This window comes from Cupressus sempervirens, chromosome 9 (genome assembly GCF_028749045.1).
Source record: "Cupressus sempervirens isolate cs-2001-9-10 chromosome 9, ASM2874904v1, whole genome shotgun sequence".
In the NCBI taxonomy this organism is placed as follows: Eukaryota; Viridiplantae; Streptophyta; class Pinopsida; order Cupressales; family Cupressaceae; genus Cupressus; species Cupressus sempervirens.
The window spans coordinates 789,461,681-789,533,769 of record NC_143126.1 but is presented as its reverse complement, the minus strand read 5'-3'; positions in this window follow the sequence as shown (position 1 = coordinate 789,533,769).

The window sequence follows — 72,089 nt, the reverse complement described above, 5'->3', positions numbered from 1 at the left end:
TGTCATGGTAATGGCTCTGTCAAATGGGTAAGGACACACATTCTCAAACTTGAATTTCTTCGGATCATTCCCTTCTTGGATGGCTTTCTGAGCTATCTTCATTTGCTCCCATTCTGAATTGATAGGTGATGGCTGGGGTGCCCCCAATGTAGGAGTGCCTTGAGGTAGGTATGTGCTGGATGGGGCCACTGAATATTGATGGCTATGAGGGATTTGTTGATAGGGATTGTACATTGTTTGGGCAGCTGCATGGTGGATGATAGGTTGCTGAGGGGGAGGTGGCGCATATTGCTGCATGTGCTGTGAGGCTTGCTATTGATATGGGATTTGAGGTTGGGATTGAGGAACATAAGCTGGCTGTGGGATAAATGGATTGCTTTGTGGAGGTAAGGTATAAGATGGTTGAGAGGCTTGGGGAAAGGATCGGGGGGCTTGTGGGGTTTGACCAATATATGTGGGTTGTGCCCCCATTTGGGATGGTATCTGCAAGTAATTGGTGGTTGGCTGGGGTGGTGGATTACCTCCTAGAAGTGGCATTGAAAATTAGTTGGTAATTGGAGGTAATGGATTAGTTGGTGGTGGAGGTGGTGGGAATTGGAAGCTTGGGAATGGAACTGATGGGGTTTGATAGCTTTGTGGTTGGATTTGGAAGCTTGGTAGAATGGTGGCAGGGGCTGGGGTCACTTGGGAGCTTGGTAGAAAATTGGTAGTAGCTTGTGGGATTTGATAGCTTTGTGGAGTGAGGGTAGTAGCTTGTATATTTGTGGCTAATGGTATTGAGCTCCCAAGACCTAATGGAAATGATGGGATTGTGCTTTGGGCTGCAGTGAACAAGCTGGGGGTGATGAAAGGTTGATTACTTGGCCCCATGGGTGGCATCCCTATTATATATTGTTGAGGTTGGCCAAAGATGCTAGCACTGATTTGGGAGATGGGTGGATTTGGAAGGCTGGGTTGGGGAGCAGCAGCAACAATAGTGAAGGGGGTGAACAGTGAGCTGTTTTGGGTAAAGGGGGTTTGGAGCGGAGAGGTATGAACCAAGGATGGAGTGGTGGTGGCTGGGTTGGCTTGCGGCATGGAGATTTCAACTTGGGTGGATGATGGTATGTTTGGGTCTGTTGGATCATATGGATTGGTTGGAGGCTCTTCTTTTGGCATATATTGAGGATAATTTGGATCATAAGAGCCTATGGGTGGTGGTAGTTTCCCAAACAATGGGTGAGATGGATCTGATAATGGAGGGGGTCTTCCAAAGTCAAAGGTTCCTACATTTTCCCTTCGAAAATTAGCCATTATTGTCTCTTTGTTCTTGTCTATAATGGAATTTACCAATACTGCATTTCCTGGTTGGTTCATGAAAGCTTCAATGTCAGTACATGATGGCATAGCTTTCTCTGGGCTGAAGGATGGCTGAGTGCTCAAGGGGGGTGAGGCTGTTTGATCCAAATAATAGGGCTCCATTTTTTCTTTCTTCTTGGCTAAGCGAGTGATGGGTGGCATGAAAAATGCTCCTAGGGATGAGATGCAATAATGCTGATGGATACAAAAGGAGGAAGGCTTCTCTATGCAAATGATTTCCTAGGTTAAGGCAAAGCTATATGACAAAACCTAAGGAGGATTGGGTTGGAGATTCTAACTTCAAAGATATGTTGCCAAAGCACGAAAAGTCTACTTTCCTATGTGCAAGCTTGGTGGTGATTGTGTCAACTTAAGGATAGACTGATGTTCCTTTAGGAAGAACACGAGATTGACCACTTGTGGATCCCAACCTTTAGCTCAAGGTGATGAGGGATAACAAGTGAAAAAGTTGGATTACCCTAGACAAAGCTCTGTCAAAGGGATAACCTTGGTAAGATTGATGGATTTGGAAGATTTTAGGAGTGGCAAACTTTTGGCAAAAGTGACAACAATTTTGAAGGCTTGGATGTGAGGTTTTGATTGTTGGCTAGATGGTTTGATTCTAAATGAGATGGATGAACTAATAATGCTTAAGGGGATAACCTAAGATGGCTGGATTTTCTACAAAGATGACTCTAAAGTGAAGCTTATCCAAGAAGATGTGGAGAAACAAGGGTGTCTAATCATAGAAATCATGCCTAGTTGGTAAGGTATAAGCAGGATTAACTCCTGGATGTTGGCTAAATTTGATGTTGCGCTCTAACCAGGCCTCTTGAAGTGCTTCGTCAGTAGCTTTTTCCTCTACTTTGTGGAGTTTGGCAATTCGTGGGCTTGGTGTTATTTCTTTTCTCTTGGCTGAAAGTTCTTGGTATGCTAGAGATGGTTTGAGTTTAACTTTGTGGAACTTTTGTTTGGGTTTGGGTTGCTCTGACATCAATTCCTAAATTTTCTTGGCTTTGAGAGATCTTGGTTGTTTTGCTTCAACTCGTTCAACTTCTAGAATAGGTAGTGACTACGCTAAGTATACCCTAAGCTAGGATTGACCAAGTTTGGCAAACATTCATTCAACAAATAAAAGATCAAGGAATAGATAGAAACAACCAGATAGAACTTTTTGATTCTCAGAAAGTGATACTTGCGCCAAGGAGTGTGTATGTTCTACAAATGTTTCAATCAGTCACCTCAAACACATTAACATCCTAGATGGTTGTCTACAAGGATGATAGTTGGTTTAGCTAAGGAGTCCTCGATGTACCCAAGGTACGTGAGGCCCAAATCCGTAGATGAGACCAAAAAAATGTCACACAGCCGAGAGGAGCGGTAACCCACTTCTCCTCTTTCACTTCTCAAGGGTATAAAGTTCCTTGAGGCTTAGACTGAGTGACAAAATTTTGATCCCAAGAGAGGTGTCTTTCGATTCACCTCCCGATTCTTATACTTTGCCAGAACGCTGGAGTTGAGGTCATCCATGGGGTGATAAAATCCCCAAGCAGGCCTCCTAAAAAGAAATAAGGTTTTGGATCCTAATCTTATGCATCCAAGATGGCCTCAAAAGATGACAAGGGGAGAGAAGACTTGGATGACCTTGGGCTAAAAAACACGCTTGTTCTTTTACCAACTGACTCTTATGTGTGCTAATCTAGACTTTGCAAGCACTCATGTTTAAGAGACAATGTTCAATTCCAACTTGAAGTGCCAACAAAAGTAAATCGATCGAATAATGCAAACAATAAGAAGAGTTAGGGTCAACAAAAAAAAACTCGCGCGCCCAGAGGCCCTCCGCGTCAAGTATCGATTAATTTTCTTTAAGGCTTTCAAGATTGAGTGTGAGTTTGTTTTAAGCCCAAAACAAAAGTGTGTGAGATTCAATTTCAAGCGCATGCCCAGAGGCTCTCCACGTCAGTTGTTGTTCAATTTTAGTGCCCAAACTTGAAGTGTGATCGATTTAATCTAGAGTTTTGATCATTTAAGAATTTTGATAAAGTTAAAGCAAACATTCAAAGACCAAGTGAGTGAGTTAGATTGTGGAACACTTAACACCTTTTTCAAGTAGACCCATCCCCATAAATGGCATTGAGATTGCAACCAATGGTTAATATTTGATGGGTGATTAGAAAAGAGGTGAGTCCAAGGAACTACTCAAATTGATTTTTGAAAATTTGTATTTTAACTTAACAAGGTTTCTTAAATGTCCAAAAATCAAACTTTACCTAGATTGCATGTGGAAAAGAGATTTGTTTTGTTCAATTTTTAGAAGCTCCAAATGAAGTGTTTGATATTGCAATGGTTAATTGATCCTTAGAATTCAAGATTGGATTTTTTGTTTTAATCATGCATTCAAAGAAAATTTGATTTTAATCCATGGCATTCAAGAGTGATTTTAGCAACATGCATTCAAAGACAAGTGGTTAAACATTCAAGTGTTTTCTTTTGAGCATTCAAGATTGAGATTTTGTGTGTTGTTTTAAGAACTTTGAAGTGCTTTGTTTTAACCTTAGATCATTCAAGATTGTTTTGGACTCAAAAGTTAAAATGACTCTTTGGACTTTGGTTTTCATTCAAGATTTTGTGTTCTAGTTTGCATATTTTAAGCCCAAAAATGATATTCCTAGATTGTTTTGATGCATGAAAAACCTAAGAAACATTCAAGATTTTGCAATAAGACATTTGTTTGGAACAAATAACAAAGCTTTTAGGACTATTTTTGGCAACCATTTAGGACTCTTAGTTTTCATGAGATTTTTTAAAAGAACTTTGGTGTGCACTTAGTGTTGATTTTGAACCTTTTGAAATGGAAACTTGAAGTTCTTTTTAAATTCTCAAAAATGAAGTGTTCCTAATTTTTCATGAATGCATCTAAAACCTTGATGTTGCAAGGATGCAAATGATTAGATTGGTTTAGTTTCACTTGTTAAAAGATTTTTTCTTTTTTGCAAATTTTTAATTTTTCAATGGATTTAAGTATGATTTGGGGGTTCATTTCAAGCAATAAAAAAAAGTGTGTATGATTTTGCTTCCTTAAAAAAAATGGCCAAGATCTCCCACAAGAAGAAGAAGAAGAAGTAGATGGAATAAGAAGAATATAGACAAGAAGAAGAAGAAGAATTTCAAGTTCTTTGTCCACCTATAAGCTTGAAAAATCTGCAAACACTATGAGATAGATTATGAGTTCCTTTGTCTTCTTCATGCTCATGTGGACCTACAAAACCAATTTATACAATCCTACCAATCACAAAAACAAGAAAAATTAACCAAAATCAGCAAATGACATACAAAACTTGACTAAAAAAAGCTAATGAAGATGACCCATGCGGGGTCCCACCGGGCGTGCCAAAATGTATATGAGCAATGTTAGTATGCTAATAGAAACCAAATTTAAATAAAGCTTCTAAAAACTAAACAAATTTCATAAACTTCAAGATAGACTAAGATGAGCTCTCAATTGAAAATATGAGCCATTAATGGGCTCTCTCAATGAGAAGCTCTCTTGTTGAGTGGCTTTATCTAAATGGATAGGATGTATGCTCAATATGCTTCCAAAGACTTCAATGGATGATTGTGGCTTTTTGGTGTGGATAGATGGCTTTAGTATGGATTTGGCTCTCAAAATAGAATTATAAATTTACTTCATGGATTGTGTTATTTTTCAAAGGGGAAGGATCCAATTTATAGGCAAGAGGCTTGAGGGATTGAGGGCTAAGATGCAAGGATGGGAAAAAGCTCATGGAGGGCTCAGATTGCATGAGAAGAGAGCACATGGATTGTGCTTTCTTATAGCCAATCAAGGAGTGACACATGTCACATGGTGAGAGGATGGAGGAAAGGGGAAGGATGAGTCAACAAAGGAGGCTCAAGGGATAAAATCTTCATAATGACTTGTAAGAGCAATAAAAGGGCTTGTAAGAGTCATTTATGACCTAGTGGACTTCATAAAATTTTATGGTTGAGATATTTTAAGGGTGATGAGAGCAATTTCGACTTGGACTTGATTAGGAAGGTTTTAAGCTTGTTTAGGCTTGTGCAAATGATTAGAGGATGGATTAGGATGGTTTAGGATTAGCTTAGGGATAGGCAAGTGGATGGCATTTAATGAGGGTGGGTGAAGGAGGAGATATTTGTTAACTTTGGCTTGGGTTATTAATTCTTAACCCATGTTTAGGAAATGTGACAAGGTTAGGAGGGGATTAGGATTAGGTTTAAAGACATCTTCTAGAAGAGTCTAGACTTTGGATGAGGATAAAGACTTTCTAGAATAGTCTAGAATTTCCTAGGATGAAGACTTTCTAGAAGAGTCTAGAACTTTTTAGGATGAGGATAAATTAGATTTTTAGGAAATAAATAAAGTTTTATTTATTTCAAGGGTTTGGGTTGAGGAGATATTTATTAAAACTTTTTTAATAAACATGAGGATTAATATTTAATCTTAATTAAATATTTTGAGTTGGGATTAGGGGTAGGAAATGATGGGATTAGCCTTTAATCGAAATTAAAGAAGGATTAGAAGATTTTGGAAGAGGTGATTGGTCATAAGGAAATTGGCCAAGTTTTGGGCAAAAAATAAATTTTTTATTTATTTTAGAATTTTTTGTCAATTTATTAATTAAATAATTAATAAATAAGGAAATAATGTTTAAATAATATTTAAACATTTTTGGGAGGGATTCCTTAATTAAATATTTTTTAATTAAGATAAAGGGATTTAATGGCATAAAAATTAATTAATTAATTAATTAATAAATGATGATGTCATTAGGGATTTTTTTTAGAAAATAAAAATATTATTTTCTAAAGGATTTTTAGGTGTCTACAAGGGTTAGGTATGGATCTACGATCCATATTGAATCTTTAAGTTCCCACTCATTCCTTGCATTTTTCTCATTGGTTGCATGCCTTCTCCATTTTTCTAATTGGCTGCATGCAGATCATATAGGGAATGTAAAAGATTTGTCCTTGTCCTTTTTCTCCTTCAAAATCCTTCTATGTCGGCTCCAAAAATGGTTTACATCTGAGTTTGTGAAGGCACAAACTCATATATTGATTCTATGTTACTTGACACATATTGGACTACTGGTTCTTGAAACATTTAGTATCTTGGCTTGCTCAATACCTATTATAATCTGCCTCACTTGGCACATATATGATTCTAACTCACTCAACATATAAAGCATTCTAACTTGCTCGACATCAACTATGACTCGACACCTATATGTCACTCGGCACCTGTATACTGCTCGGTACCTGAAGTCACTCGGCACCTGTTGAAAATCTAACTTGGCACAGACTATGGCTCAACATACATAGTGTACTTAGCTTCAATTTAGAAAGTGATTAAGTGTGTTGACACTCAAATGTCAAAAACTATCTAAGACCAACAGGTTGATTAATTCTTCCTATAAAAAATGGAGTGCTTTAGTCATTGATCATCTAAGAAGTGAGCTTAAGGAAGTATTTTCTTATTTATGTTCCAACATACTAATCTCTGACACTAAGACAACTACCTATTAGTAGACTCTAGGATATTATTATACTGAATATAAGTTATGATACTAAGCATATCATTAATAAGCTCATTCACTTGTATGATATGTGGATGGCTCTTTGGAAAAAATATGGAGATCACACAATTCCTCCTTTTCCAAATGGAATTCTAGCTTTAGCAGCTTCAGTATTGGTTCGTTCAACTCCACTTGAGATTCAACCTCCTGATACTCCTATTGATTCTACTAATCTAGTTCTAGCCACATACATTTTTGATTTAGTGCAGTCGGACATACCATTTCTTCCTACTTCAGCTTCATGGGACAACTTCCTTCTAGTTATTGTAGGTCTATTCGTAGAGTCTCACATTGAACTTGTGGGAGACATCATCAATACCATTCATCTTCTCTTTATTGAGGAGACTATTTCTTTCATTGTGGAAATTGATTGTGACACCAGTAATAGTGTGTCAACAGATTCAAATATGTTGGGTTCTATTGATAGATACAGGGAGAGGTCAGAACATTAGCAAATTCCACATGCATATATTGCCACAGAGATAGGTCCAGCACAATAGGGTACACCTTGTCTCCAGCTTTAGCAATAGAGGATGACTACATACCAAATATTTCAAGTTTGTGTGTGGAGTCATATATAGTAGATTTGAGGGACATCATTGATGATATACATATTCTCTTTGATGGAGTAGATCCTTCTTCAATTGTTGCAAGAGCTGACTCTAGCCCTCATGTCTATTCTCTTCATGATTGATCTTCACAAGTTGATGTGATTGTGGATACTTATGTACAATAGTTGTAGGAGGTATCTTTATCATTTGAGGAGATAGTATGTTCTTTGGGATAGGTTCTACATTCATCCTTGATAGGGACAGTTAAGTAGGTTTCAAAGACACCATACATCATTAGTATTCTTTCTACACATAGGGAAAGCATCTCATAAGTACCTCTGCCATTGTTTCTTCCAAAGTGGAGGAACATTATTTAGCAGCATTGGATCAACTTCTACATTGGAGTAGCTATCACGTATCGACACTCTACATTTGGAGGGAGGGGGGGGGGGGGGGGGGGGGAATAACTTGCCTCCTTGTTCTTCTCTTTTATGGGGGGACTTTTTCCTCTTATGGGGTTTTGTCCTTCTCCTAATTCTCTATTGTATATAATTGATATGTGTTGTAATGGGGGGGTCTTGATTACTCCATCCATCCATGCATCTTGTCTTTTCATCTCTCATTTTGGGGGAGGTTTTTTCCCATGAGGTTTTTCCTCTTTCTCTAATTTATGAGATATTTCATTTCATTATGTACATGGGTACCTAACATGGCCTAGTAGCTGGGACCAATTATGCATTTCATATTAGCTTTAATAAGCTTAAGCGCATTCCCCTAAGTTGCACTTAAGGGGGGGGGGGGGGGGGTGTGGTGTAAATAAGTGTTTACATATTACACTTTACTTAAGTTTACTTAGGTTAATGCATTATTTTATTATTTCTTAGGTGAGACACTTAGGAGTTTGCATACTTTTATGAGTTTTCATGTTGACAACACAGAAGTAAGCAACTCTAATTCAGCACATGGTGTCTACAACATTGGAGTTTTCATAATTAACTAAGTTGTCATGAGACAACATAGTTATTCACACTCCTATTTTAGCACATGGTATCTACAACATTATTTTGTAGGCTTATCCTCTCATCATCGCACTTACTCCTATGCTTAATGGGGACAACCCACACCTAGTGGACATGTGCATGGTTGTATGAATTATCATGTTGCTGATTCCTATGCATTCTCGAAGCATTCTAGAGGCCTTTATATATAGGCACTCCTAGTGTACTTTCACATTTAATCAAATATATAGTTTTATTCTAATCATACCTTATTGGTCTACTATTGTGTTTGTGCTTGTGTTCCTTGATCTTGGGTGATTTTTCCCTAAGGAAAATTCTTATTTGGTATCATATCTATACCAAATTCTTACATATATATTTATGTGATATGAATATGTTGTTTCATAGTTATGATACTTTTATATTTAGATGAAATGTAGATGTTTGATGTATTTGTTGTGTAGATGAATAGATGCTTATTGTAGCAAAAGAATGTGTAGATGATGAATAGATAATGGATGAATGAAATGAAATGTCATGTAACAATATGATTTTTAAAAAAAGGATAACGGAATAGATGGTAATGTATGTAAAGGAAAAATGGTGTGATAAAATGATGAAATGAAAATAGTATAATGAATGAAATGTGTTAGTAACAATGACATGAAATGATGAAAAAATGGAAATGGATGAAGAAAACATGAATGTGATAAGATGAAATGAATGAATGATGTGATAAAAATATGTAAAATGAAGAAATGTAGATTATTAGAATAATTAAGAAGGAATGTAATGAAATATGGTAAAATAAAAATGAGATGAAATTGATTAATGAAGTTAAAATGAAATGATACAATTTGATGAAGTGAAGATGATTTGATTAAGTAAAAATGAATGTAATGAAATATGGTAAAATAGAGATGAAATTATGAAGGATATAGTGAAATGAGAATAAAATGATGTAAGAAGATGAAATGGAGTGAAATGAATTAATGGAAAAATTGAACAAAAAATGTGTTAATGTAATGAATATGAAATGATTTAGAATGGTTGTAGTTGGAGGAAGGTGAAAAATAGAAGGAAATGATAAAAAGAAAAAGGTGAAATACAATGGGTTAATGTTTGAAATGAAATGATGTAGTATGATGAAATGAAGATGAAATGAAAAGGAATTATTGAAATGAATATGGAATGATGTAATATGAATAGGAGGTGACTATTATATTATGAAAATGAAATGCTCAAAATCATGAAATGGAAATGAATTAATGGAATGAAAATGGAGATGATTACAATAGTTAAAAATGAATGTAATGAAAAATGAAAAAAAAAAATGAGAAAGAACTGAAAAATTAATATGAGAATGAGTAAAGGAAATGAATATGAGATGATGTAGTTTAATGAAAATGATGAAATACAGATGAGATGAAAAATGAGTTAATGAGATTAAATAGAATGAAGGGGTGGATAAAATGATATAAAATAATGGAATGTGTGATGAAAAAGGATTGTAATGAGATGGAAGTGCAACTCAAATGTTTGAGATTCAAAGGCCACAAAGGAATCTTTAGGAACTTAGTGATTAATGTGAAGTAAGGAAATAATGGAATATGATGGATGATGAAGTTGTAAGAGGAAATTGTGACCTGAATTTTTGACATTCAAAGGCCACGTAATGCAATTGGTGGAATGCATATTGTAAGATAATAAGGTAATGAATTGTGATCAAATATAGTGATGTGTTGATGAAAATCAAAGTCCACAATACTTAAATCATGAAAGCTTGGTGTGATGGTGATGTTGTTGTCAGTCATTTGCTACCATGTCTTAGTTTTGTTACCAATCCGTTGGATGATGTTGTGTAATATTTCTTGTTTATTCCCCACTTGTGTGCCAACCATTTGTTTTAAGGGACCCCATATGAAATGAAATCTATATGAATGCAGCTAACTATCATATTTTTTGCAAATTAACTATCTTCATTAAGAACCTAAATAAAAGAGATATAGTACAATCACCACTATCTCAACTATGGTAATATGAATACTCTATCATGTCAAGCATTGCCAAAGAAAGTGAATAATGTACATGGAAAATATGGTAACTATTAACAAAAACCTATTGCAGTAAAAGTGAACATAGAGATAAACTTAGTACACACATATATAGACACATGTCAGATAAGGAACATCACTAGAGATTTTATGAAAAATTGATTAAGGTACACATGGCCTTCTAATCAGGGGGAGGTTCTTATAAGTGGACATCAATAACATGGAAAATTAAAGTATTGTTGGATCAAAATAGTGAAAGTAGAAGGAAAATAAAATGTCATGGTTTCATCTTTATCCCTCTAGTCAAATACATCATCAAGGTACTAGAAACATGTGGTAGTGAAAAAGCCAATATTTATGAACCATTATGACATCAATTGTGTGCAATAGTGTCAAGTTTGTTCACTTATTTGTGGATGAAAGTCATTGTATGATTCTTGTAACAAGTCATGGAATGTAACAGTGGTGATTTTGCAACAGGATGTGTGGTGATTTCTTTGAAACATGTGTGTTGGTGGTGGATGAGTAGGTGTACCATGGCACAATAATGTTAGAGTGTAGGAGCAAGTGCACTTGGTACCAGTGTGGCATTTTGCATAGAATGAATGCGTGGATAGGCTAAAAAAGTATAATATGTGTTGAGTGATGATCATAAATAGATGAGCATATGCATGTTAAAATGAAGCACGATGAAGGAATAAGTATTGCAGGTGCGGGAGATTCAATTGTTGGAGAGATGAAGTGAGTGTAAGGTTGTTAGCATGGTGGGCTCACTAGATCAGTCATAATAGTAGGTAGAAGTGGGGAATGTAAGTCATGGGGGGTGGGTGAGGCAAGGGTGGAGGGTGAAGCATGCCCATCATACCTCAACTAAGCTAGTGTATCAATTAGAATGTCAGGCACTAGGTTATGAGAAGGGTACATCGATTCAAATGGTCCCAATGCAGACACAACCTAGGGGCTCAGGAGTCAAGATGGAAGAATCTCCCTTGTCAGTGTTATTAAAATTTTCAGGGAGTGTAGCATAGTAGGCATTGTAGGAGGAACTAAGTGGCGATCCTATAATGTGAGTAGAAGGTAGCCTACTAGGGGTGACAAAAAGTGTGCCAAAATTATCTACATGTGTGGGGGAGATAGAATCTCTTAGGAAGATTGCAAGAAAAGTGGAAAGGACTACTACAGATGTTAGTATGGGTGAGGTGATGAGCGCAATGAGTCAGTTAATTAGCCTCAAAATCTCAATACAAGGGTCGACGAGTGAGGAGATGGGATCATGGGGTTTTGTTGAGCCAAAGATGGAGGCTGAGGGTGTGGGTGTGGCACAAGCAACATGTGAAGTGGAGGAGCTACATAAATTATTGGCCATGGAGAGGGTCTAGGTGAAAAATGTGGAACAAGAAATTGTATTTTTGTTAGGTTTTATGGATAAAGCTCATGAGGATGGAGTGCAAACAAATGCCAAATAGCTCCAAGTGGTGTTGAATATAGAAAAGTCTTGGGTGCGATATCTAGAAGTTGAGCTACAAGTGGAAAGATCATGAGAAAAGGGAAATGAGGTAGGGATTTAGGATGAGCAAGCATAGGTGGATGAACCCACAATAAAGGCTTCCACTTTTGTGAGATGAAGGAAATTGAAAAAAAATTGCAAATTTCGCATATCATATTTACCATATGTTCGCTCGAACATACTAATTATGTTCGTTTGAACATAATTAAAATATATGTTCCGGCAAACATATTGCATATATATGAGGTATGTTTGGGCAAACGTACCTCATTAATATGTTTGCCCTAACATATTTAATGGCGATTTCGTTTTCAAAACCCCCATTTTCCCATTTTACCGTTCATTTTTACGACGAGTGAATTTGATCTGGACATTGGAGCAAACCTGCTAGATTGATAAGTGTTTTGTGTCATTTTCCATCATTCTCCTCCAGATTCTCATCGTTGCGCTATTTCAGGTATGTTTATATGTTATTATTTGAATGTTTTTTATGTTTTCAAAGCATATTTTCATGTTGATTTAATATTTCTCTTGTTTATTTATGTTAATCCTATCAATTTAACGTTTATAATTTTTTTTGTATATGTTAGTTATATATTAGGAACATATTAATTTAGCATTAGAAAAAAATTAGTGTTAAATTAGATATATATTAGAAAATATTAGAAAAACAATAGTTTAGAATATTAGAAAAACATTAGAAAATATTTTTAAAATATTAATCTAGAATATCAGAATATTAGAAAAAACATTACATAAAAAATATTAAAAAAATATTACATTTAAATATTAGTTTTATTAGAAAAAATATTACATTTAAATATTAGAAAAATATTAGTTTGAAAAATATTAGAAAAATATGAGAAAATGTAAGAAAAAAACATTAGAAAAATATTAGAAAATATTAGAAAAACATAATAAAATATTAAAAAAACAATATTGTAGAATTATTGAAAAAATATTACTAAGTGAAATATTAAAAAAATAATAGTATACTAGTAAGATTGAACATTACAAAAATAAAATTTAGAAAAATATTAACTTTATTAGAAAAACATTAGTTTAATTAGAAATAGTTTTATTATAAAAATATTAGAAAAAACAAGTTTAGAAAAGTATTAGTTTTATTATAAAAACATTAGAAAAAACACTACATTTAAATATTAGTAAAACATTAGAAAATATATTTAAAAATATTAGTTTGGAAAATATTAGAAAACTATGACAAAATATTAGAAAATATTAGAAAAAAATTATAAAATATTAGTCTTGAAAGTTAGAAAATATAAGAAAAACATTATAAAAATATTTAAAAAAACAATAGTGTAGAATTATTAGAAAAACATTACTAAGTGAAATATTAAAAAAATGTTAATCTACAATGTTAGAAAATAAATTAGTATTATAAAATTAGTAAATATTAGTATTTAACATTAAAGAAAATAAATTAGTATATAACATTAGAAAATATTAGAAAAAACATTTTATATTAGAAAAACATTATAAAATATTTGAAAAAAGCATTACAAAATATTAGAAAAAACTTTAAATTTGAAATGTTAGAAAAACATTAGAAAAACAAAAAAATTAGTGTAGAAAATTTTAAAAATATTAGAATGAGCTATCTCCAACCCTTTAACACTAACCATAACCCTAGAACCCTAACTCAAACTCTAACCCTAATTTCTAACCCTAACTCAAACTCTAACCCTAACTTGAAAACTCTTTAACCCTAATCTAAACCTAAAGTTCTGTAACTGAAATGAGCTAATGTAACCCTAGAACCATAACCCTAATCTAATCCTAACTAAAAATTGAAACCCTTAGATCTAACTCAAACCCTAATCTAGTTATGAAAACCCTAATCTAGTCATAAGTCTAGAAATCAATCCAAAACCAAAACCTAATCTAACTCAAACCCTTTAATCTTTAAATGAAACCCTATATCTAAATCAAACCCTAGAATCTAACTTAAACCCTAATCTAAGGTAACCCTAGAAATGAAACCCTAACCAAACCTTAACTCAAACTGTAATCTAATTGTAATTGAAAATTGAAACCCTTTAATCTAATCCTAAATGAAAACTCAAACCCTAATCTAATTCATACCCTAATCTAAATGAAATCCTAGAATTAAACCCTAATCTAAGACAAACCCTAGAATCTAATTGTAACCCTATAAATCAAACCCTAACCAAACCCTAATCTAAATCAAATCCTAATCACATGCATGTACCCTAATCTAAAAATCAAACCACGTAATCAAACCCTAATCTAATTTCCTAACTAAAAACTCAAACCCTAATATTTACTCAAACCTTAATTTCTTTAAATCAAACACTAGAATCATGAACCCTAATCTAATTGTAACCCTAGAAATCAAACCCTAACCAAACCCTAATCTTAAACTCAAACCCTTTAATCTAAATTGAAAACCCTTTAAATCAAACCCTAACTCAAACCAAGTAAGTAATGTACAACTGTAACCCCAACCAAACCCTTTAATCTAGAACTCAAACCCTAATCTAAATCATTTGAACCCTAATCAAACTGTAATCTTTAACTCAAATCTTAATCTTAATCACAACCCTAACCTAACCCTAACCATAATTGAAATCCTAATCTTTAAACCCTAACTCAAATCGAGAACCTAATCTAACTCAAGTTACCTTAACTCAAACCCTAATGAAATCCTAATCAAACCCGAATCTAACACAAACCCTAATCTAACCACGTAAGTTCCCTATAAATCAAACCCTAACCAAACCAGATTAGATCCATTTATCAAACCCTAGAATCATGTGTACCCTAATATTTAACTTGAAAACCCTTAAATACTAAATCATTTGAACTGTAATCAAACCCTTTATCTAATCCTAACTGAAAACTCAAACCCTAATTTATAAGTTCAAGTGAACCAGGTAATCTTTAAATCAAACCCTAATCTAGAATCATAGTTCCCTATCTAAATCAAACCCTAACCAAACTAGGTAATCTAACTCAAATCCTAATCTAAATCAAACCCTAACTCAAACCTTAAGTAATTTGTACAACCATAACCCTAACCAAACCCTTTAATCTAGAACTCAAACCCTAATCTAAATCATTTGAACCCTAATCAAACCCTAATCTTTAACTCAAATCCTAATCTAGAATCGCAACCTTATTAATTTCTAACTAGATAACCCTAACCTAACCCTAGAATCGTAACTATTCAACCCTAATCTAACCCAGGTTTAGAACTCAAATTGAAACCCTAATCTAACTCAAACCTTAATGAGAAAACCCTTTAATATTATATCCTAACTTCAAACTCAAACTCTAATCTAAGTTCTCAAACTAGATAATGTAATCCTAACTAAAAACTCAAACCCTTAGATCTAGAAACGAAACCCTTTAATCTAACTCAAACTCTAATGTAAGATTTCAAGTAACTAAAAACTCAAACCATAATCTTTAACTCAAGCTCTAATGTAATCCAGAACTGAAAACTCAAACCCTTTTAAAATCTAAATGAAACCCTAATCAAACCTAGGTAATCTAAGTCATTGAACCCTAATCTAACTATAACCCTAGAAATCAAACCCTAATCAAACCCTTTAATCTAAATGAAACCCTAATCTAACTCAATTGAACCCTTTAAGTCAAACCTCTAGGTAATCTTTAATCCTAAAGTTTTGAAAATTCAAATTCCCTAACTCTAACTCTCATGTATGATCATATGAATTTTATTAATACATGTTACAAATTATCTAGACATGTGATGTATGTGATTACATATCTTTTATTTTAAATAAAAAATTGTGTGTACTAGACTAGAGACATGTACATTATATACAATATATAAAATTTACAATATATATTAGCTCTATCATTGTATAGATATGACTTTACACGATCAGCTTGCTCATCATTGTGAGGGCACTGATAAGGCTCCTATTGTGACTCCTCCTATTGTGGCTCATGTTGCAGCTCTTGATATGATTCCTACTATGGCACTTGATGTGGTTCATGTTGTCGCTCCTTGTGCAATTCGTCATGTTGCTCATGGTGGGGCTCATGTTGTGGCTCGTCATAGGGCTTGTGGTGGGGCTCGTGTTGCAGCTCCTAGTTTGGCTCTTGGTGTGGGTCTAGGTTGCGTAGGTCCTAGCATGGCTCCTAATGTAGCTCCTATTGAAGGTCCTGCACCTATAGCTCCTGCTGCACCACCTCCACCCATCAATATCGATGCATTATTTGCATTTGCAGAGCAGGAGGTTGCTAGATTAGAGAAGTCTATATTGTCCTTTGATGATGGTCTATATAGAGACATATGTGCTACCATATGTAGGAGTTTTTAGGATCTGACTACTAGATTTAGAGCTCACCATTCATTTACCCCTGATGTATTAGATGCCATATCTGGAGAGCTTAAAGCTGAGATTTCAGGAGATGCATCTTTTGATGATGTCAAGAGGGTGGTCCCCAAAGACGGCATCAAACAAGATCTCTTTCCATCATATGAGGGTACATAGGGTAGGGTGAGAGGCTATCGAGTCACATGATGTAGAGATCTTATTATTGCTAGTATGATCTATCCTCATTTTTTACTCACACATGGTCATTATCCCAATAATGACCAGATACCTCTTTATTTTGCATAGTAATTGCACATTGAGTTCCACATGGGGCTCAACGTCAACTACTTAGACATTCCAGATTATTGTGGATAGGAACATGGTCAGATCACATATCCCAGTATCACAGTGCACAACATTTGTCACCTTTAGATGTGAGACAGTTTGTTGGACAGAGACTTCCTCTAGTGACTCCAACACTAGTACCTATTGCAAATAGAGTTGTTAATACTTCCCAAAGGGGAGAAATTGATAGTATTGGACACATTGCATCTATGGCTACTAGTATCACATCTAATTCTCTTGGTCGTTATATTCACACTCAACAAAGTTGTCCAGGTCGACCATCGTTAGAGGCATCCAGTAACACTTTAGGCACCTCACCTAATGAAGCATATAGTGATGTTGGACTACCACTACCAAGTGATGTTCGTGCTCTTTTAGGATAACACACACATATGGATTTAGCATTGTATTTTTTAGAGGATCTATTACAGAGTATCAATTATATTTTTGATACACAGGGGATGCCAGTTCACTTAGTGATGGACACCATTAGACACCATCAGAGCCCCGTAGTTCCATAGGCACAAACCACATAGTGACAGTCACCACACAACATAGCTCACAGCATTCTGCACTAGGATCATGAAACTCTACAAATTTCTTCGGCATACAAGTTGGAGATGTTAGGATCATACCTAAGGGCCTTGATGATTTTGGTGAGCAGTTATGAGGGCTATCTAAGATTGATACTAGTCTAAGCATGGGATTTTCATTGTATGTGGACATGTTATTCTAACTTGGCACTAATTCTACACCATTACCCATCCAATTACACAATCCACTTCACTTATTATTACTAGTAGTTGGAGATTGTGGTGCTGAGGGTGGTTTAGTAAGTGTCAGAGTTTCAAGAGATGATGCTAGAGTATTAGGATGCACTAATGTTTCAGACAATAGAGGTGCATCAATAGATGATACAATGAAGTCTCTTAATCATCCTCCACCTCCGAAGACCCTGGTACATATATATATTATTTATATATATATAATTTATTTTTAAATTTAAATATATGAAATTAAAAATTTTAGTTCAAATAGATATTTAATTTAAGTTATAATAAATCATGCAGGCACAAGTTGTCGAGCAATGATTACATCTAGTGTTGGGTTAGGGCATTTATGTTAGAGAGATGATTCTATTGAGGCACCCAGTAGTGCTCAGGTGCAAGTTTTAAATAGTTTGTAAAGTTATTTATGTTTTAAACTAGATATATGCACTCATATTTAATTTGAATGTACACACATGTGTGTGTGTGTGTACTTGCAGGGCTTGGTTGATGCACCTCATTCATAGGATGTACAGGAGACTCAATTAGAGGGTCATTCTATTTGTATGCATCTTGAGGGGTCCCTCTAGTAGTAGTAGATTTATATATATTTTGATGCATTTATATATTGGAGACTTTGTATATTCTGGAGACTTACATACACGTGTATTTTAGTACCTTGATGGCATGTACATGTTTCACTATTTATTTGACTATTTAGTACTTCAATAGTTGGATGGTCACATGTATATGACTTTTTATATTTTTCTACATGCATGTTTATTCGAGACTTACAGTTTGCATATTTATGCATTTCAATAGAGATATTATATGTAGATGTTTATTCTTGAGACGTACATGTATGTGTATTTTTTTTGTATTTTAGTAGAACATTCTTCATGAATTAGATTATAGATTTTATTGTGATCATTATAAAATAATCAAATTAACTTCTCTTTACCTACTTCAATAGTTAAATATTCAAAGAAGTTCCAAATTGATCTATTAACCTAATTTATAATTTTGAAAAATAATAATAATTTATAGGGTGATTAATTGAATTAATATAGGTGCTTAAAACTACTAAATTAGCCCAAATGATTTAGATTACAAATTTAAAACATTATATTTATATGTAATCATTATAAAATAAGCAATTAGTAGGACTAAAGATACATATTTGGTAAATCAATTAGTAGGAATAAAGATATAAATTTGTTAAATCAATTAGTAGAACTAGAAAGATACATATTTGTTAAATTACCAATTAGTAGGGCTAAAGATAAATATTAGTTTTATGTGGATAAAAATATGTTTACTAGGTAAGCCAATACATTATTTTTAAAAACTTTTACAAAATATAATATTCAAAAACACCTTAATAAACTAATAAACTAAGAGTATGACCCTACAATAAACTAACATTAATATATAGTTTTTTAATAAACTAATGATAACTAAGAGTATAATCGTACAATTTTAAAAACACATTTAATTCAAGATGAAATTCAATAGTTTGAAAAGAAGTTGATAAAAGAATTTAGATAACATATTAAATTATCTTTGATACATATCTATCTAGAATGATTCTGTAAGTTCCAACTAACTTACATATCAAGCCTATTTAAATCAAGTTATTATTAAACTCATCCATGGTAATTAATATTGTTAGTTTATATAGTTTTTTAATAAACTAATTTGATAACTAAGAGTATGATTGTACAATTAAAAATACATTTAATTCAAGATGAAATTCAATAGTTTCAAAAGAAGATGATATTTAAGAATTCTAACATATTAAATTATCTATGATACATATCTATCTAATGATAATGTGTAAGTTCCAACTAACTTGTATTGCGTATTTATATCAAGTTGTTATTATTAAATTCAGCCATGGTAATTAATATTATTTAAATGTATACATTTAAAAACACATTAATAAGCTAAGAGGTATGACCCTATACAGTAAACTAACAACTTTAAATTAGTTCAAATTATTATAAAATAAATCTCAAAGGTCAGTTCAACCATGATGTACACTTATAACATGTAATATCTTCTCATGATCTTCATTGTCTAGTCTCCACTTGAGACATACATGCTTAGATTTGACTAGATGTAGACAAAGCCCAATAGCAACGACCAGGTGGCTATATTGTAAAACCTTGTTTTTAGGTTGATAATAAACAAAGTGTATTCAATGTTGCACTATTTTGTCTTGCTTCAAATATGTTCCCTCTATCACAATAGAACCTGTACCACAAATTTAAATATTTTAAAATTTGATAGATATAAAGTTACCTAGATATATTTCATATATTATGTGCACACATGTATGTATAGTACCTATGGGGAACAACATCATCACTTTCTTTAGGATCATATAATTTTGTCCTCTCTACAATACATCGAAATAAATAATAACTGACACCTTCATGGTTTCTAGGCTCAACAATCACTGCAAAGATATCTCCTACATAACAAGTATACATGTTACATGTGTACATTATATATAATACAATTCAAATTGATAATTAAATAACAAGTTGAGATTAATTGACAAATTGAGATTAATTTTTATGATACTTACAGGCACTTTTACCAATCCAAAGATATGATTATAATCATTAGAAATTAATGGAATATCATCAAAAGTTTCATCATCTTTATCAAATGTATCAGTAACATTAAGTGGTACTGAAATCCATGCACCTGTATATCCACATGTTTGATTGGTGCATTCTTGATAGTTTGCATCAATGCAACTATCACAAAAACATGAGTATTTTTTTGTCTTCAATGTCCAATTGTAATTATCTATACTCATGACTAAATGTAAGGAATATGTCTTTTCTATCCTGTTGCAACCATGCATGTTTTTTTCTATTAACACCTAAAAGTGTTAGGATAAACCACAGACAGAAATAAAAACTACATGCAAATATAACCAATAATAGAAAATAATAGAACACACAAAAAAATGAACACAAGGCACCAAGATTTAACGTGGTTCACCCAATCCCTGGGCTATGTCCACCAAACAGCAAGTCTGATCTTATTACAATCCAGTGATTACAACCTGATTACAATTCGTAATCCCTTACAGCTCAATACCGCCGCAAGAACCAATTTCGCATCACAACATATATATATATATATATATATATATATATATATATATATATATATATATATATATATATATATATATATATATATATATATATATATATATATATATATATATATATATATATATATATATATATATATATATATATATATATATATATATATATATATATATATATATATATATATATATATATATATATATATATATATAATACCCAACCCTAAGCCCTTTTATACAAGTATTAAACCGCTTTAGGGTTATAACATGTTGGCCATATGTCGGCCATAATATGTCGGCTACCATGTACAGTACTATTTATGAAGTATGTACAGTACTTTCCTGATCAGTCACCACAATCTAACAATCTCCCACTTGGGGACTGATCAGGCTCCACACTAAACAACAATATCCCACTTGGAGACTGATCATGTAGCAATACCACTACCACATGGGGCTCCCACTGGATCAAACCATCTTGGACTCTATTGTTCTTTTATTCATGTTCAGTCTAAAAGACCAACCGAAATTGAAGAGGAGTTCAGCTTCTCCCTTGTTACAACCTTTGTCAACATATCTGCTTGATTTTCATTGGTATGTATCTTCTCCAGCTTTAACTGTACATCCTCCAAAACTGACCGAATGAAATGGTACCGCAACTCTATGTGTTTGGTCTTAGAATGCAGAGCTGAATTCTTAGCAAGATGAATGGAACTTTGACTATCTGTGAACAAATAATTATCCTTCTAAGGATGTCCCAATTCTTCCAAGAAGAACTAAAGCCATATCATCTCCTTGGCTACCTCTGTAGCAGCAACATACTCTGCCTCTGTAGTGGAGAGAGCATTAATCTTCTGTAACCTAGAAACCCACCTCACAGCTGCCCCACTAGCAGTAAAGACATATCCTGTAGTACTTCGCCTGGTATCAATATCCCCAGCCAAATCTGAGTCAACATAGCCCTGTAAATCAATAGTAGAGCCCCCAAAGTGTAAACACTTATTGGATGTTCCTCTCAAATATCTGAGAATCCACTTGACAGCATTCCAATGCTCAAATCCTAGATGACTCATATACCTGCTAACGACTCCCACTGCATGTGCAATATCTGGCCTAGTGCATACCATAGCATACATCAAACTTCCTACAGCTAAAGCATAGGGTACCTTGGACATCTTATCCTCCTCTTCTTGTGTCTTGGGACACATCTCCTTAGTCAATTTCAAATGACCAGGTAAAGGTGTGCTGACAGATTTAGCATTCTTCATAGAGAAACGTTGCAACACCTTCTCAACATAATTAGCTTGAGATAGCGTCAAGATTCTATTCTTCCTATCTCTGTAAATCTTCATACCAAGGATTTGTTTTGCTGCCCCCAAATCCTTCATAGCAAATGCATGTGCTAACTGGCATTTTAGCCCCTTAATATGATCCATGTTAGACCCAGCTATAAGCATATCATCAACATATAGACATAAAATAATGTAGCTATCATCATCCAACCTCTTAAAATAAATGCAAAAATCTGAATGACACCTGTTATATCCATGCTCATGCATAAAACTGTCAAATTTCAGATACCATTGTTGAGGTGCTTGCTTCAAGCCATATAAACTTTTCTTCAATTTGCACACTAAGTTCTCCTTACCTTTGACCTCAAAACCCTGTGGCTGAGCCATATATATTTCTTCATCCAAATCACCATGAAGAAAGGTTGTTTTAACATCCATCTGCTCTAAATGAAAATCTTCAGTAGCCACAAGACTTAAAATAGTACAAATAGAAGTCATTTTAACAACAGGAGAAAAGATCTCATCAAAATCAATTCCCTTTTTCTGTGCAAATCCTTTTACAACTAACCTGGCCTTAAATCTTTTCTTACCTCCTTCCTCTTCTTTCAACCTGTAAACCCACTTATTCTGTAGAGCCTTTTTACCTGTAGGCAACTTGCACAAATCCCATGTCTTATTTTTCAGCAAAGAGTCCATTTCATCTTTCATTGCAAACTCCCACTGAATCTTAGTATCCACCTGCACAGCTTCATCATAACTTTCAGGTTCACCAGCATCAGTAAGTAAAATAGAATACAAAGAGGGAGAAAACCTTTGTGGAGGTCTAATTTTCCTTTTTGACCATCTAACATTCATTGGTGTGTGTGGTATTTGTTGTTGCGGTTGTTGCACATCATGAGGAATGGCTAGAACATCAGCTTTTGGAGTATCATCCAGCACTACATAATCATCTTCTTTCTTCTCATGTTGCTGCAACAGATCTTTGTACAACACTTTTTCATTGAATATGACATCCCGACTTCTTATAATTTTATGATTTTCAAAATCCCAAAGCCTATAACCAAATTCATTAATGCCATATCCAACAAAGACACATTTCTTTGATTTAGCTTTGAGCTTGGTTCTATTTTCAGAGTCTATATGAGCAAAAGCTTCACAACCGAAGGTCTTGAGAAAAGAATAACTCACCTTCTTCCCAGTCCATGCTTCCTCTGGAATACCATAGCCTAAAGGAGTAGAGGGACCTCTATTAATCAAATATACTACAGTATTGACAGCCTCAGCCCACATGTGTAAGGGCAACCCAGCATGCAACCTCATGCTCCTTGCGCGCTCCATTATAGTCTTGTTCATGCGTTCAGCCACTCCATTTTCCTTTGGAGTCCTTGGAACAGTTTTCTGTCTATGAATACCATTAGTGGAGCAATAATCTTCAAATTCATGACTGCAATACTCACCACCATTATCAGATCTAAGACATTTTAATTTCTTACCAGTCTCATTTTCAACCAAGCATTTCCATTTCTTAAAAGTTTGAAATACATCAGATTTCTGTCTAAGGAAATAAACCCATACTTTTCTAGTTGCATCATCAATAAATTTAACATAATAATGAGAGCCACCAAGGGAAGATACCTGAGCCGGTCCCCATACATCTGTATGCACAAGCTCTAATTTCTCCTTTTTGTTTTCCTTCCCAGTCTTTACAAAACTCACTCTCTTTTGTTTTCCATACACACAACTTTCACAGAAATCCATATTCACACATTTCAGACTTGGTAAAACTTTCTTTGAATGAATTACTTTCATACCTTTCTCACTCATGTGCCCAAGTCTATTGTGCCACAGCGCTGTATCAAAATCTATAGCAGCTATTTGTTCTCCCTGCTCAACTGCAACAATTGTTCCTGAACATTCATTTTTCTCTGAAACAATCAAAGTAGAAGGAACAATATGACCTATACAAATATATAAGGTGCCTACTTTCACACCTTTTGCTACTACAAGGGAACCTTTTGAAACCTTCCAATTTTTATCATTAAAAGTAACTACACAACCCTCATCATTGAGTTGCCTTACTGAAATTAAATTCCTACTTAGTTTTGGAACATGTCTTACCTCATGTAGTAGCCAATGATTCCCATTCTGCAACTTAATCTTAATTTTTCCCTTTCCAATAATATGACAGGGTTCATTATCCCCCAAATAAACAAGCCCAAAATCCCCTTGGACATAATCAATGAAATAACCTCTATGAGGTGTAGCATGAAATGAAGCAACAGAATCTAAAACCCATGAATCATCAACACTCTCTAAAGATAGAAGCAAAGCATCCTCATCGGTTTTGTTACTTACCACATTTGCCTCCTTGTCTCCATCTGATTTATCTCCTTCATTTTTCTTTCGATTCCAACAATCTTTCTTTTTGTGCCCTGGTTTCCAACAGTACCAGCAATCATTTGGTCCTCTCGATTGATACCTCTTCCCCTTTGACTTTCCTCTTGATTTCCCACGATTTCCAGAGTTACTTCCTCTTTCAGTCATTCTACCCCTACTTTGTGCATTTAAAGCACTTTCTGATGTAGATCCACCTGAGGATTTCCTACGAGTTTCCTCACTTAAAATAACACCAATCACATCATCATATTTTAGGGTACTAGATCCAAGAACAGAATTACTCACAAGCATTACCAAGCCATTCCAGCTTTCAGGTAAAGAACACAAAATCAAGAGAGCCCTAATTTATTCATCAAAATTGATACCCACAGAAGATAATTGACTAGTAATAGTATTAAACTCATTTAAATGATCTACAACAGATCCACCTTCTGCCATTTTCATATTAAATAAACGCTTCATGAGAAATACCTTGTTTGAAGCGGAGGGCTTTTCATACAGTGTCGCTAGGGTTTTCATCAAATCTTCTGTCGTCTTTTCTTTTGTAATATTAAATGCCACCGATGGTGCCAAGCATAATCGAATGCTTTTGAGTGCCTTTCTATCCAAGAGATCCCATTCAGCCTTTGACATAGTTCCCTGATTCTTGGATTTGCCTTCCAACGGCTTCCGTAAATCCTTCTGATATAGATAGTCTTCCATTTGCATCTTCCATAATTGGAAGTTTTGCCCATTAAACCTATCAACCCTCAGCTTACCCTCATCTTCCATCGCTCCCACTCAACTGTGAGACTCCCACTTAACCGTGAGACTTTCCTGCAGAGGATAACTGAAAGACAACCTTGCTCTGATACCACTTGTTAGGATAAACCACAGACAAAAATAAAAACTACATGCAAATATAACCAATAATAGAAAATAATAGAACACACAAAAAAAATGAACACAAGGCACCAAGATTTAATGTGGTTCACCCAATCCCTGGGCTACGTCCACCAAACAACAAGTCTGATCTTATTACAATCCAGTGATTAAAACCTGATTACAATCCGTAATCCCTTATAGCTCAATACCGCCGCAAGAACCAATTTCGCATCACAACATATATATATATATATAATACCCAACCCTAAGCCCTTTTATACAAGTATTGAACCACTTTAGGGTTATAACATGTCGGCCATATGTCGGCCATAATCTAACATGAAGTATGTACAGTACTTTCCTGATCAGTCACCACAATCTAACAAAAAGTTCATTAAATTGAAAATATGGACAAATTAAATTTAAACTTCAACAAATTGAAAGATAAAATTTAACAATAAAATTTTATAACTTAATTGCAAAAAATATAAACAAATGTACACATCCATACTTGTTATCTCCCAAAAGACTCTATATGGTATCTGTCGACTCATTGTTTATGATGTCTCGACCTCGTCTATGCAAAATTTGTCTTACACCATTCAAAAACATCATGTGCATCATTTATATGAAATCCCTGATAATTCATTTGATACTTTTGCAGAGCATGTTTGATGCAAGCTCCAACACCATCATGTTCACCTTTTCCATGGCCATTCTTGAAAAAATTCCATATGCGTTTTATACTCTCATTGTGATGATATCTACATAATGCATAAAATGGTCTAGCTGATTTGAACTATGCGGCACATCCATCAAACCAAACACAATGTTTATCAACATTTATGTCTCTTTCTTTCAAATAAGAAAAGAACATATTGAAGCAATGTTCTACATAGTGAATGTCATGTTCTTTATCATCACTTATATAAAAATGATATTCCTTTTTAATTACTCATGCTTGAACTATACTCTAAACACCATTCAAATCTAACTATGCATGTCTATAACAAACATGTACCATAACAGTGACCTACTTAGAAAATAAATAATCTGATTGAATTATTTTCTGATGGACAAAGGAATAGTTCTTTGCAAAATCAACATCTGATACAGTCGTTCCAAGTGGGAAATTATCTCTCAAAGTTTGAAATTGTTGTGTTTGCCACTTTGCAAAAAATGTGTGACGAATAAAAGGTTGAATCAAATTCTTAAATTTGTCCATAAATGTTACAATAGGTAGCTCCTCTTCAACATATTCCAACCTTTTTGTCTCTTTCCCCAACTTGTTTTCATTCTTCACATACTTGTAACTTTTGCAATTCAATTTTTTTGTTACATCAATATTTTCAATTTCTAAAGGAAATAGAGACAATTTACCACATGTTTCACATAATCCTTTGATGTAATTTATTTGACCAACTAGATCATCTATTTTGTCACATAGAATGGATGATATAAAGTCACTTCTCTTACTAGGAGGAGCAACATGAAAACCATATGTGTCTTCTACAAACTTTCAAAATACTTGATAGTGGAGATTAAACTCAATATGATGATGACAAGAACATGTTTTAAACACTTTTTTTGACCTCACAAAGTATGGCTTCAATTTTTCAAACAACATTTGCCCAACTTCTACATTAAGATGTTCACTACAAAATGACATATATAACTCATGTTGTGTTGTGTCCAACCAATGTTTTGTATGATGTTCGTATTGACTAGATGCAATCCTATGCATGATAACATCTCTACTATTTGATGAAGGATGAGTGTTATAAATCCAAAATGATATGAATAATTTTTTTAATACCTCTTCAATCCTATCAGAATGAGGTGCTCTACACATGATTGCCCAATTGCCCTCCATAGCACTATCATCCAGAATTAATCAGATTCTCTTAACATATTCTCTAATTGTTTTCCTACTAAAACCCATTTCAAAAAAAATTGAAGATATTTGTCTATTTTGGGTCATATTCTATAGACATCAACATCATTTTTCTTGCCACAGACTTATCTTTAGTTTGAGAGTGTTTTCCTTTGTTTCTCAAACCTTGTTTAACATTTTCAATCACATCAGTTTGCATGTTAGGAAATCTTCTCTTCTTTGATGTTGTGTCTACACCTAACAATTTCAATGCCTCTTGCAACTTCTTTTGTGTAAGCAAAAGTTAAAGCAACCAAACTTGTTCAAGTTTTTTAGTGTTATCAAATTTAGTCATAATTTCTCTTATCTTCTTATTCATTGACCTTTTCTTAGACAAACTTAAGGGTTGAACAGTAGCTACAAGTCTTCTCAATTTATCCACATCCATTTTAATTAAATGATCTAAATTTTTATGAGAAATACCATTCTTTACAGATTGGGCAATATTTATGAGTTCATCCATACCAACTCCTATACCTGATCTTGACCCTTCTCTAACTTCTATTACTGGAATTTTTATAGGGAGCAATCTTGAGCCTTCTCCAACATTCATTGTTTGAGATTCTGCAGGGAAAGATTCTGACCCTCCTCTAACTTCTGTTATTTGAATCTTTGTAGGGAGTGATCTTGAACCTTCTTCAACATTCATTGTTTGAGATTCCATAGGGAGTGTTCCTAACCTTTCTCCCATATGCACTTCTTCTACTTCTATTGAGCCTTTTTCACCATTTCCTTCGCCTTGTTGATTGTCTACAACAAATTTATAAATAAATCAAATTAGATCAAAATAATAATATTGAAATATAATTAAATACAAGACCATCAAAAAAAAATTAATATATATAATTATAGAGCTTTTTTAATTTGATGATAACGTGTCACAGTCTTCTAAAGATTTTTTGTTCTGCTTCATCAGATCTCTTCCTTGCATATTTGTTTTGCCTTCCTTTCTTTTTTCCCATTAAAAATTCATAAAAATAAAAAAATTACCCTTGCCTTGATAAATTTTGTGTAGTAACTTTATAAAAATGTCGCAATAACAAAACATATAGCTTCACTATTCAAAAATTGTCCTGTTTGCAGGTGATGTTAGCATGTTTTTTGTTTTTTTCCATGTTCATGCGAACATGAATTATTTTACATGTTTAGGTGAACATGTCAAATCAAGTCTTTGGTAATCAAAAAACTTAGACCCGCATGGTCACCTGAACACCTTTTACATGTTCAGGCGAACATCATGTTGGTGCGAACATGCAAATTTACAAAATTTTCACCCTCTTTTTTGAAAAAAATAAAATTGGCTCTTTTGACACCCAAAATTGAAAATGAATGATCTCCTACTGTAAAATTTAAAATGCCAATTTGTGTTACTCGGAGCAAGCTTTCCAATGACTATAATTGTAATACATATTATATTCATTAGGACTTCCAAATATGAGTTTAACTCATTATAGGTTCATTACTGACTGAACATCAACTGACTTTGACACTTCAAAAAATTGGTAAATTAGGTCAAAATTTTTTGAAAAATATCTAGGAAATAGGTAATTGAGATAGCTTTCTATTCAAAAAAAAAAAAAAAAAGATTTATGATAAATTAAGTTCAAGTTATCTGTTTCAAAACAAATGTATGTCTGAATTACGATTGGTGTCACTTAAAAACTTCATAAACTATACAATATTCAACCAAATTGAATCAATCCAAATGCATCCTCTAGATATTGATGTTACAAATCCAACACTAAAAGAATTACCTCATTATCTTTTCTAGAAAAAAGATTATGTACTGTGTCAAGTGGACTATCACTCTTTAAAAATATTGAATTTTAATATGTACCACTTTTCAGAGGAGAAGAAAAATTTGACTTAAATATTTTTTTTAAAAATTTAAAAATATGATTATAAAGTAGGAACAGAGTACTAGAAATCACTAGTTTATGTCATCTTCAAATTATTCATAGTTTTAGAGATATAGTCACTCGAATCTAAGGTTTGTTTCAAAAATATTGATTTCAGTGTCAAAATTGGTCAAAATGTGGAACCCATTATTTTGGGATCACTCAGGTGCAAACATTGAAAGATTCTCTAAGGATGGTGCAAGTAGATTTGAAAAGTATGAAAAATGAGTTGGTGTTACTACAAGTGCAGTAAGATTATTTTAAGGATGTGGTGTCAAAAATGAACATCATTTCAATACAGCTACAAGAGTTTTTGGCAACTAGTGAGGCAGATTCAACAACATCTTGGTGAGACAAAAGTAGATGTGGAGCACTCAAAAATGGTGGCCAAAAAGATGCAACATGAGCGTGATGTGGCTCAATGAGAAATCTCTACATTAGATATCAATAAACTGGTGGAAAACATGTTCATGGATATGAAAAGGATTGTGAAAGTACAATGGGAAGCCACATATAATATGGGGTTATATTATCATTCGATCTCATTAGAGTAGCGATGGGAGACCTAGTTTGTGGATAGGAAATTTATGTAGTTTTTGAATGCTTAACTACATAGTGGGAAGTTCCCAATACCAATGGATGTTGTTTGGGTGTGATGGAATCAATTCCAGGAGAGTCATCTTCTAGGACAGCACTTGGGGAAATGCCCCCAACCAAAAATCCCACCATGCCACCTCCATGAGGAAGGCCAAAATGAGTGTTTTTCTAGGTGTTGCATTGGATGTAATTGTACCTTTTCCTTTGTAATAAATAAAAAGTGTGTTGTCCATGGAGAAAAAAAGGGTAACTTGTATGCTTTGTGCATCTATGTACAATATAGTTGAAAGTGTGTGATTTCATTTTGGGGGTATTTTTGAGAGGTGTCAATTTTTATAGTATTTTTGTTGATATGTTTTGGACGTTTTTGGTATTTTTGAAATTATTTAAAGTTTTCAATATCCACAAAAAGCATGAACAAGAGATATTTAGTGGAAGATTGACCTTTACTTGTGTTGGATAACTAGATGCTAAAAAAAAGAATTGAAGGTGGGCTCTCAATGAAAGAACTTCTGTAACATTTTAAGAGTGGAAGTGCACTAGGTGGAAAAGGCAGGAAGTTCTAGCTCGTGAATTGTAGGTAGAACTTGATTTAAAAATTTGGCGCATATTGATAGCCTTTACAAACAAGTTAGAACCAAAGTTGTGATTGCCCTCTAGGTGTTGGATTTACATCTACAATAAAGTAAGAACTCTATTAGGATATTTGCACAATGTATGTTAAAACCACTCTATTAAGATATTTTCATTGATACACTTGTTAGAATGTTTTAGTACATTATTCTTTAATTTTCTCTCAAAATCTATTAACAAATCTCCTTATCTAATCTACTATATTCTTCTCTTCACTACTAGATTTCACTATCTCATCTCCTTATCAAAGTTAGCCTTCCTTTCTCTTTCCTTATCTTATTTTCTCCTTCACACTCTTCTCTGTGTTCAACCTAATCACACACACTCCCATAATATTTCATTATGTTTTAGGGCTATATCTCACTTTAAATAGATAATTATAGAATGTTCTAGATAAAAATCAATGATCCATAATTCATCCATTTGTCATTTAACCCTTCTGATTTTTTGATTGGTTAATCTACATTTGTTGGGATCAATGCCTTCTAAAAAAGCATGTAATTTTCTTTTTAGTTGACTCTACAATCCATAAATATTGCATAGAAGTCAACTAAAATTAATTACATAAGTGTTTGTGTCATTACAAACACATATGCAAAAAATTGTTTACTTGGCAATTGAATGTTTTGATACCCAGTCATGACTAACATTCATCTTTTCTCTCAGCTTCTATAGACTTGACATTTACTAACTTTATCAAAATAAACTAACCTCAATATTAATATTCTTTACTTGGTAAAATAGCTCAATCTATACTGGGTGCTTAACAACCTTTGACTTGTTCAGTATGTAGACAAGTCCATGTTCTTGGCCTTCTCTAAATGGATCAGTCCTAGTGATGACAAACCAATGCTACTTAGAGAATGACAAAGTGTTAGATACTAATATGCAACTAGGCAGAGAGATTAGTAGAAGTAGAGAGAAAAGAAGAATAAGAAAAGAAAAACAAGGAAGAAGAGAAAATGAAAGAGGAAGAAGAAAAGAAGAGGAATATATAAGACATGTAAAAGGAATAGAAATTCCATCAGATGATGATGACAATCAGAATGGACTCATGTCATCATTGAGTAAGCTACTAGAGAAGAACAAGAAAGTGTATAATTTGGAGAAGACTCTATCAGAAGTACTTTGAAAGATGTAGAGCACAACCACAGTCAAGGTGAGAAAGTAATATTTGTGATTGAGAGCTAAGGAATTAGTGAAATCCTTTGATGTGTATTTCACCAACCTATTAGACATAGCATATGTACCAACTCAAAGACAACATGATGTACACATGTTTGACACTATTTTTCAGAACATCATAAATAACTTGGGATCTCTTGATACTTGCATAAAAGAGCCAAGAAAATGTAAACAAGAAGGAAAGGCTCTATATTTTGAAAAGTTCACACTAGCATTCAAGTTCACCAAAGATTTTGATGAGGAGCTAAGAAAGAAGCATGAAGAAATCTAGGATCTAGTAAATTAACTTCAGTAGCCACATCAAAAGGTAGAATATATAGAGGAAAATATTGCAAAGACTTGTGATGAAATGATTCTAATTGAGATGAATAAGGAAATAATTTTAAAATGGTTCTCACTTCTAAGATAACACCTATCACTCAAGATTAGTAGCCTTGAACAACAAGTGGATGAATGTTTGTATTCCAAGACATCATTTGAAAATTTTGTTTATTCAAACTTGAACACGCTAGGGATAACATCTTATGGGCTATGTGCTCTCCTTAGTATATCAGAGGGAGACAAAGACTCATGGGAGAACAACTTCAAGAATTTGAAGACAAGTCTTGATGATTTCATTACATGTCTATCCACTTGATTCAAAGGTAAAAGCCCAATTTTTGAATTGTATATAAATTGTGACACCTTTTTCATTGATGTCAAAGGGGGAGTAATACATGAAAATTGTATGTAAGGAAGTATTTAAGAAAATTGTATCATGTATATAGAAAAGGGAGTAGTAGTAATGTAAAGGATTATAATTATATGATTGTATAGATATGTATAGAAGAGAGATTGGTCAAAGGGGGAACAATATTGTAATAAAATATATAAGGAAAGATGGTATAAGAATGCAATGATCCACATATTTTGAATTTTTGTTAAGGCCAAGTTTTGCTAAGTCTTTGATCAATATTTTGGGGCTTAGCCAATTTTCCCATATGTTGCCATCAATGCCAAAGGGAGAGATTGTTGGCAATTTTCCTAAGTAGATAAGTGGTAGTTGTCATTTATGGAAACATATATCTTGTATGAAAAGAGCATAATGTAAAGTTAAATATACATTAGCTATACTTACAAAATTGTCTAAACTTATCAGTTAGCTTATCTGGAAAATCATAAACATTTTTTATATGCACTATTGATAGAGGTATTGTTAGAACATATGCAGTTAGTTATAGAAAGGAAAAAGTGTCATAATGATGTATGCACAAGCATAAGTTAGTACAGAAAGATATATAACAATTTTACCAATTACAATAAAGATTAGGCATAACAGAGCATGATAGGAACTAGATAATTATGGATAAAGGAATTATTTTGATTACAAAATAATTACTTAATTAACTAGGAATGACATCCTATATGTTAACCCTAAGTTAGCAAGATTTAATTTTGTATTTTGTAAAGTGCATAAAATCTTGAAGGATATCTGGGCAATATTTTGTTGTAAAGGTATAAAAGAAAATATAAATGTGAAGTTAAGTATGCTTCTAAGGCAGACTATGCAAACTATTTGTGGTGTGAATTTTGATGTATGATCATAGGAATGTGAATATTGTGATGAGAAACAAAGGAAATATTAGATATTGAAGATATCAATAGCAGTGAAAGATGTTTTTGTATCTATCTCTTTGTATCCTACATTATTTATTGCATGTTTGGGTAGTGAGCTCTTCTTACATATTTTGTGTATCTCTATATAACAACTCCTAGTAGGGTTGAGGCTTCTAACAATGCCTAAGTCCTCTAACAAGGACTGAGCTAGTATACAAAAATGTAATAGACTTCTAACATGGTCAATATCTTTAACCAAATACTTTTGATTACTCGATAATTTTGTGGTTACCATCCCCATTGAGGTTTTCTTTTGGCTAGGGTTTCCCTAGTTAACAAAATATGGTGTTATGAGTTTCTATATTGCATAGTTGTATTTACTATTCAACATAATTAGTTTTCTTTCATATGCAAGTTATAAGATTATTTATAGTATCTAAATTAGGGCTAAAGTTTATACTAATTCACCCCACCCCCACCCCCAAGTATTTCCTATTTGTCAAATACTTTGTAATGCTTCTTCTTGAATACTTCTTATTGTTGTATAGAAAAAATTGAACAATGAAAAACTACGTGATAACCTAAACATATTTGTTTAATTTTAAAAAATTAACAAAATACATCTAGAGCCATGAAAATTCCAATAACATGTCATAGAATTCAAAAGATCTAGCATAGTTAAATGGATTCCTGTCATAAAAAATCAAACAAAATAATCTACAAAATGAATAATAAAACCCTTACATAAGGCCTTCATAATTTTTTTGAAAAACAACAAACATAAAGAAAAATATCCCTCATTAGCACAAATGATGAGTAGAATTGTAGTATAATCAATGAATGGAATTGTAGAACAAAACCCCTTGGTCTACTACTATAGTCCAGTTAAACTAAAATTTGACTCCACCTTTTATGGTGTTGAGGATAGGGGCACATACATGACTAAAATTTCTTATAAATTTCCTATAGTAGGAGGCCAATCCATGGAAACTGCTAACATCTCCTATGGACCTAGGTGTAGACCACTCCAAGATTGACTTAAGCTTATTAGGGTCAATCTTAATGCATCCATTAGAAACTACAAAACCAAGATAAACTAATTTAATTTTCAGAAACTGAAACTTTTCTTGATTAATCATTAGCTTCTCTTGATGTAGCCTCCTTAAGACCATCTCCAAATGTTTCATGTGCTCCTCCTTGGACCTGCTAAATATCAAAATGTCATCAAGGTAAAAAAATTACAAACTTACCAATGAAATCTGCTAGCACTTCATTCATGAGCCTCATGAAGGTGCTAGAAGCATTTGTTAGGCCAAAAGGCATAACAAGACACTCCTATAGCCATTCATTTGTCTTGAAGGTTATTTTCCATTCATCACTAGCGCTTACTCTTATTTGGTGATATCTTGAATTCAAATCCACTTTGGAAAAGTAATAAGAACCTCCTAAATTATCCATCACATCTTCTATCTAGGGCATTGGGAATCTATATCTAATTGTGATCTTTTTTATAGCCCTAGAGTTCATACATGTCCTCCATTTTCCATCCTTCTTAGGTACAAATACTATAGGTATAGCACATGGGTTTAAACTCTTCCTTATCAAACCTTTATCAAATAAATCTTGAATCTATCTTGCTATCTCTAAATTTTGACTTGGTGTCATCTTATATGCTACTTTGTTTGGTGAATCTACTCCAGGTATGAGGTTAATCTGATGACTCACATCCCTCACTAGTGGTAATGCACTTGGAAAACCATTATCCATTATGTCATGGTATCTTTCCAAAAATACTTGTACCTCTAGTGGCATCTTGGCTTTCTCCTTGGTCTCCTACTTTGGCTTCACCACCATTGCACAATAGATCCCTTTCTCCTTCTTTATAGCTTTGAGAAACTCCTTCCCACTTAATAAGAGCGCACTGGTTCCTACATGTTTTTCCTCATGAGGTTCTTGCAATGGATCCATTTGGAACTTCTTTCCTTGCTTAGTGATCACATAGGTGTTCTTCTCATCATCATGAATATCCTTGACATCATGTTTCCATGGACATCCTAAGAGTAGATGGCATGCATCCATGGGCATTATGTCACATAGGACTTTGTCCTTATACTCACCAATCTCAAACTCAACCATACTTTGTTCATCCACCACTATTTTCTACCCCTTATTCAACCATGACACCTTATAGGGAGTGGTATGAGGTATCCTCTATAATTTCAGTTTGTCCACCATCTCTATAGACAAAATATTCTCAATGGAACCAAAGTCCACTATCACTTTACAAATCTTTCCATAAAACCTAAAAGTTGCCTTGAATAAATGCTTCCTTTGTGCTAGCTCTATAGTACTAGGCACCTTCAACGAGGTTCTTCTTAGCATTAGATTTTCTCCATCCAATATTAGCACTGCCTTGTTTGTGTGTTATCCTCTTGTACCAATTGGTTTTTTGTTCCCCCATGGAAGATGAGGTAGCCTTTTTAGGACATCTACCAAATGTGTGACCCACTTGGTTGCAGTTATAGCACCTTCTAGTAAAGATAAAATTTGTCTTTCCTTGTGACTGAGACCTACCCCTAGGAGTTCCCCTTCCTCTGTATCCTCCTCTCTGAGAAGATTCCTTGTACTAGTTATTACCACTATTATTAGTAGACTAAACTTCATCATTTTTGTTTGGACTTTGTCCCCTTCCAAGGTTGTCTCTACCTCTAAACCCTCTGTCATTATCTCTTCCTCTTTGATATGACGCATTCTTCCTTCTAGCTTAGTACTCTACTCTCAATTCCATTTGGAAGAATTTATGCATGCTATCAAGAATCATCGTGGTGATCTCATCTTGGATTCCTTGCCTTAAGCCATTAAGGTACCTTACCAACTTTTCCACCTCTTCCTCTTGTCTTCTACCTCTGAGACTCAATCTATTAAACTCTTCAATATAGGCACTTATTTTTAAGTCTATTTGTCTTAGATTATGCACCATTTGATACATCTAGATCTCATAATCAGTGGGCAGGAATTGGGCTTTAATCCTGATCTTCATTCTCTCCCAAGATACTATCATCTTCTTCCCTATTGCTACCCTATCATCTTGCATCATATTTCACCATACTAGTTCTGATCCCTTTAGCCTAGCCTTAACATAGTTGACTCTCTTCTCCTCTTGTACCTTCCTTTAATTAAACTAGTTTCCAATAGCTTTCAACCAATCTAGCAATTCATCCTCATTCAAGCTACCACTACAGTAAGAGATGTGCTCTATACTATCTTTTTTAAGAGACTTAAAGACATCCAAGAACACCTTTTTATCATGATCCACCTTGATATCCTTTCCCCTATTAGATGTCTCTTATGTGATACTTTCATCTTCTTCCTCACTATCATCTCCCCATTTAGTGATTTTCTTCTTGCTCTTTGTATTTACCTAATTAGTTTTGGCCAAGAGATATTTTACCAAATCCATTATGGAACCCTTTCTCATTCCTTTGGGTGGAAAAATTTCAACTTCTTAGCTTCCTTCCTCATTTGACATAAACAAAACTAAAAGTTGGCTTTGATACCATTCTAATGTAGAGGATATGGTACTATAGGTCATCCTCGCTCAAAATTATTCTTTCTCTACCCTAGCCATCCAATGGTTAGCTCTTGTTGAACCTTCCCTTAATTAGGATCTCCAAGACCGTCAATATCAAATTTTTCTCCAAGGTATAGTTTATCTTTAGAAGATTCCAAAGTTTCTAGGCTTAACTAGTCCAACTAGTTCCCAGTGCCTAGTCTTCTTCACTAGCTTCCCTCCTAGAATTTCAAACCTCTACTTAGCATCTTCCCATGCATTCACATAGAATATTATCACTATTCTTGGCCCATAAAAGGTTATTTTGAATCCTTTCCCCCACTTCTTGATACATTGTCAATCTAATTAGTCTCAGTTCCACTAGGAGGCCTAATTGCCTAATTTCATAGTAGGTCCGATCTCACTATTTTGGCCTATTGCTCCTGAATTCCCCAAGTAACTCCACAAAAAACCTTGAAAGCCTCAAATTTATTGATGAGAACTATAATAATCCAAATTCTTGACTTCTAGATGCACCTGTAGCCCTAATTTACACTAGGCCCTAGTTTTAAGCCTATTAATTACGCCTCTAGACCAGTCAACATAAATAATTGAAAAAATGATCTCCAAATCTTGATTCAACCCCTTCCACCTCTAAATCCTTTTATAAGACTATCTAGGTCATCTAAAAATACTACCAAGTCCTTCACATAGGGTCGTGGGTTCTTGTGCCAAATAATTGTTATACCTGTCCTGGCTCACATGTATTCAACAGTCAGCCATAGGGCTTCCCATTTGGTTTAGGAAATCCATTGCAACAACAAAAATAGAAGAAATTTTTTTTACAGACCCTAACCCTACCTCCCCCATGGTTTTACCCAAATCCACCAATGGGTTCTTAGCGTAGAGCCATTTCTAACTAAACAATACTGTAACTGTAACCTACAGATTAGTGACCTTCAAAATTCTCTAAATCTACACACCAAGAACTTGAAAGAAAACTATCTATTGCAAATGAAAGCTACTTGAAATCACTACATCTCCTTGGGGTCTAATCTCCTATGCCAATCCATATAGATTTGTACAGTAGCAAGTAAACAATATAGTTTACAAAAATATTGTCATAGTCATCCATATAGAAGTGTCAAAGAAAATTGTTGCAATCCAAAACTTCATTAACCAACTCAAATCATTGAATTCGTGCTTATATCCCAAGCATAGGTAGTTACAATTTGTCTAACTACATTTTTTCCATTTCTTGCAAAAGTTACAAAATTTGTTCAAGCAACTTTGCAAAGTTGCTAGCAACTTTTTGCATTATGAGCATTTTGACTCATTTTGTCAACTCGATGGGTGAGTTTGAATTCCATGACCCTAGATAGGATATTTAGGGTCCAAAAGCACCCCTCACACCCACATTATACTAAAATGGATACTTTTCACTATTTAAAGTCAAAATGACCCTAAATAACCTAATGAGCACTATGGGCTTGTACAAACATAAAGTTGACTAATATTGCATCCAACCCATTGGATCTCATTCCAACACACACCCAAACACCTAGTCCAACTCTAAAGCACACCAAAACATCAAATAGGGAGGTTCCCTACACCAAAATATTAATCATTTATCGCAATGGTCCTTAAAGTATTTTTTTGATGTCACAATATGTAGGATTCTAATTTCATATAGGATAATTTGACTATTCAACTATAATAATAGAAGTTGTAATATAATTGTTTTTAAAAAAATCATTTTTTAAAGAGAACTCATGGTTTTTGTTGGTTTTTTCAACTATTGAGTAACAAGATACTCAATACCAAGATAATGAAAGCACAAACAATCTAAGGATCAACTACTTCCTATAAACAATTGAATATGTTTCTTATCTAGACCCAATTGCAATGAAATTAGGATATATTTCCTACTCTTTAAGTTCTACAAAACCAAGGTGGGTATACCTGAGGGATGGTTTAAATGAATGCCATGGAGCGAGAATCTCTTAGTTTCATTTTGATTCTCCTCTCCTATCTTAGACATATACATAGTTTTCTCATTTCATGACATTTCAAGATAATATACATCCCTTATAAGAAAAATTGGTCATAATTCTTCTCATATTTACAAATATTTCTAGCAATAGTAGCTAGCTAAGTCTTAGAGATCAAATGCAAACAATTGCTAACCAACATTGAGATCTTTCAAATAGTGAAGTAAAACTTGATTTTGAGTTTGAGTTTGATTCTTATCTATTATTTCTTCTCATACAGATTAGAATTAATAGATTAGTGCCTCATCCATTGGGATTCAGAATCCATTCAATTGCTAGATCTGATTGATTGCTTTGTAATCAACATTATCAACAATTCTTACTACAAATCATACTTGCAAACATCCTTCCTATTACCATGGAGACCCTATCAATACCACTAAAGCATTTATTTAATTGATTGAACTAATAGTAATGGTGAATTGATATACAATTTGGTTCATTTGCATTCAACTAGACAAGCTTTGCTTATACAACTTCAAAATAACCAGATAAAAGAAATGGACACAAGATCCAGCTAGAAAAGATGGGATGATAATTCATCTTTGTATTAATTTTATTTTGAAAAAATGTATACAATTGAACAAGACTCAGAATGACTCAAGACAAAGCATCTAATTTTTTTCAAATTGATGTACTCTCATAAAATTTGTCGAGAAAACATATCTTAAAGTAATCACATCAAGACATTGGACCGAACAGATGTAAAAGTAGAAATAACAGAAGCTAAAAGTGATGCAACTATTTAGACCCTTTCTCTAGCCCTGGAATCTCACTTATATAGTGTGAGATGCAAAAAGCTTCAAGAATAGAGAACTGACAACTATCCTTTTGACAAAATATATTTACATTTTGTAACTGTCACAAAAAGACAAAATTGTGTAATACAAAAACCTTTACATAATATTCTTTTTTGATGCTTCCACTTCTATTACATTTTCAAATGCTATAGATTCCATGATGGGCCTTTTGCTATTCTGAATTGTTGACATATGTAGCTATTAGGTTCACCAATGATGTGTTAGGCTCTAATTCTTGCAAATTTACCTCTACTCTGGCACTTCCACTTGCATCTTCATGTATTATCAAGGTGACAGTTATTTCTAGTTCTATTTCTGCCACATCATCCATCTAGCCCATGGTACTTTCTACCTGAGATGGTTGCCCTTCTTTGTCTTCTTTTCTCCTCTGATCTTCTAAAGGTGCAACAATGATTTGTATTTTGATCCATCTAATCATCATTCTCAACTTCTTCCCATTGCTCATCAAAAGCAATATCTACCATCCACTTGTCAAAAAGTGTGTCATCTGGCTAGTTAAATTGCAGAATATCATTTTGCTTCCTGATCATATATTCAACCTCTTTATCAATATTAACAAAATCTTGTTTTAAAGAATCAAAGAATAATTGGACCTTCACCATTTCTTCTGTTGTGGTTTACCACCATGCATGTCCTATTTCATTGATGACTTTATTCATTCTTAGACAAAATAAATCATCTAACTCTTTGGCCCTTTAATCTTTATTTTTTAGTTTATTCTTCTTATCCAAAGCAAGTTAGAATAAATCAAATTTCTTACTTTTGGACTTATCCAAATAGCTAACAATTATTCCTTGTAGCTCAACTCTCTTATCATCAAATTCTGGGAGATCACATTCAAGATCATAAGTCATTTTGATGTGATAATTTGAAGATCTTATGATAGAATAACATAGAAATGTAACCTATTTTCTTCTCTTTCTCCACTTATTGACAATGGGTTTCAAAGTCTCATCATTTTCTTTTATCTCCTCCCATATATTTATTACCCTTGTTAACTGATCATAGGACAATGGCCATTCAATTTTGTCAACCAAATACATGAGAGCCTTTCTTAGTTTATCTTTATACTACACATTCAACTCTACATGTAATGCCCATAGTTTACTTTTCTCTTCCTCAAAATCTTCAGTAGTATAGTACTATGGCCTCTGTGGTGCATCAAGAATCTCAATAAGGGGAGTGGATTTAAAAGGCTCCACTAGTGGGTAAGGGTATGTGATCTTTGGTCTAGAAGACTATCCCTTCATTTTATTTTCAAGTTCAATTCTTTTTTGAACTTCTTTATTATAAGCCTCCAAAATCTTCTCATACTTAGCCTATAATTCTAGCCTTTCCTTCTCATTTTGTTCTGCAGTGGCCAAAGCTAAGTGAGAGTTTCGAACATTCAAATGTATAGCCTCCACATGGGTAGTATCTATCACTCTCTTTACAATGATATTCCCCATTAATCCAATGTCATCTGGCTATGATGAGATAGCCCTGGATCCTTTCCTTAATGGCCAAATAACTAAGGTAGCTTGGTCTTCATTAAAGGTGGCACCTTTTATTTCCTTCTTATTTTGGTCATATATGTTTAATTTATTTGAAACAGAATTAAAAACTAGAGCATCTGCTATATCCCAATTGGGTAGCAATAGAATATTAGATGCTTTTACCATTTGTCTCCCATCTTTAGGGGTTATATGTTGGAATTATTGCATCATTTCTTCTTTTACTTGATTCTGCATGGCTACCTCCTCCATTTCTAGATGCTTTGTTCTTAACTTATTACATTTTTCCTCATATTTTTCCATATTTTCTCTCCATGCAAATTGGTAGAAGGCTCTTGTTCTAATCAAAACTATCATCAGATAAAAATTCTTGACCAGCCTGTTCAATTATAGGATCTAATTCCCTTCCTCTGCAATTTGCCACTATTAAATCAAGGCTTGGCATCAGAGGCTCTTGAAGGTTTCCCTCATCCAACTCTACTTGGGTGATAAAAACTCCCCCTTAAGATCCTAGTTGTTCAACTTGCTCTATAGTGAGCTGCTCCTCTCCAATTTGCAAAGGGGATTGGGTAGGTGAATATTCCTCAATGTGAGGACCTTGTTCTTTCATTATTTTTTGCCTCTTAAGGGAGGGCTCATCAAGTCTTTCTTCCAATACAACACTAGTGGATCCTATCATTTATTTACCTTTATCCATAGTGGTCTTCTTATTTTGGATTATATTATAGCCAGAGCTTTTTTGGACAATCAATTGTCCTACTCCAACATTTGGAGTGAATGCCAGCCTTCTCATAATCTCTCTAGCTTTATCTGGATAGGTATTAATGAAGAATTTCTTTTTCTCATTCATTGTCTCCATTATCTTAAGAAATTTTATCATGAGTTTATTTATTTTATCTACCTCTATTATTTCATTACCAAGAGGCTCATAACCTTTTTCAAAATAATGAATGAATTCAAAACTCTTGAAAAAACCCTCGATTTCTCCATTTTGGTCTCTTGCTCCTGCAAAGAGAACTCATTCCTTATTATATCCTTAGGGTAATAAGGCTCATGCTTTATAGAACCAAGCTTAGTCCTATGTCTAAAAACCAAATCATAGAATCCCTCAGTATCACAAAAATGGGGATGAGATATAGCCATCTTATGCTGGTCAAGTAATTTGTATAAAGACAACCAACTACCCTTTGTGATTACAAAATGGTGGACTACAGTACAAGTTGGGAAAATTGAGCCTCTTTGTATTTTTATCAAATAATTTTCCTCCAATGCTCCCAGCTGCCACAGTATCTCAGTTATCCCCACTTTTAGAGGTAGTTGGTAGCGCAATACATGAGGAGTCCCTTTGAAACCATAAACTCTAAACACAGTTGAAATAGAGTATGGTATAATATCTCCCTAGTTATGTGATACTTTCAAACTAGAGGTGTTATCCATGGGCCTGATGAAATTTATTAATGACTTAGGAACTTTAGGATTGTCACTTAATAAGAGGCACCTTAGCCTCGAGGAAAAGTACCTATCAAACCTGACAAAACTAGCATTTTCTGCATCCCAGGTCATATCTACACTCCACAATTGAACTGGCAAAGCTTCTCTATCCTTTTCTCTATTCAAATCCATTTCTTTCTCGAAATATGTCACACCTTTAATCAAGAACATGTGCATCAACAATGAATAGTGACCAAAAAAAATTCTACCTTGCCTTTAGCAATTTCAACCAAGCCTGTATAGATTTCATTGCTAAATATGAGGCAAAATAAAAAATAATATCAACACCAAAAGAAGAAATTTGAGCTAGCATATACATAAAACTTATAGGCATGATATTCTGCTCATCCTCATTGAAAACCCTACACAGAGTCTTATATATCTTCATAGCCTAGGAAGTGAAATATTCCTTTTTAAAAGCTTCCCTAATAGATGTTGTGATCACTGATAAGTTACCAATTGTGCCTATGTGTGCCCTCAATGCACCTTGTCTAATCGTATCCCTTTTAGATAAATATTCTTTTTCTAACTCTTGTAGGTCAATAGGTATATGATAATTTGATAGTGTCTCAAGACCAAAAACTTCTTGAATCTCTTCAGGACTTATGGTGATGAGACATTCACCATCCAACCTTCTCACTACTCTGATTGCTAGGTCATAATTTTTAGCAATGACCTCTAATAGGTCATAATCCATGAAAACACTAGGGACCACTAGTTTTCCCAGGTCAAAGTTCCAGACATTCCCATGACGGGAAAATAATTTCCTTTCTGAGAACCATTTTTTGAAAAGAACAAGCCTTGTTTGAGAAGTTTTAGCATCCCTAACCTAGTTTCCCTTATCATAGAATCCATCAGTAATTTTGAGTCTAGGGTTCAGAGTGGTTAATTTATTCACTTGAGTAGATTCATTTGTGTACTTAGGTAACAATTCAAGGAGGTCATCATGTATGTTTCTAGAAAAATAATCAACCTGACCTAAGAAAACCTTCTTTGGAGGCATGATGATTAAAATTACAGAATACTAGAAAGCTTAGTATATAATGGACTGAGAAACTTACTTGCTGTTCACTGTTCTATAACTCTAATTTTGTGACACACTATGATTACTGGAATTTCTTTATGTTTTAGTCACTAAGCACAAGTTCTAAATAACTCTAAGCTCTTTGGAAGCCTAAAGATTTGTTCATGTATGAAGGAAAAAGCAAGATTTCTGCAATATACTATGTTCCTGGTTCGCACGAGGAGCTTTCAATTTTCATAAATGAGCTGTAAGGAGAACAGAGTGACACCAACTTCTATTTTTTAAAATATGTCATTGATTTCAAAAAATTTGATAGTCAAGGAATAAAAACAAAAGATGACTCATCTTCTACTTGCCAAGCTATAAGTCAATCCAATGAACTTTCTCTGCATAAGCCTTTCTATTACTACTAGCAACTTGGACCAGACCCACTGGCACTTATGGACACATGTCATTGTCTCGCTATGTCGCCATGCATAAATAGTGATAAAATTCCATATGCAACATAATGACCACCATCGATTCATTATAATTTGACAACATGCATTTGATCACTATTTTAACGTGATTGTGGTGGGTCCTTCCATCTCTTCCTTTGGTTGCTATGTTGCTAGCATTAAAAAACAAGCAATTTTGCATAACAACTTGGTGCCTACCATTGATGCAAATTCAATCTGACGATATGGAATCTACTATTATCTTATTTCAACTACGGTGGGCCCATGTGTTCCTACCCTTGGTCACCATGTCGCATGGAATAAAGTCGCGCAACTCTTAATGACAACTTAGTGATAGTCATTGATAAAATTTTGATCTGATGATCCCAAATCTTCATCTGCCTTTTTCTTGAGTGCTTTTCCATGTCATATGTGAATTTTCAATACTTTGACATGTTGGCAAGTCATATATAATATTTTAATTCCTTTCATAACACGATAAAATCGAGTCTTGTCGTGTACTAACTTTTTCGGTAAGGCACTATGCCGCTACAAGTGTAAATCCTTGATTTTTTGATCGTGACATAGGGACCACGCATTCTTTTTTTAAAAATCCAGTACAAGAAAAATACACATGTTCTTAATTATTGCCAACGTGTCATAATGATCATGTGTTGACTGAAAAACTTTTGGGACCTGCCATTATTATAACTATTGTTGCTTTTCATCTTTTCAAGCAAGGCATTATGTCATTACTGGTGGGATTCATGCATTTTTCGGTCATGACATAGCAACCTCCCAGACTTTTCCAAAACTTGTGATGGAAAATAGAGCACTTTCCAACGTGTCCCTTTCTTTGATACTGACATTTTTGACATCAATCTGTCTATCGAGAACTTTAAAACAATGAAAAACTAGTGCTCATTTTTCAATTTCTATCATTGTCTTTATGTTTTGCGATGGTCACCATGTTGCATATGGTAAAATACTTGCAACTTCACTATGTGACATGACAACCACTGTAGATGTAGAAGAGATTTGATGGTAAGAAAAAATTTGGGAAGAGAAGACTGAAAAGAAAGAATTTTAAAAAGGTCTCCCGAAAGAATATTCCACTTTCAAATCTGATTCACCCACCAAGCCCCCTTTTTTAAAAAAGTTAACATATGACTTAACAACTTTGCTTGGAGCATAATAATATTTAATAAGGTTTCACCTAGGTTTCTCTTTATAAACTTGCACAAACCAAACCCTAACCTATAGGAAAACAAACTTATCTAATTTTTTACCTATAGAAAATCAGATCACCAATTTCTACATGATAAAATATATTTTTAATTCTTAAAAGGACATGGAACTATTGACCCTGAACATTCTAAATAATGTTTTAAAATTCTTAATTAATATATTGACTAATCAAATTTTTCATATGATTTACCATTTAAATAAATTAATTCATAATAAAAAATTTCAAATGTTGTAAAATCTTCTCTAATAGAAACTATACAATTTTTGTTAATCTTAAAAGAATTATCAACTAGCCAATTAGAATATCTAATCATCTTTCAATTACTATTGACTTATGCTCCAAAAAATCATAATAAAAAGCTTAAGTTAATGATGGAGTCATGCATCATATCATAATTATAAAGCTTCTCAAATTTAAATTTGGAAATCACATTATTTATGCATTGTGTAGAAATTAATTTGTAGATGGCTTCACTAATAGCTGGATAGGTACATATTTTAAACTACATAATTGACTCTAAGTTGAAGGTGACTCATTTCCAGTAGTTTGTTATAACATTTGTGTTAATTTTTGATTGACTTATTTAGAATATTAGTAATCAACATGATGTCCTTATGAATACCTCCCTTATTTAATTAAGTTAGTTGAAAAAGACCCAAATTTATAACACAAAGTTGTCAGGAAATGTAAAAGAAAATAAAAGAACTAAATATAACCTACAAACCAACTAGACAAAAAAGCCACCTAAAGAACTAACAACAAATAAACCAAAAGAAAATATAAAACTTAAAGATCAAACCTGTCTTGTTTATTTTCCAATATTGACAATGATTAAATTCAAGAAAGAAACAAAGTTGATGAGAGAGAAAATGGACTATGATACATAAAGACAAATCCTATATGATTTGTGTCTTATATACATTTTTTTAGTAGTTAAAAAGTTAATGAATCAAACTTGAACAATTCAATATCAAGTTTATTACATCAAAGTTGAAGAGTAATATCTTTAGTTATTAAGAAGATCATTTTGGTTCTCAATTGTAGTGTTTAAATACCAAGTAAAATGTAAAGTGCCCATCTTGATAAGAAATGTGTTTTAGCTCCCTATTTACACGTTACCCTCAATTCTATGCTATGCATTCATAAATAATTCGATTGCAATAATTAAGACAGACATGGGACTAGTAAAAAAAATGTTATGATTTTTCCAATTAAATTAACATCCATTTGTTAATTTAATGTTGTCCTATAATTGCATTCTTTCACCATCTTGTGAAATGTTAGGCCAAATTTTATGCAAATTCTCTAATTGGAAAGATAAATTTCACATAGAATTTTAATTTCTATCTACAGTGGAAGAATGATGTTAGTAAAGGAATTATTGCTAGAAATTTTCCAAAGAAATTGATAATAACATGTCTGCAAGTAGTGATTACATGGTCAAAGGAAGAAGCAACATCAAGGAGAGTTGATTACCAAGACTAAGGTCAAGGGAATATTATAGGAAATACAAAGAACAAAGAGTCTTTTGAGTTAGAAGCATGACTGCAAAACCAAAAGGCATGACTTATGGTTTTAGATTTAGCAAAAAAGGGGAAACTGGATAGAGGACAAAAGAATTTAGTATGGTCACCAAGAGGTGGCTTAACATGAAGGAATTATTGATCTCATTTTGGTTAAGACATATGAGAGACAACACACCTAATTTATACTCTAGAAAAATGATAGTGTGATCTGAGTGCATAGAGCAAGTTGAGCATAAGTTGTCAGATAATACATGTTGAGCAATATACTTAGTTAGTGTCAAGCACTAGTATGTGTTGAGTAGATGGTATGTGTCGAGTCACTCAAGTGTCAAGCAAGTCAATGCATGCTAAGTGATTTAGGTGTCGAGTAAACTGTCTATTGAGCCATTTAGAAGCTAAGTGATAGCATTGAAGATACAATGTTGGTCAAGCATCAAAGTCTTCAGGTGATGAGTGAACAATTTTTGACATAATTATTTTTAATGGCACAAACTTCTATGTAAATCATTTTTGGGCTGACTTAATGATTATTTTACAATTCTACAAGATATATATGAATGTATACTGTGAATCCATATGTAGTACATGCAACCAATCAGGAAAAGGGATGTATTAATTGGAAATATGGACCAATCACAACCATTTATTCTTGCCTAACCCTAGTTCACCTAGGTCTTCTTAAGGAGGGAAAACCCTAAAGAGTTTGCATGTGTTTATGAGAGGAGAAGGACGAATGCTAAGTACAGAGAGAGCATTCATGGTGATTATAAAGGTTATGATAGTGATATGACTTGTAAAACTAGTTAGAGAGAACAAAGGAAAGAAGAGAGAGGAAAGAGGAGACATATCTGATCAGAAGGATTAAGGATTCATTAGGAAAGAGAAGATATGATATCTAGCAGTAGAGTGCTAACCGAAGAATCATGATGTTGAATCATTTTAACAGGTGATGCAAAGAAAATCTCCTAATAGAGTAGCCTTAATAGGTTTTGAGTTCTAATAGACTCTTGCAAATCTCTTAATCGAGTGCCTACTTTATTATGAGTTAAAGACCTCTAACAAGGCACACTTTTAACAGGGTGTTTAAATTTTTTAGTAGGGTGAGACTGATCTTTTCAAGCCTTTGATAGGGTAGATCTTTGATAGGGTAGATCATAGATTATAATTAAACAATTGTGACCTTAATTAGATACTCTTTATAATTACAGTATTGAAGATTTGTTGGTGTCATCCCCACCCCAATTTTACCTTCTCATTAGAGGGTTTTTGGGTAACCAAATATGTTGTGTCAAATGTTATTTACCTTATGTTATGTATGACCTGCATGAATAGTTATTTTAGTTTACATATTTGATTATGAGATGGATGTGTGGTGAATATGTTTTGGTTAAAGTTTTGAAGTGTTGATTCACCCCCCCACCACCACCCCCCCCCCTTAGAATTCAATTTCCCATTGTTATTTCCAACAATTTTTATCAGGGCTTTGGTTCCCTTAAAGAAAAGTTTGATAGCTTTGGAGGTAAGATCTTAAAGATGGAAGCCTACAAATTGGGAAAGGTTAAAAAAAAGAAGAAGGTTGAAATACAACTTATCCTACATCAATTGAATGAAGAAAGAGATGTGTTCAAGTGTTCATTAAAGAGAAGGAAAGAGATGGTCATTCAACAAGATGACACACAATACAAAGAGGTTGACACCATTGGACTATTTGTAGAAGGAAACTATGGAGAGTTCAATGAAGCCATTGCAGATCTGATGGAAAATAATGTTGCCCTAACTAAAGAAGTCAAAAATTTTAAGAGGGAATAAGAAGAACAATCCATATTTTTGTGTGAGATAACTAAAAAGAAAAAGAAACTTGAAGAAAAAAAAGTCATGATTGAGGAGGACAAAAGAATACTAGCTAATACACTAGAAGAGAAGACATTAGATGTGCAAAAACTTACTAACATGCAACTAGACACAAGGAATCAATTGATGAATGCAATTTAAGAGCTAAATAGGAAATATATTGAGATTACAACCTTGGAGACACAAAATGCTCTACTAAAAAATGAATTAAAAGTAGAAAAAAAGAATCTTAACAAGCCAAGTGAAGCCATAAAGTATTTTGAGAAATAGATGGAGTCACCAAGACCTAACAATGATACTATTGGATTGGGATAAAACTCTACTGAAGAAGGAGAATCATCCAAAAGTGGTGAACAAAGGAGTAAAAAAGGTAAGAAAAATAAACCCACTTGTCATAATTGTGATAAATTAGGTCATAGAACTAATGTGTGCAGGAGCAAAACTGTCAATCAAAATCCTAAGTAGAAATATAGAGGAAACTACTACAACTACAACAAGCAAGAACATTAGGCACGTGAATGCAGAACCAAGACCATGGATACACAAAGATTTGAAGGTTGTTGCTACAACTATAAAAAATATGAACACAGGGCATATGAATGCAAATCCAAGCCTAAATGGTCATCAAACAAGAAAGTTAAGGTAAACCATAATGGAAATTCATATGATTGGGATTACAATACAAGATATAGTTGTCACTATTGTCAAGAGTATGGACATGTTCTTGAGAATTGCATTAGAACACATTTCAAACAAAAATACCATAGATGGTTAAGTGTGACTACATACTTTAGTTGTTTGAAGACTAGTCATGTCAGCAGATCCAACAAGGTCACCTGCACCAAGTAATAGGTCCAACAATTGATATGATGTTGAAAAGGTAAAGGTGCAAATGATAAAAATGTGGAAGAAGAAATCATATTGCAACACATCAAATGCAGATGAGGTCACTTCATCCAACAAATCAAGTGATCACATCACCCCCAACTAAACAATCAAATGTTATGTGCGGAACTTATATTTTAAAGTTAGATTGGACATTAATTCCAAGAACCTAAGATCTAAAAATAGTATGTATGCATTAATTGATTAGAACCTGGAAGAAATGTATAGTTTTTTTATTCTCTATGTTGTTGCCAAGCATGGAAAGTTTCATAGATGCTACCAAGCATGAATAAAATTTTAGCTTTTTCCAAGTGATGGAATTATTTTAGTATTGGTTGAGCTTGTTGATAAGATGAGCATAGTGGAAATCATGTGTAAGCCAAGTGAGTTGAAAGTTCTATGATAGTCAAGTTTATAGTTGTAAACACTAAGCATTTATTATAGAATTTCAATGGTTATATAGTAAATTTTTGACTCATTTGCATTCACCAATGATCAAAGAGAGCACAAAAAAAACATGAAGGAGAATTAAGAAAGAATATTCAAGTGTTTGCAAACTAGATTCAGCTACTACTCATCATCATACATTAGATTTGAAAGGTATTTCACTAGTGTCGAGTTATGATGTTTGAATTTTCACAAACCCTATATACTTGAAATGGTATCTAGCTCTTCTACAAGTGTTAGGAAGGAAGGAAAATAAGTTTTCAATGTTCAATTAATAAGTAATGATGTTAGACAACCACCTTTCCAAATTATTCTTGAGATAGCATATAAAGGAGTCCCATCTAGTGCATTATCATTGATACCACCAAAGGTTTTGATGATTCAAGATGTTAGATTTTGTTATATTGGAAAGATAAGAGAAGTTGGAGACATGGATATTAGAGATGCATACAACAAACTTTGTGATAGTGGTATTTTGAAGGATGAATATAAAATTGTTGAACGAAAAGGGTTAAATCATGCCCTAGATTTTCCTCAAGTTTTTAAGACAGAATGGATATGCATTATCTTGAGACTAATACAGGACAATTGCGTTTGGTTGGAGAATGGAGCTATTAAGATCACTAATAAGATAATCAACTGAGTGTCAGGGTATCTTACCCTTGACAGACCTAATACAATGTGAAGTGATGTAAAGGAGAAAATTGAAAAGAATATAGGTGCAGTATGGAATAAAAGAGGGATGTCTATTGACAAACTTTAAGACCCCCTAATTTCCTTTGTAGTGAGATTAATTTCTCACAAATTATTTTAATCTAACAGATTGAATGATGTATCTTGCATGGTACTAGATTTAGGATATAAGATAATAAAGAAAGATCATACTTATGACCTTTCCAAGTTACAACTTCAGCAACTATCTGAAAACTTGGAGGCCATAAGGAAATTGAAGAGTGCATCATGTGAGTTTGGTTCTCTATGTTAGAAACAATAGTCCACCAAAATAACTAAGAGGTAGGGATGAATTAGTCATCCAACAATGAAAATACTTATCTTATTCAAACAAACTTAAACATTCAACCAAAGTAAATAGAAACCATACAAAGATGTGCATAAACAATTACACTAGATATGTTGACTAGGGAAACCCTTGGTCAGAGGGAAAACCCCAATGGGAATGATGCCCACAAGATGATGTACTAATATGAATATTCCTTGTTAGAGGATGGACCCTTCTAGGAGTCTACTACAAAATTTAGTATAATGAGTCCCTGTTAAGAGACTTTGAATCCCTGTTAGGAGATTCCAACCCTGTTAGGAGTTTTAGTACAATGTATGCAAGAAGAGCTCACTACTCAAACAAATATTTTACTATTATTTTCTTCTTTCCTTTTTCTTTCCTACATCTTTTCAACCAGACCAATCACTATTAGACCTTGTAGACCAGGTCACGAACCTTGGATTCAAATACCAAATCTCAGATCACTCAACAAAACCTTAGTAATAAAGCTTCCTTCACTTTGGCACTGCTCTGCTCAACTTCGCATTTGACACTCTCTATTGCTTTCCAAATATTCATAATTTTCATATATCCATACCATGATAAAGAAAAATATCCTTCCTTTATACCAAGCCCATTAAAAAATTCCTTGAGTTGACTATTAGTCCTTCTCAATTAATAATTATAGGACCACATTAATAACACATTAGCGATAACACAAATCTTCTGCCTTGCAACTTTAGTAACTTTCCATACATAAAATGTTATGATGAGCAAGCCTAGCCACATCATCCTCAACATGTCTTCTCCATGTCCTCAACCTTGATCCTCAAGATATCAACTCTGCTAAGAGATAATAACAAGTTTACCAAAACATGCCTCTGTAAACTCTATCTTAGAACATATATCACCAAAATTTACATATCTTCTTCTAGACTTATCCTTTCTACTTCTGACATTAACTACATATGCTAGATACTCAAACGTATCTCCCATAACCTTGAGTAGTTATCATGCTCAACTAGACATCCATATCAACTTGATCTTTTTGTTGTTCTTCTGTCAGATACTACAGAAGACATCAAATATGCTATGTTGACATCAATGACAAACTTAGTCATGAATGTAACGTATCGTCAACAAACCAATCTTCCAAAAATATCTCCAATCTTCCAACAATCTCCCCCTTTGGCATTGATGGCAACATAGATGAAAAACATCTAGTTCCAAGAATACCAACAAAAGACTATCCATCTTCAAATCCTTTTCATTAATCATACTCCCCCATTGATATACCTCAATGTATTCTACAGAAAACTATTATTCCACATATTGTGCTTATGTTGAACACCTTCCTCAACATACTACCAAACTTTTCTTCTTAACATAATACTTCTCCTCATTTAGCATAACATTTTTCATGCAAAACTTCTCCCCCATTGACATCAATTTCAAAGGTTTCAACAACCAATATCTCTTCATCAAACTTTTTAATCAATTGATACTTATTTAGCTCGAGTGTCAAAAGATATTGTTTATAACAATATCAATCAAGTCCTAGATGACTCTATCCATCACAGATACTCCCCCATAGAGGAAGCATCAACAAATAGTCCAGACAAACAATGGTGCTTTGTTACCCTAGATTGATGTATTCTTGCACCTTCTACTCGAATGTAGGAAGGGGCATAACCCTAAGCATACCTCACAAATACTCAAAAGTCTCTTTGGAAAGAGGCTTAGTGAATATATCTACAAATCGCTTTTTTGTGATTAAATACTCCAATTTGATTTCTTTTTCTGCAACTTTTTCTCTCAACATGTGATACTTAATAGAAATGTTCTTAGTCTTCAAATGCAACACTAGATTCTTAGACATATTTACCATGCTTGTGTTGTCAAAATGTATAACAACGGGTGCACTGATTTCTATCCTTATATCCTTCAGCATCTATTTCATCCAAATAACTTGATTGCAATTATTTGCTACTACAACATACTCCACTTCTACTATACTTTGAGATGTACAATCCTACTTCTTGCTTAGCCAAGAAACCAATCTTCCTCCAAGAAAGAGAGCTCCTCCATTGGTGCTCTTTCTTTCATCCATACTGCCTACCTAATCTACATCAGTATAAGCACTTAGAGTAAATTCATTAGCTTTGTCATACCATAATCCAAATTCTAAAGTTCCTTTCAAATATCTAAATATCCTTTTTACTACTACATAATGTGCTTCTCTGGGATCAGCCTGGAATCTTGCAACAATTCCAACTGCATTTTCGATATCCAGCCTTGTGTGAGTCACATATTGCAATCCTCTGATCATAGATCTGTACTTCTTTTGCTCAATAGTAGGTGTCTTGTTTGTGTCCTTCCTAACTTGTTCTCTATTCATAGTGTAGACTATTGAATTGACAACTTCTCTCCAAAATGTCTTGGATACATCATTCTCTGCTAACATAACTCTTGCAGCTTTTGTAATAGACTTGTTCCTTCTTTCTACAACACCATTTTTTTCAAGGGTTCTTAGAGCTGATAACTATTTTTTAATTCCATCTTCTTCAAAAAAACATGTTAAACTCATTTGAAGTAAATTATCCTCCTCTATCTGATCTTAAACATTTAGGGCCGTTTGGTGAGCGGAATAGGAATATGTATTCTGAAATATGTATTTCAAAATACGTATTCCTGTTCTTCATTTGGTTCAGTGAATATTTGATGGGAATTCACAGACCTAAAAATTTATGTTTTCTAAAATTTAAAAAAATGGAATAGGAATACGTATTCCAATACCACCTATTTTGGTGGAATTGCAAAACCCCATTTTTGGGCCAAAAATGGAATACATGTTCCATTTTTGCGTCATATTCCAATCCTATTTTGGTGCATCCAAACAAAGAATTCACAATTTTTGGAATACGTATTCCTATTCCGCTCACCAAACGGGCCCTTAATCTTCATACCAGATTCATTCTCAACTCTATTCTTGAATATCTTGAACTTGTCAAATGCCTCAAATTTATTTTAAAGAAATGCAACCCACATCATTCTAGAAAAATCATCAACTAGAATCATAAATACCTTTCACCATAAAATCATCTAGTCTTTGTAGGACCACTAAGATCTGTGTGTACAATCTCCAAATTTGCTATAGTGGTAAAATTTTTGTTGGGAAAAGAAGTTTTGTTATGTTTTTCCAAAATGTGCACTCCTTGCAAATTGTGTTAGTAAGCTTTACAATCTTTGGCAAATCTCTAATAGCAAACATTCTACTTGTTCTCACAATCCTATCAAAGTTCACATGATAGAATCTCTTATGCCATAACCAACTGTCATCTACCTTTGCAACCAAGCATGTCATTTCAGTAGGATTCAACTAAAATACATTACATCTAGATCTAGTTCCTATTCCAATTACCTTTCCATCGTTGTCTCTGATCATGCATGTCTTTTTTGAGAATTGCAACTGATATCCTTAGTCAACTAGTTGTCCAACACTCAAAATATTTTTTTTAAACCATCAAAAAAGTATACTTCCTCAGTATTTGTTTTACCATCAAGAGTTATAGACCCAATACCTTTTACTTGGCATGCTACATTGTTTCCAACTCTAACAATTCTTCCATTTTGAGTTTTGAAGTCAACAAACTTGTTCATGTCACTAGTCATATGATGTGAACAACCACTGTCAATTATCCAATAAGATTTCTTCTCAACCTATGATACCAAAGCTACCTTCTCTAGAATTTCTTCTTTAATTTCCACAAATCCAATTTCATCATCACTAGCACTCAATGCTTGTTCACCATAATCATAATATTCATTTGCATACAAACAATATCTATCTTTTCTAGGCTTATGATTTCCCTTATAATTTTTCTCCCTTTTAGTACACTTAGATACATAATGAACATATTCATCGCAAGTCCAACATTTAAAGATTTTCTTACCTTCTTTTTCTCTTCTTACCAGAAGGGCTACTATTTCATCAATCTTTCTATCTTCTTCAAATTTGTTGCTACTATAAAATTCTCCTCTATAACTTGTACTCCTTGATAAGTTAGGTGGAATACTTAAGGCACTGAAAGATCTCTCTATTTTGGTCAATTCTCTAGACTATCTAAGTTCATTCTCAACTACTTCAAGTCTTCCAAGCAATGTTTCCTTTGTGAAATCTTTGGTGCATGATATCAACAGTTGTATCATATAAGTTCCTGACATGAATGGTGGTGTTAGAGTCTTCAATATATTCCATATAACTTCATTATCATCCTTGGTTCCTCCTTGACCTTTAATACCTATAGTAATTTCCGATATCCTTCCTATATATGTTCTTACAAATTCATCTTGGCATCTTGGTATGCACAAATCCAATTTTGTAGCCTCAACTTCTTAGAGTGTTCATCACCTTCAAAACTATTTTCCAAAGCTTTCTAAATCAAATGTGAAATAGCAAGTGATTTTACCTTATTGTACTCAATTTGAGGAAGTGCAGTCAATAGTGTTTCACTAGCTCTCATGTCACATGAAAATATCTCTTTCTGCCTTGGTGCAAGTTTCCAAGTCCTTTTCTTCAATGATTGTATTTTCTATTTTTGTCAAGATATGATATAATGGACCCATACACAAAAAATGTATCTTCATATTTTCTTTACAGTAGTCATAATTTGTTCCATCAAACTTCAAAGTATCTTTCCTAAACATGTTTGCCATGGATCTCCCAAAGCTATTAAACTTTTTCTTCAAGGACCTAAAGCTCTAATACCAATTGTTAGAAAAAATAGTCCACCAAGATAACTAGGGGGCGGGAGTGAATCAGTTATCCAACAATTAAAACACTTATCTTCTTCTAACAAACTTAACCATTCAACCAAAGTAAATAGCAACCATACAAAGATGCACATAAATAATTACACCAGATATGTTGACTAGGGAAACCCTTGATCAAAGGAAAACCCCAATGGGAATGATGCCCACAAGATGATGTACTAATATGAATATTCCTTGTTAGAGGATGGACCCTGCTAGGAGTCTATTACAACATTTAGTACAATGAGTCCCTATTAGGAGACTTTAAATCCCTGTTAGGAGATTCTAACCCTATTAGGAGTTGTGTCAACCCTGTTAGGAGTTGTAGTACAATGTATGTAAGAAGAACTCACTGCTCAAACAAATAGTTTACTGTTATTTTCTTCTTTCCTTGTTATTTCCTCTATCCTGTCAATTGGACCAATCACTCTCAAACCTTGTAGGCTAGGTCATGAACCTTAGATCCAAATACCAAACCTTGAATCACTTAGCAAAACCTTGGTAATGAAGTTTCCTTCACTTCCACACTACTGTACTCAACTTCACATTCTACACTCTCTGCTAGTTTTTGAATATTCACAATTTGCATATATCCATACCATGATAAAGGAAAATATCCTTCCTTTATACCAAGTCAATTAAAGAATTCCTTGAGTCATCTATTATTCCTTCTCAATTAATTATTATAGGACCACATTAAAAAAATGTTACACTTAGCGATAACACAAATCTTCCACCTTGCAACCTGAATAACTTTCCATACATGCAATATTATGATGAGCTAGCTTAGCCACCTCATCCTCAACATTTCCTCTCCATTTTCTCAACCTTTATCTACAAGATATCAACTCTGCTAAGAGATATAACAAGTTTACCAAAGCATGCCTCTGTAAACTCTATCTTAGAACAGATATCACCAAAACTTGCATAACTTCTTCTAGTATTATCATTTTGCTTCTGACATTAACTGCATATGCCAGATACTTAGACATACCTCCCATAACCTTGGGTGGTTATCAAGCTCAACTAGACATGTGTATCAACTTGATCTTTGCATTGTTCTTCTATCAGATACCATAGAGGATATCAAACATGCTATGTTGACATCAATGACAAACTTAATGTAACATATCATCATCAAATCAATCTTCCAATAATCTCTCCAATCTTCCAACACTCTACTAGTCTGTATATTCTTCTATCTGCGGAATACTTTTCCAACATTTGGAAAAGTAGTGTAGAAAACAAATAGGCCTATTACACTTCAGATTGTAGAGCTTATAGAGCAGCTTAGAGAAAATTTTGAATATGTCATGACAAGGTACTTTGAATATTTCAAGAAGTTTATGAAACAAAGACAAAGAATACCTGTATCATTATTATAATAGTTCTACAATGATGTTTTCTTTCTAGTTGATGCAAATCATGCATATGAGCAAGCATCCATAGCTAAGGTTAGATGGCTAAAGCCCTTGCCATAAGAAGTTAATGCAAATGAAGAATTTGCAACTATTGTAGCTCTACTAGAATAGGAAATTGATAAAATTTCCACCTCATTTAGGACTTATGAGGAAGCCAAGTGAATAATCAGAATAGACTTGAAAACAACTACTATTCTTAGGAAGAAGAACAAACTAGTGAAGAAACTAAAGGAGAGATTTGGTGAAAGGGGGGGAAGAGGAACAAGAAGAAGATGGAGAAGAGGAAGAACAAGCCCAACCCCCATTATCACTCACTCAAGGACAAGGAGAAGATGTGGAAGTCAATATAGAAGGTGCCAAGGAAGCACCTAAACCAAATGAGAAGAAGAAAAGGAAGGAAAAAGAACAAAAAGTGGAGAAACCCAAGAAGCATGTAAAAGGTTCACAACAACAACAAGCAGTATCAGCTACCAGGTCTAGCACAAGGGTAGCCACCAAGCAAGTGAAGGAAGTAGAAAAACCAAAGGGTAAAAGGATTACAGCCTTAATAAAGCTGAGTCATCCTACAAAGAAGATATATACAAGGAGAAAATACACTCCAACAGCTGAGCCAGATGAGTAAAAAATAGAGTTTGATGACATGATTCAATTCAAGGTGGTAAGCCACAATCCCTCCTCTAACTTACATAACTTGTGTGATAATATTAAGCTAAATACATATTTGTTTGGGTTCACACATGTTGAGTTTGATAAGTTAGGAAAGGTTGATATAAACAAGGTAGAAGAGTCAATATATGAGGTGATGGCCACATTTAAGACCGCACCTATTGAAATTGCCAACTCACTACCTAAAAGCTTATATGATCGAGTTGAGCATAAATTGCAATTTAGTTTGCAAACTGAAAGAAAGATAAGGGAAATCACTCTAGCCCAAGTCCTGCCTAAATTGCCCAGACAGATGATTGATGAAGCCATGGAGTAAGACAAAGGAAAATTTACTCTTAAATATAGAGTATTCCATATTTTGAAGAAGAATATAGAGGATGCGGTAACCAAAAGCACAGCTATATGGAATTCTATTTATGGGTTACCCACTCCTACTATAACAGATAAAGGTGAGCAAGACAAGAAAGGCCCTAAGAAAAGTGAACAACCAGTAGCAACGATTGCACAAGGGGTATTAGTCAAGGATGGTAGTGTGGGAGGCACTAAGGAATCAAAAAAAGAAGAGGTCACAACTAAAGAAGAGAAGTATGATGAAAAAAATGTACAAGATGTAAAAGTGTCAAGAAACTGTCCCCCACACATAGACCAAGTGAGTGATAAAGACTCCATAAAAATAACTTAAATGTTTCTAACATTTTTGTTAAGAACATCAATCCTCTTACTAATGATGATTTGAAGAATATTTTGAAGGATTCCACCATGGTAGATCAATTTTGCACAAATCATGTATTGGTGAGAATAAATGAAATTGAAAATGCTGAAGCGGCATTAGTAGGGGAGAAGAAAATGGATACATCTAGTGTGTCCCCTCCATCTATAGAGGTAAAAGTTACAGAAGAACAAAGTGCAAGCACTAAATATAAAAGTGTTACTACTACAACACTAGTTACATTATCTCTAGTGTCACTCATTTGATCTAAGAAAGCCTTAGTTACAGTTGAGAAGGATGTGACCTAAGTTAAACTAGGTCAAGAAGCAAGTCCTACACCTACTCCATAGACACAAGGTGAAGAATAGAAATATGATAAGTCTGAAGAGTTAAAGGTGACTACTACAACAGAGGAACAAGTTGTCATACAAACTTGGTTACCCTACCATTTTCTATTACTCCTACTAGTAGTCAAGCCCTGCAGAGGCCAAGCACTCATGTCACACCATTGCAGATATCAAGGCCAAGTACAGAAACATCCAAAAGCTCAGATGACATATCTTATGGAGATGTAAGCCTAGATGAGGTGATTGAACTACCCAAGTTTGATCTTAACACAATCTCCATTGAACAAATGAGCATTCTACATGAAGCTCTATAGAGGAAGAAACGACAATAGTGGCTAAGAAGGGAACTTAAGAAGAAGCAAGTGCTTCATGATTTCAAAGACATATTTCTTGACACTTTCAGCTTCCCAACCCCTAATGAAGATAAACCTATTATTGAGCAACTAGTACATATTGTCAAAAAGTTAAGTGATGAAGACCTAGACTCAAACACTAAACTCTTAGAATGGTCTTAAAGAAAATTTTACACTGAAGTAATTGAGAAGATATCTACTATCATTGCACTAGGATAGGTTGATCTAGCAACCAAGATGGAGACTATGAAGAAGGTGTTGGAGAACATATTCTCTCTTTACACAAAATTTTATTATGTGAATTTATTCACACAAGAAGTACATAGGGATATTGACTAGTTGTAAGGAGATCTACAAACTATAAGTAATACTCTTAAGTTACCTCCTAGTTAAAGCCAATCTCATTTCCAAAGGTTATTATCTACTCAAGGCCAGCTAGCTGAGTTACATTCACAAGATGCAAACATTCAAGCTACTTTAATCAGTATTCAATCCATGTTGACCCCACAAATAGAGGAGTTTCATAAGGAACTAGCCTGCACTAAAACTTTGACGAAGAAAGATTCTCATCTTTCTACTCATGATGGCTTAGTTGACCTTGCTACCCAACTAGATGTCCAGTTCAATCTCTAGAGATATCATGCAATAATTGGAATGCAACACTAGAGATCATCATTGAAATCCACAAAACATTTTTGGATAAATGCACTAGAAGTGTACCAACCAGGACATAAGAGTCAAAAAAGGGGGATAGTAATGTAAAGAGGGATAAGGGGGATAGTAAAGCAATGTAAAGAGGGACAAGGTGGATAGTAAATAAAATGACATGCACATGCAACAAATAGTTATAAATAGGGGACAACAACAAAACAACAATTTTTACTTAGTAGCAGTATAGGATTCAGATACAATATGGAACCATTTACTCAGGGCGAGTAATGCAGTAATGAAGAAATGAGGTATGACTGATAAGTCATCAATTTGGCAAAATTTTGAAATTTTGACATTTTGTATGGGAACCAAGTGATATATACAAATTGTATGAGTTATGCTCATACTGAGGATGTATATGCATGATCAAGTGTTTTTGCCACTCACATCCAGGGATAACTTTAAGAAACCCTTCCTGAGAAAAATATGTAAAATGTTGGCGAATTCAACATTAAATATGCAAGAAAAATTTCGAATTGAAGGTGATTTTTTCATTCGACGCAAGGGAGAAAATTATTTTGTATTGGCAAAATTTTCCTTTCCATATCAAAATTTAATAATAACTGTGGCGAATTAATTTTATTTTGTTTTGGTACGCAAATAAATGTAGGCAATTATTTTTGTTGGTCATAAACTATGTAAGAGGCAGATTAATTATTTCATATAACACAAAATATTAATATAGTTGGATAATATGTTAGCTTCTACAGAGAGATTATTTTATTTTTTGGTGAATTTATATAGTCATACGTGGTCTATGGCCTACATGCCAAGTGTAAACTATACAGTGTACTTGTAATATGCCAATTCATTTAGATTCAATTAATAATATACCCTTTTTAATTGCCAGCTTGGTTGTCATCACTTTTAATGTTGTCATTTTATGGTGAAAGGAATTAATTTGGATTGTTGATGCAATATAGATCAAATGCTTCAACTCTATTTTGGGCCTAATTTTAAACAACATACCATGAAGTCTAAATCTTCCTGGAATTAGGACATGTGTCCCAAAGACCAAAACATAGAGTAGTTGGCTAAACAAGGATAGTTAGAGACACACATCAATAAAATGGTAGGCAATGCTCAACCCGAGGGAAAATATTATTTATTTTAAGGGCAAAACGACATTGTCCAATAAGAAAACATTAGGGAAATGCTGACAAAAATTTGAAAATAATTGTGTTCTCAATGTAGATTATATTGGTGATTGGATCGGGATTTGGGACCAATTATGTGTAAACTAGTAAGCAATTAGTCTTGGATTTTGACCCAAACTTTTTAATATCTCGGCAACATGGTTGACCCCATATGTAGGTTTTATTCACCAAATTGTGACGTCCAAAAAAGACAGAATAACCAATTGGCAAATATTTGCCACTAAAAAAATCACTACTCATGTCAAAGGAGGAGATTGTTGATCTCATTTTGGTTTTGACATATGAGTGACAACACACTTTGTTGAATTTGATGAAATATCAAAAAACCCATAGCTCCCAAGAATTGCTTGCATGAAAGCACCTGTCATAGAAAGAGAGAAGCAAAAGCTATGGAGGCTGAAATTTCCAGATCCATAGACAAGACATTCTTGATGAGGAAAAAGAGAGATTGCTATTATGAAAAGTGAATTAATCTCAATGAATGTTTACAATGAGAGATCGTCCTTATAAAGGAGATCGTAACCCTAAAAAGGTTTAACCTAGGTTGCATAATAATAATTAATAAAAGAATTAATTATTATATGCCTAATGTTTAAATCTTAAGGGAACTAGATTTAATTAGGAAATATCTAATTACTCTAACATCCCTCCCCACCCACCCCCACCCCCATAAGATAAACTCAGGGAGTAGTTAAAAACCATAAAAACTACTACAGAAAGTAGATTTGGGTCCCAACAAACAAGGCTTGATGAGGTACCCAAGCACAACCAAATCTCTAAAAAGAAGAGAAATAGAGAAAACCACATGGGAAAAACCCTACTCCAAAAAGAGATGGAAATAGTGCTAAAAAGAACTAGCAAAGGAGTGAAGAAGCCTCCAAACTAGAAAATCTACTAGAAGATAGGAACAAAAAATGATCATGAAGAACATCAATGAAGCATATAGAAGCTACAGATCTCTGTCAAAAGTAACTAATGATCTAAAGAAACTCCATTGAAATAGAACCTAACTAGGTAGAGAAGATTGTAATCTGCATCAAATTAGGAGGCAAAAAAAGGAAAACAGCTAAACTCGAAGATGTAGATGGCATGAAACACCAAATCTTTAAGAGCTAATCAATCAAACCAAGGAATCATGAGAAACAACAGAATAACCCCCTTAATGTAGACAAGGGTGAGGTGACAGACAACTGCAAAAGTGGGCCAAAAGAACTGCATGTCAAGGAACCATGATCAAGATGCATAAAATAGTACATATGTGTGTACTGAGTTGATCAATCTCTAACATGTCATGACACTAATGTATCAGAAGGGACACTCACTAGACAAAGGAAGATGGAAAAAAAAGGCAACACATCAACCCCCCATGGAACTTTATCAAAGTAGTGCATGTACAATAAGACATAAGATATGGTGGATCTCAAGAATACAATAATCTACATGATTGTCCTCAAATGATACTTCTTAAATTAGAAGGAAAGACAAGTCAAATAACTAAAATGAAAATACATATGCAATATGACACTTTATCTCAATGTGTTTGCAATAATGCATGCAAATGATGTCTAAATAGATCAAAAGAGACATAAGACTAATATAGTAGATAGTACAAGTCATGACAAATCATCTAAAGCAACAAATTTGATCCTCGAACTTGAAACAACCAAGATATCCACTAGGATGCAAAAATGCAAAAGATAGAGTAGAATGTGCTTGGAGCAAAATCTAGAAAAATAACCAGCATCACTAAAAAGTGCTTGGAAAGAGCTTTCCAACGATATAAAAAATTCCCAAATCGAAAATTAGATGCTCAAGATATGTCTCTAGGAGTGCAGAAAGAAACTCCTAAATTTGACAGTGGAAAAGCCATAAAAAAAACATCAAAACTGAAAAATAACTATACCTCTGTGATGACCTTGGAACCAGCTTTCTTGCGATATCTTGTTTGTAAAAAATGCAACCTGTATGATCGAGATATGAGCAAGAATGTGAAGGTAGGTCCAAACAGAGCCTAAAGAGGTGATAGGAACGCTGATGCAATGTTGTTGTGGCACTAACATCAGCAAGTGACAAACCTAAATTTGATGGGACAAAGATCATTGAGGCAAAAAAAATGCCTGAAAAATGACCCCTATCATTAAAAAAATCTGACCACCGAAAACACAATGCTAGATCAAAGGGTCGACGTTGGATTAAAAACCATGTGTCATAAAGATATTTGTTGGAAAATAAATGACCATACAAGAAATAATCTTGTGGGGATGTGTGAAAAAACATCACATTCTCTACCAATATGAAGCTAGCAACATGAAAAGGTTTGGAAAAATAAATTTAAAAAAACATAAATAATACCACATCCAAATGGAATTGAAGGTTTGAAAACCACCATTGGGCATGTGGGAATTCTATGGGGGCCTGGTTAGAAGGGGATGGAATCATCTCCTTTGACATTTGTGGGAAAATACGGCAAGCAAGAAACCAAATTCCTCATCTCCTTACCAAATGCCAAACAAGGTTGCCTCATGTAATCCTTCCTCACTCACAAATGGTGGCCCCTTTCCTTCTCCTTCTTCCCCCTTCTTGAATTTAGCATCAACGGATGCAAGTCTAGCCTCCTACTGCTCAAAGCTCCTTCAATGGCAGCCCCCTTTGTATGTAATCCTCTCACAGGATCATCATTTCCACAAAAAATAATGGATCATGAGTTCAAAATATAGCCAGGATCACCAAGAGACTAGAAAACATGTCCAAGCACGAGTCATTGCAAAAAAAATTGATGAGGCTAATACATGGGTCAAAACTAATGCTTACTAAGAAACATGTGGCCATTCAAGAAGAGCTAGAAAAAGCCAACATATGGGCTCCAAAAAAGAATGAATTTGCAGTCCATAAAGAATGCCTAATCACTGCCATAAATTTTGGAAAATTAAACTCACCAAATTTATGGTTTTAACAAAGGTAATCCCAACATTCAATCATCACTCTGATACCCTATTGAATTTTATGAAAGTTCAACCCCACGAATCTGATACCATGTTGAAGTTGATAAAAGATAAACCCCACAACTCCCAAGAATCACCTGCATGAAAACACCTATCAAAGAAAGAGAGAATAAAAAGATATGGAGGCTGGAATTCCTAGATCCATAGATGAGACATTCTTGATGAGCAAAAAGAGAGATTGCTATTATCAAAAGTGAATTAATCTCAATGAATGTTTACAATGAGAGATCGTCCTTATAAAGGAGATCGGAACACTAAAAATGTTTAACCTAGGTTGCATAATAATAATTAATAAAAGAATTAATTAGTATATGTCCATGTTGAAGTTGATGAAAGATCAACCCTACAACTCCCAATAATCACCTGCATGAAAACACCTGTCACAAAAAGAGAGAAGAAAAAAAAATGGAGGTTGGAATTCCTAGATCCATAGATGAGACATTCTTGATGAGTAAAAATAGAGATTGCTATTATCAAAAGTGAATTAATCTCAATGAATGTTTACAATGAGAGATTGACATTATACAAGAGATTGAAACTCTAAAAAGGTTTAACCTAGGTTGCATAATAATAATTAATAAAAAATTAATTATTATATGCCTAAAGTTTAGCTTAAGTGAACTAGAGTTAATTAGGAAATATCTAATTACTCTAACACACTTAAGTCATACTCTAGAAAAATGATAGTGTGAGCTGAGTGCATAGAGCAAGCCGAGCACCAGTATGTGTTGAGTAGATAGTATGTGTCGAGTCACTCAAGTGCCGAGAAAGTCAATACATGTTGAGTGATTTAGGTGCCAAGTAAACAAAATATGCTGAGCTATTTAGAAGCCGAGTGACAACATTGAAGATATAGTGATGGTCGAGCATTAAAGTCTTCAGGTTTCGAATGACCAATTTTTGGCATAGTTGTTTGTAATGGCATAAACTTCTATGTAAATCATTTTTGGGATGAGTTAATGATTTTTTTATGATTCTAGAAGATATATATGAATTTATATTGTGAATCCCGATGTAGTACATGCAACCAATCAAAAAAAGGGATGTATTAAGAAGCAATATGGATCAATCATAGCCATTAATTCCTACCTAACCCTAGCTCACCTAAGCCTTCTTAAGGAGGGAAAACCCTAAATAGTTTGCATGCATGTAAGAGAGGAGAAGGATGAATGTTGTGTAGAGAGCATTCATGGTGACTATGAAGGCTATGATAGTGATATGACTTGCAAAATCAGTTAGATAGAACAAATGAGAGTAGAGAGAGGAGAAAGGAGACATATCTGATCAAAAGGATCAAGGATTCATCAAGAAAGAGAATATCTGATATCTAGCAACAGAGTGCTAACTGAAAGATTATGGTGTTGAATCATTTTAATAGGTGATGCAGAGAAAATATCCTAATAGAGTAGCCTTAATAGGTTTTGAGTTCTAATAGACTCTTTTAAATCTTTTAACTGAGTGCTTACTTTATTGTGATTTAAAGTCCTCTAACAAGGCACATTTTTAATAGGGTGTTAAAATCCTTTAATAGGGTGAGACTTAACAATCTTTGTAAGCCTTTGACATGGAAGACCATTCACAAGTTAGATCAAAGATTATGATCAAACAATTGTAACCTTAATTGGATACACTTTACAACTACAGTAGTGAAAAATTGTGGGTGTCATCCCCACCCTAATTTTACCTTCTCATTGGAGGGTTTCCAAGTAACCAAATATCTTGTGTCAAATTTTATTTACCTTATATTATTTATGACGTGCATGAATAGTTATTTCAGTTTATGTATTTGATTATGAGATGGATGTGTGGTGAATATGTTTTGGTTAAAGTTTTGAAGTGCTAATTCACTTCCCACCCCCTCCTAGAATTCAATTTCCATTTTTATTTCCAATAGTAATTTCTATGTTAGGATTTGAGATAATGCATCGACTTTATAATTCTAGATTTAGAGTTTGAGTTTATTCTATTTGGACTAGAGAAATGTATACTTCTACTTGCAATTAAAATAAGATGAGATGATGACTAGTTAAAGGAGTTGTTTGTAAATGGTTCAAAGGGGGGAGAAGAAAATTCCATGAGCATTAGGACATCTCCATTCATTCAAACAATTTGCATGACAATCCAAAAATAACAAGCTATAAAGCTCAAGAGTAATGAGATGTTGAATATCAAGAATTGGTTGTTTATGAGATGTTGAGAGGTGAAATTGGGATTTAAGAAGAGGCCATGATTTCCAATAAAAGGTGGAAGGGTCCCATGAATCTTGAAAAACTTCAATACCTTTTTAAAAAGTCATTTTCCTTTGAACCTTTGAATAATGCCTACTGATTTAGCATGTTCATGAACCAACTTATTCAACCATGTAGAAGAATAAGTGAAACTTAGCCCATGGATAAGAGACCGATCATTTGGCTACTATAATATTTTTGGTTTTATTATGAAAATTGGACTCATAATTATTAACCCTATTGTGAGGGTTTGTTTTGTAAAACAATTTCAGGTGTTGCAACTATATCGTATTAAAATAGACACACTTCATTATGAGACCTTTTAGCCCTCCTTGGTGTGGTTTCAGTTTCATTTTCTCCTCTTCTCTTCCATTTCACTCTTCTTCATCATCTCTTGCTTTCTGACATGGTCTTTTAGGTGACATTTCGGTATCCTTTTGACCATATCTCATGTTTAGTTCACTATCTCTCTATCTCATCTGCACCACATTCTCGAGTTGTCTGTGGCTTTTCTGACCTATCCAATAGGACTAGGTTTAAGAATTTTCCTTAGGGAAAAATCACCCAAGATCAAGAAGCTCAAGCACTAGCACAATATGGACCAATAAAGTATGATCAGAATAACAATATGAAATTCAATTGATGTTGTCAAGTACACTAGAAGTGCCTATATATAAAGGCCTCTAGAGTGACTAGGAGTTATCAAAATGATAATTCTCACAACTAAGGACATGTCCACCAAGAGTGGATTATCCTTCATTGAGCACAGGGGTTAGTGCAATGATGAGAGGATAAGCTTACATAGGTCTATCACGTAAAATTATGTTGTAGACACCATGTGCTTAATTAGAGTGCGAACAACTATGTTGTCTACATGACAACTCTGTTGATTATGCAAACTCCAGTGTTAAAACACCATGTGCTAAAATAGAGTTGCTAATTCTTGTGTTGTCAACATGACATCTCATATGAGTACACATACTCCTAGGTGTCTAACTAATAAATAATAAAATAATGCATTAACCTAAGTTAACTTAAGTAAAGTGTAGATAATAATCATTTACACTAACACTAGGTTGATTTGGACAAGGTCAAACTAGACTAGGTCGACCTAGACTATGTTGACTTGGACTTGGTTGATCAAAGTTGACCTAGTTTGAGTTGACCTAGTCTTCAATGATTACAAAGGTCAAGGCCTAAGAAGTTCTTGAGTTTATCAATTAATTTAATTACTTCCCTAGTCATCTTGAGTTATTCTTCTGCCCAAAAATTTATATAAAAGGAGGCTTTGGGTCTTCATTTTTATATCTCATGCTCAATTTATCTTCTCTCCACAAGTAAGAAAGTCCTCAAGGTATTCTTTTTTAAGCATCTTCACATATTTAAATCTAAGAATCTCCTTGCATCAAGCTCCTTCCTTCAAGCCTGTAGTAGTGGATTTTGGCTCTAAGGAGAAGTTCCACCATTCCGATCCATTCACCTTCTTCTATTATTCATCCATGACATGTTACATACATTTCCATGCATGATTTTTTGGCTTCATTGATTTCCTTATGGTTTATTTGAGTCAAGGCTATTACACTTACATACTTGAATACATATCAAAGATATTACACCTTCGAAGGTTGGGAGAAAAAAACATTATAGATTTAGAGCCTATAGTTCATAATATTTTTGAAGTCATCAGTTTCAAAGTTGTAGACTATGTCAACTTGGTTGAAAGACATCTTCCCAAGTTGAGCGAGTCCTTCAGTCTTGGATTTCGATGAGACTTCTAGTTTTGTTCCTTTCATAATTTTATTCCAAGATCTGCAATTGGAAGTTCAAAAAAGATTCAAATCTAGATTTTAGTGAGCTTAAATACGTCTTCCTATGTGCATTTCAAGGCAAGTCTTTCATATTTTTTTCCTTTCATATCTTTACCCTAGATTTTCATATTAATTGAGTTGATTGTATTTATATAACATCTATATTTACATTTCTTGAGAAATTAATTAAATTTCACATTCATGTTATCCTATCAAAGGGCCAAAGAGTACATTTCCTTGTATTGTATTCCCCCTATAATCTGGGTTTAGTAGTAGCACCCTTCCTCTTTTGGGTCCTAGTTAATATAATTTGGGTTATAAGCGGAATCCTATTTGGAAATTTCCCTCTTTCCCTTTCACATTACAATTGAATGGCTTAATGTCCCCATAAAGTGGAAGTCTATAGTCTTATTATAGTGCTTCCATTTTACCAGTAAACATTTTGGTGAACCTGACTTTGTCAACTCTTTCTTTTGTGGTGTTAGATTGCTCATTTTCCTTTCAGTGGGTATTTATCTTCTTTTGGTGAACTTGGCTTCATGCCCCTTTCTTATTGGGGTTAAATTTCATTATCTCTCTTTTTATATTATATTTTGGTGTATTTAAATCTACTTTAGGTCTCCTTTTGCATTATTTTCATATAGATTGCATTTCATATATTTTCATTTTGAAAATTCAAAAGAATTACATCTAGTTCATTTTTAAATTGTATTTCCTTTAAATGGGGTTATTATCTTTATTTTCAAGTTGTCTTCATGATCTTAAAGATATTCTATTTTATAAATATGATGATGCTTCAATATGTTCTTTTATTGAGGCTCATCTTCCTAAAGATCACATTAATCAACCTTTGGATGATAATGCTACTATTTCAGGTGAACCCTTAGCTAAGGACATAGAGTATTCTCTTACTTATAATAAGGAAAATTTTACACACTTTGACAATAGCATTATTACTTATTATTATCAAACTCATTCTATACATCCTATTGATATTCCTTCTATAGATGAGGCTTTGATGAGCTATGAGTGTCCTTCTCCTAGGAGTGCCTTAGAAATAGAAGATCACACATTTGATCCTCCTTCTTGCGACATATCTTACTTTAATATAGGTCTTGTTGAAAAATATGAGTCTTATGACCTTGTTTTCACAAATCTAGCATTAGATCCTAAGGATTGTATTCACATGGACTCTATGAGAAGTTTATAAGCTCTTAAAGATTGGGAAACCCTAGATTCTACACCAACATTATCCATTCTTGACTATATGTATCTGACACCTTTATTTGATGAGTATATACATACTGAATGCTTCTCTTTAAATTTCCATCTAATTAAACCTAGGAGTCCTTTATTTTTGCTTCATTCTTCTTTTCAATTCATTTCTTATGTTATGTTTTGTATGTCTTTCAATGTTGAATGGTTTCTTTTTCATGATAATTGTACTTAATACATCCACATTGCTATTGTGTTGCTTTGAGGTATGTGACATCATTAGCCTATCTTTTTGGGGCTCATTGTTCTACTTTGTGATTAACCCTAATAGTCATTCCCCTCATCTCCTCACTTGGGGGACAAAGCCCTATTTCCTATATATATCCCTTTGTTGACTTGTTTTCCTTTTATATGATGACATGTTTTCTTGTATTCATTTATTGTGTTTACTTGTGGACTAGCATCCCAAGTACAATCTTATGTTATCTTGAAATCACATTTCTAGTGTAAATAAAAAAGACTTAGGGAGGTATAATGTGATTCTTCTTCTCTTCTCATTTCCAATATCCTTTATGAATTCACATTCTCTTATAATTTGATGTTTTCTCTTGCATGCATTTATTGTGATTACTTATGGATTAGCACCCTTGGTGAAATCTTATGTTTCTAAGTGCATCTTTATTATAATATAATCTCTCATGTAAGGCATATATTGTATTATCTTTCTCTTTCTTCTTTCAAGGATATATTATGCCTTTGTTATTCATTTCATGATAAATATGAAGGCATTATGTATTATCCTTCCATCTTTCTCCTTCATTTGTCTATCTAGATTGTATTATTTGCTATGAAAAGATCTTTTACATACAAGATTGTGCATATGTTGCCTAGAAAATATAATTTTTTTTACCTTTGGTACTAATGTTTCTTATTTAATAATCATCTTTAGTTTCTTTCATAAGTGATATCTTTTCTAACATTTGATGTTGTTTAGAGTTGGGTGTCCTATAATGCTTCTTTCTTTATCTCTCTATGGTATGACATTATTCTATAATATTTCCAGTTACATATTGGAGGTTTTGTGCATAACTATTAGTTGTTTCCTACATCTTTATTTCTCATGATATGTTATAACAAAATCTCCATAGACCTTTCTTTCTTGTCTCGCGCTTGGGGGGCAAGGTTTTTGTACTTTATTTATCTCTCACTTTTATCTTTCATTAGTACAGTGACATTTTCTTACTATGTGGCATTCGTTTCCTATAAGGAATTATGTATTGGTCACAACTTTCTCTTATAAAACATGTGCATGTCCTTGAGCGACACCTCTTCTTTATTTTCAAAACTATGTTCATTATAAACATTTTTCCCTTTCTATGCACTTTAAATTTTGTCATTCTTCTTTTGAGGATCCCTATTTCACCTACACAAGGGGCTAAATAGGTGCATCCTTATTCTTCTTGGAAGTTGTATCTTTGTTCATGACACCCTTCTTGAAGGTAGATGTCTTGTACACAATATATCTTCCTTTCAAGGGTCTCTTCTCATTTGTGATATATCATTTCATAATTTATCTATTTCCTTAGCTTATAAGAATCCACAATCTTTGCTAAGTTTATGGCATAAATTGTTGATAAAGGATATCTCCTTGTTAATAGAAGTAGTTATCTTTGATTATCTTCCTTACAATGCCTATGGCTACATAGTCATCCTAAGGAGGGGGACATATATGTGTCCTCTTTGTACATAGTTTCCATGAAGAACAAACACATAGTCTGAGTATGGATTGGAGTATTTCAGCCTTAAGCACTTGGTATGATTTCTAGGTTACCCTCAAATCTATGCATTATGGCTTCACGTATCTTCTGCACACGCAAGAATATATGCTAAAACTCATACATATGGGTAAGGCATACACATTTGCTAAATCTGCTATGGATATCAGTGATACTTCTCCATCCCAAGGACACATATCTTTTTTTTCCTTTGCTAAATCCCTCTTAGGGTAACACAAACACATACTCACTCTGTGATGATACTTGGAAATTGAGCCATGGGTGGAAACACATACATACACATGCATGCATAAGCCGCCGACAAGCATAGAAGATTGACTATCAGGCCCAAAAACCCGCTAGACCATTTGATCCTAGTATTTCTTGTCAAGATTGACTATTAGACACACAAACCTATTAAATCATTCAATCCTACTTCATTGTGATTCATATTAAGGAACAAAAACCTTACTAATCAATCATTCCCTCTCTCTTCGTACTTTCATGTTGGTGGTATAGAATCATGAGGGATGCAGACTTTTATGATGCTCTTACCTTTCCTTTATGGTTTCTTATATTTTGTAATAGCCTTCCAAATATGATATTAGTGAATGAGACATTTTTTTAGCTAAAGTCTCTCTTCACTAATCGATTTGGGCCTTAGTACTAACCCTTTTTGTACCTTTTTGTCTTTTTTTCCTTTTGTTTTCTTTGGCTTTTTTTGGTGCTCTTATGATTGGGAATGGAGTTAAGATCCTAGGTTTGGAGGCTTATGTCATTGGACTTGGTGATGTTCTACCTTGATGTGACAATGTCTCTCTTCTCTTCCTTTCTTTACTGAGAGTATGACTTGCCTCAATTCTGCTAAAGTGGAGGCTAAATGTACCATCTTAAAATGGATGCACTTAATTTTGAGACCTTTTAGCCCTCCTTAGTGTAATTTTGGTTTCATTTTCTCCTCTTCTCTTCCATTTCACTCTTCTTCTTCATCTCTCACTTTTTGACATGGTCTTCTAG